Source organism: Lissotriton vulgaris, chromosome 3_1, assembly GCF_964263255.1.
Source record: "Lissotriton vulgaris chromosome 3_1, aLisVul1.2, whole genome shotgun sequence".
Taxonomy (NCBI): domain Eukaryota; kingdom Metazoa; phylum Chordata; class Amphibia; order Caudata; family Salamandridae; genus Lissotriton; species Lissotriton vulgaris.
The window spans coordinates 1407292810-1407364898 of record NC_141689.1 but is presented as its reverse complement, the minus strand read 5'-3'; positions in this window follow the sequence as shown (position 1 = coordinate 1407364898).

The window sequence follows — 72089 nt, the reverse complement described above, 5'->3', positions numbered from 1 at the left end:
ATGGCGGAGCACCAGAGAGGTCAGGGCTCTGCAGCAGTCCTCTCGGTGGACATTGAGAAGGCGTTCGATAGCCTGGAGTGGGCCTTCCTCCATAATGTCCTGCGTCAATTAAGACGGTGCGGTATTCCTAAGCCACGGCCAGGGTAAAACTGGGTGACGTGATCTCTGACCAATATCCAGTCATGAGAGGGACAAGGCAGGGATGTTCATTCTCGCCACTGCTGTTCGCGTTGGCGATAGAACCCCTTGCAGTCCGGGCGAGATCGGGACTGTCGTATAAGGGACTGCCGCACCGAGACAGTCTACACTATATCTCCCTGTATGCAGATGACTTGCTTCTCTTCCTCCAGGATGCGGAGGCCGATCTGCATGGGGCTACGTCCCTGCTATCCCAATTTGGGAAGTTATCAGGACTCCAAGTGAACTAGACTAAGACATGCCTCTTCCCGACCCGTCCGGATATGCCTCCTCCCGCTTCCCTTGGGGAAATCGAGTGGGGGGTCGGCGTGCCTCACCTATTTGGGGGTTCGGATCTACCATAACGACAGGGATCTATTGGACGGTAATATAGGACGATGTATTAGAGCCCTGAAGGGATGTATGGAGTTCTGGGCAACGCTCCCGCTGTCGGTACTGGGAAGAGTGGCATTGCTTAAAATGGTAGCACTCCCCAGGTTATTGTATTATTTCCCTACCTTATCGATCTGGATCCCGCCGCGTATATTTAAAGAACTGAGGTCATTGACCATGGGCTATATTTGGGGCAAAGGTAGACGGCGAGTAGCACTAACGACGTTGATGAGACCAAGGCTGGAAGGCGGACTGGCAGTGCCGGATTTTGAGCTCTACTATCTGGCGGCGCAATTGCAGGTTCTAACTCAAAACATAGCGCGGGAATATCGGGGCCCGGAAGATAGCGGGGGACAAGGGATACAGCGCCATGTCCTGGCCTACATAGTGCTGCAACAAAAACTTGTTCTGCAGGCTTTAACCGGGGAGGAGAGGACCCTGCGGCTCTGTTGGAATAGAACCCAGCGTAAAGCGGGGACCCTTCACCCGTATGCACCACAGATCGCGCTGGGCATACTAACGGCACTGCCACACGGGGGAGACTGGAATTCATTGGCGAATTGGGAACAGTTGGGTATCCAGATGGTGGGGGACCTGTACATGAACGGGGAACTGTTGCCCTTCCCAACACTGCGAGACATGTTTGGGCTCCCAGAAGGGGACTTTTTGATCCATGCAGCGGTCGCAACGGCGATTCAAAAACACTGGAGAACGGGGAGAGCGGAACCGGTATTGACACTGGCTTGCCAGTATATTGTGATGGCAGCAGGGACTGTTAAGGCAGTAATGTGCCTCCAATCCCGGCTGCTTCGGGAGACTCTGCGCCCCTTGGATGCTCTTAAAGCGAAATGGGAGGTGAGCATTGGCCGTCCGATACCTGACACCACGTGGGAACAAATCCTCAAAAGGGCATGGAAGAGCACTAGGAACGCGAGGCTGCAACAAATCCAGTTTTTCATACTACACAGGGCCTATTTCACTCCAGGGAAGATCCGGAAGTATTTCCGGGTCCAGGACGCGGTGTGTCCCAGGTGTCGCGAGGAGGATGTTGAACTAGAACACATGCTATGGTTGTGCCCACAAATGGAGAGTTACTGGGAGGAAGTGGAGGAACTTTTGAATACTGTAACAGACAGAGAACTAGAATACGATATGGCCACCTGCTTGTTGCATTGGTTCCCGCACACAGCCAAGACCAAGGTCACCAGCAATTTATTGACCTGGGGCTTATGTTAGCCAAGCGCGAACTCACCTGGCATTGGAAGGCGAAAGAGGGTCCGTCAAGTGGGCGCTGGCGAAGGGAATTTTGCAAGTGGGCGAGTTGCGAAAGTGTTGTGAGGCTTAGACAGGCTACCCGCTTAGGCAACAATAAGGCGTTAGAGGCGGCTAGGTCATTGGAAGCCCTAGTTCAGACTGTGAAGGATCACAAATCAACAGAAGGGGAGGAATGAGCGCTCCACGTCCATGTGATCAAAACACACAGTACATAGCTTTGTAGCAGGGTTTCCGTTCTCCCACAGAACTGTGCATAGAGATCTAGAACCTCAGTGAGTTAGGATGATCCAAAACTCATCTCAGTATAAGAAATCCCCTTACCTAGCTAGCTACAGTGTCTCATGGATCATTATGAAATGATCCATGTCTTAGACAAACCAGAACATGATCTTTAGAATACCTCAGGAATCGTGGAACACATGAACACTCTTTCGTTATATAATCATTTCAAACCAAAACTGAGAGTCAAAGAACACACGTGCAAGTTTGAAATATTTATTATTCAATGCAAGGTTCTCAAACGCAGTATCTTGTATAATACCAAAATGCATATTATAAAAATCAGAGTTAGCAGCATAGTCACTAATCCATAGTAAGCAAAAGGTGATAGCATGTTACAATGCAAAATCTATAGAAATCTATATCACCTATATTTCGCGCACCCTATTTATCATATTATTTTATATCTAAGAAGGTCTCATCCGGGTTTTAGCAGGGCGGACCCATACCTCTAAATGTCAGTAGGAGTAGATCACATCAACAGCTACCAGCTCTCTTCATGCGCAGCACCAAGTGTCTACGTTCATTCTCTGTAACTCTATCTTAAATCCGCGTAGAGCCCAAAACGTTGGCATCAACATTGTTTGTGTTATGTCTAATGTGGTGCGAGGATCAGGCCTCCCAGCAACCTTGTGTTAGGTTATTCTTAGAGTGTACAGCTCTCAGTGTGCAGACAGTTGTACCAAGTGTACCAAGCAAAACTGATAGCATAGTAATAACATATTATTCTCAAATAAATCACATCACCGCTTCTAGGGTGAAAGCGACAACAACAAGTAGGTGTCGTGTGCAAAACTGAAACCGAAGGAAAAATGGCTGTTTAGACATGTAATACACTCATGCTAACTTAACGCAATATATGTAACGAAGTATCCATATGACACCCCCCCAATGATCCGAGCACCGTCAAACATAAGGGAAAGGCAATACTAAATCAGATACATAAAATGAAAGCAAAGTTCAATAATCTTGAGCTAAAATAAGCTAAAAAAATATGTATGAATGAATATGTATGAATGCCTACAGTGGCCTCAAATCTAAAAAAGAAAAACAAAACTTTCCAATCAAAAGTTATCCACCAGGTCTCCAAAATATGAAATGTAGGACCAGGTCGCATTAATTCAAATGTCTGTAAGAAATAAAAACAAGGCACTTATCCGATATACAAAGTCATGTGCCACCTTAACATTGTTCTCAGCGACATCACATGATTGAACTCTCCATCATCTGAACACAGGTCATCCCTCCAATTCAGCAAGGGGAAAGTCATATTCCATAACAAAGCAATCTTCCCAGGCATCTCACGATTGGACAGTATATGCAAAGTAAGTTGCAACAGCCTCCAGTATGAAATCACTGCCATCATCCGAAAATAGTTCAGCAATCCAATTCAGCAATGGGAAAGAACATACGTGCTCCTCCAGCATCGGATCCTCCTGTAACGTCAAAGGACAACTCGGTGGGTTCACCAGAACGCTGTGTGTCAGAAAGGCATGCGCCGCTGCAGAGATCTCCCATTGACCCAGTACTCCATTTATCGCTGCCAAGGCCATAACTCTTTCGCCAGAACAAATCAGCTCGTGAGCCACTACGGGACGCATTAGCTGGTCAAAATCGACGTCAGGAGCAGTCCTCAAGCATAGACACAAATCAATGGCCCAATCGAACTCGCAGCTCAGGCAGTGAAACACAGGTTGGACACACGTGAAGTCAGTGAACCGAAATGACAATCTATAAGCCGTGCTTAATGCTGCAAGCGGCAATGTTCCATAGTAATTGAGCATCCGATTACGGCACAGTGTCAGGAGGCGTTGAACTGCTTCTTGCGCAGGATGGGCATCCATGTTTTATAAAGAAAAACAATAACAAAAAGCCCGCAGCCACAGCCAGTAAAACAGGTAGTCCACCAAACAAACTTGAAAAAATAGAATGGAAAAACGTGGGAATGATACCAAAGATTTTCTCAAATGTAGTCACGAGGCCACTGCTAACCAATTTAAAAAAATGTGCGAGCCCAGTCGTGGAAGATGCATTAAAGATCTGGTGCACCAGCTCACAGAAATGAAACGGCAAGTCAGTATTTAAAAGCGCCTGCACCTCTGTGCGTGTGTTAGCTATGTGAAGGACATAATTTTCCCGGGCCTAACTCAGGGTCACTTGTTTTTGAGACAAAAGGGCCCTTATTCTGCTTAAACCATTGAACTTCGCCTTCAAGGTTGGTATCCATGGCCAGATGGAGACATCTGAAGACCCATGCGTGGGTGGGTATAGAACGTTTTTGCAACACACCACACGCTCTGATACAGTTACCACATAAGCCACACCAATTAATAACCCACAACATACTTCGTTGTTCAAAAGCAAATAACTACCATTAGTCAATAATGTAAATGTGGGAACCACAGCTGGAACTGGCGTGCCTTTTAAAAGGCATGCTAAATTCGGCCGGTCCTGATTACAAGAACCGTGTAACTGAATGTGTCTGCATATTAATGAATGGTCAGGTGACTGTGTGCATTCCTCACCATTAAGATTTACCTCTTTTCCATCCTTCAGACATCTGTATGTGTATGGTAACGACCATGCCTCATGGAGGAATGCATTGCCTAGTGGTTCATATCGTCCTATAGCAATATACCGCATACAATTAGTAAATTTGTATAAGGGAAATGGTAATGTAATTAATCCATGAATAAGCCACGTGGCAGTAGTGGTTTCAGCAACAGAGAAAGGTAAGGATTCTAGCTTTTCAATATGTAACATAGAAAATGATGCATCACGCCTTGAAAGCATGCGTTGCTTTTCAGTCAGGTTAAAAGGGGCAAAAAGGGACGAAATGTTCAATGAGTTCCAGGGAACTCGACCAGACTTAAGCGTCTGTAGGGTCCATGCAAACTGCATTACAGAGCGTAATTGATTTTGACCATGGTATAACGTGGACACTTCATCATGCACAATATCAACAACAGAAGAAACAATATTATCCAACGTGTAAATTCTGGAAGAAAGCATGTTAATACTGTTATCGACCACTGCAAGCACTTTTTCCAAATTTGCTTGATCAATAGCCCTCAGGCGTTTAGCTGCCTCAATCTGTGAAAATTTCCAAATTTCATTGTAAACAGCATAAAGCCAGCGTTTAGACCTACCCTTAGCCGGGCCTTTTATAAAATCATTCAGCTCTATATTCTCATTCAACTGGGACAGATGTAGTTTAACTGCAGCCAAAGTGGAATGTTGTAACCAGTTCTGACACAATTTGCCCACTGAATAAGTAGTAACAGTGTGATCTGTTTCAAAACGGGGATCTGGCCTGATGTGTGTAAAACCTTCAGACAAACCCAAAAAACGACGTTGGCAAGAATCAGAGCTTCTTTGCCACAAAAGCCACCCCTCCGGATCAAAACTGGAAATATTAAAGGAGGAATTGTGCAAAAGTGCTTGTATCCCACTGATGGACAATGTAGTGAAATTACTCCAACCTGAATATTCTTCCAAATCAGGGATAGTAGGTGTATTCAATTTTTTAGATGTAGCCAATCCAAAGCATGTTGTTTGGGAAATGGTAGAATTTAAAAACAACATGTGATTCAGGATGAGACATGCACGATGCAAAGCCTCAGTGCCTTGTACCTGCCAATCTTTGGTACCCCAAACCGATTTAAGGTCAATAGCCTCCTTCCATAACTCATAGCCATCTATAGCTAACCTGTCTAGAAAGGACTTCGAATACAATAATTTTGTATCGGTAAGTCTAACTTTGGACATGAATTTCTGTGTCACTTTAAAATAAAATGAGTCAGGATGTGATTGATTAAAGTCTGTAAAATAAGAGTATTTACCCAGAAATGTACTAGAGCTCCCTTGTACAGGAGCAGGGCAATGTTCCCACTGTGTGTAATTCACAGGAAACCTCCTGGAATTTGTTTTATGTAAGAAATGATTCCCATAATGTTGAAAACAAAACAAATCACCATAATTGACAGAATCTAAGTACAAATCCTCAGCATCAAAGGCCGCATAATATTTTAAATCAGAGAACAATGCTTCCACGGCCTGAAGATCCCAATCATCAGAACGAATATTTTGTTTAATCACATCTCCCATGTTTACTCTAAGCACATTAGGAACATTAATAACTTCTGTGGGGCCATGTATTTGAAACCTAACCGCATCCCACACAATCCCATCAAGGACAGGCCAAGCAGTAATCTCTACTGTATTTAAGTCTCTTTTTAGCCTGTGTGCTGAATGTGAGGAGGAAAGAGGGGCCAATGTTCCATTAAGGTACCGAATTCCTGTTCTTTCTTTCACATAATGGCCATCGATCAGGCGGAAAAAATAAAACACAAAACCAATTGACATAAAAAGATAAAATGAAAATAGTATCAGCCAAACATATGTCCAAGGTGGAATTAAAAAATGTTTTTTAAATAGCGTGGTATATTTTGCAATAGTCGATGGTTTCTTTGAAAGTTCCGAATCAGAGTCAAAAGAGAATCTGGATTGGTTAGCCAAACGAGCTTGCAAATCGGACATAGATAAATCAGCAGGATCTGCATAGGTCAGCTCATCAAAGTTAGTAACAGGAATAGTATTTAATAAAGGACTGGATATAGCAGGCATCTCGAGGGACACCTCCTGTTCTGCACCAGATGTAATAGCCAGCACAGAGTGCCTCACCATGGAAGGACAGGATACAGCCGGTGTCATGCTATGAAGAATCGGCCACCCTGTGTGCCTTGACATTGTCAATAGAAATAAATCTGTTTTCTTTACGACCTGGAAGTGGTGGTAAAATGACTGTTCTCGTGCCCTTCACTCCAAGAACTCGAACCGGTGCTCAATATGAGGGACCAAACTCTTTCTTGTTATCGATCTTCTCTCGAACCAGTTCTCCAACTCGGGGTAGCCAGCCAACTACCGGGATCTGCAACGCATCATCCGACGTGGAGGGCAAGTGTTCCTTAGCAAGACTGTCTCTCGTCTTTTGTAGATCCTGTAAAACATTGCAATGTTCATCTACGTCAAAGGCCGCGGCCTGGGCCTGGCAGTCTAAACCATCGAGGTCAGGGACGTACATCTTGATACCAAAGAGCATTTCGTATGGGGTCCGCCCACCCAGAGACCTTCTAGGGAGATTATTAAGCGCACGCTGCACGTCATTGAGGTGGGCCAGCCAGTTTCTACCAGTGCCTATAACTCGGGCTGTCAAAGATTGCTTTAAGTCGCGGTTCATTCGTTCTACTACACTATTGCCCTCGGGCCTGTAGGGACTTGAAAACTTGACTTGGACTCCCAACGAAACCATAGCATCCTTGTACGCCTTAGAGGCGAAAGCCGGACCCTGGTCCGAACGGAAAGTACCACAGGCAAAAATTCCCACAAAGACACGCAAATCCTTAATGACAGTCCGCGAATCAGCGCTTCGATGTGGCCATACCCACACAAAGCGTGTGCATGAGTCAACTGCTACTAAGATGTATTTAAACGCAGTATCAGAAGAAAAAGGACCGCAGTGATCCAAATAAACGCAACCAAGCGGTTTATTAGAGATGTACAACTGTGTCTGAGGCGGACGCGCAGCAGTAGAAGGCTTAATCTGCTGGCAAATGTCACACATAAGGACATAATCGCGCGTCTGTTTGTACAGTCCCCGCCACCAGAACCTTTGTTGTAGCTGAGTTACAGTGGCTGAGACGCCCGCATGCGCAGACGCCACACCTTCATGAGCCGCTGTAATCAGAGAAGCCCTGCGATCCGAGTTGGGAACTAGACGTTCGCCAACTTCAGGAATTTTCACATAAGGAACCTTATCGGGACTTAAGTGGTATGTGTACTTCGAAGGGAACCCCGCAGGATATTTACCTCCCTTCTCCGTGGCAGCAACAGCCGCCAAGATGTCATCATCTATTTTGCTTTTGGACCTCGTGACTGCTGCAACTAAGTATTTTGATACCGCAGACTTCGCTGCCTCATCAGCAAGCGAATTTCCAACAGCGTGGACCCCCACGCGCTGATGGCCGAGAGTATGAATCACAAACACGAGCGGCAGTTTCTCTTTAAGTTCCGCCACTCGGACCCAGATCATTTTATGTTTTATTGTGCTACCTTTGGAATCACGAAAATCATTCTGAATCCAAAAGAACAAGTTCTCATTGTAAGACTGGACACAGTAGTAAGAGTCACTTACGATTAAAGTCGTCACACTTGGATCAGCGTACTCCAATGCGAGCATTAGAGCACGAAGCTCTGCCAATTGTGCGGTGCAGTCCCCTAGTGTTTGCGTGTGCACGACACTGGACCTGAACTCACCGTTCACTATGGCACCGACCACAATGGCGCAAGCGGAAACGTAGGCATGTTTAGAGCCATGCGCAACCTGCGCCGAACCATCAGTGTAAATGATACAATGGAAATCCTCCAACGGCCGCATCGCTAAAGGAGCCGGATGAACAAATTCATACTGTAAATACTCCTGCGACCGTAAAGCGGCGTCAAAAATAAACGTGACATCCTGGGATGTCAAGGATGTAGCCCACTGAATCCACCGAGGGTGCAAAGCTTTAGAATTTGGTACACTGGCTTTCGTGACTGCCTCCAAGGCAGGGCACGGGGTAACAACCAACATGCGCTTTCCCTGCGACAGGGCACGTTCCTTAAGAATTGCCATCTGCACAGCCGTTAAAACTTTCTCCACAGTGGAAAAACGCAGTTCAGCCGAAGTGTACAAGTGTGACTTGTAAGCAATAGGTACAGTATCTCCTTCATTAAAAGTCAGGTACGTGAAACCCACCGCCCCAGGGATAATTCTTATCACCAGGTTGGTTTGGTTATCACGAGTCTGTAAGTAGTCAGAAGCGAGCAAATCAGCCTGCAAAGACTGCAGAATGGCTGAATGCTCAGGCAGCCAGCATGATTTGGAAAAAGAGGGTTGTATCAAGGCATACAAAGGCTTGATACGCTGGGCATATTCCGGAATGTATGTCCTCCCGAAATTTAAAAAACCCAGCAAAGACTGTAATTTTTTCAGCGTTGTCGGAGAGCGCAACTGCGCGCACTTCTCCAGGAAGTGAGGAGCCAACCCCTTTCCTTCGTGGTTAAGTTCATAACCCAGAAACAACACTGTGTACTCCGCAATGTGTGATTTTGCAAAGTTAAACTTGTAACCCATGTCTGCAAAGTTACAAATTATGCTGTTCACTCGACACAGATGCTCCCAAAGTTCGTCGTCTGTGAGATAAATGTCATCCACATAAGAACAAGCAACTGGATCGAAGCTCTCTAAAAGAGAGACAATGCGGGCGGAAAATACTCCAGGACTATTCTTATAGCCCATTGGGAGTCGTTTAAACATTTTTTGTACACCGCCGCACGTAAAACTGGTCCATTGGGAACTTAGACCATCTAATCTGTGTGCATAAAAACCATTGGAAATGTCAAGCGTGGTTTTGAACCGTTTACGCTCAAGACTATTCACTAGGGCAGAGCCGTGAGTATTCTGTACTGCACAGTTACGGCAATGCGAGTTCAAATGCCGGTAATCCAAAACCAGACGATATGAGCCGTCCGGCTTGTTCACAGTAAAAAGGGGATTATTCATAGGTGACACACATGTTTCAATTACACCTTGATATTCCAATTGTTCAAGGATAGCCGCGACAGAAGCTTTAGCTTCACGCCGTATGGGATACTGAGGCTGTGGCTGCGGCTGTGACCGTAAAGGAATCTCATGGCTAGGAGATAATTTATCCCAGCCACACTGATTGCGGTACACAGCCGGCGCAAGCGCCAGAGCCCACTCATCTGCAAAATGCAGCGCTTCCACTCTCGATACAGTGTGCGCGAAACTGGGGAGGATTACCTCCTCCCCTCGCGGAGCTGCGAGAACAAAAGGTGGGGGCCAGTCAGCCTCCGAAAGTAAAATGTCATACGTAGACGAAAGATTTTCCCAAAATACCCCTTTTACAGTTCGCTGCATGTCACCTTCTATTAACAGGACAATTTCAAAAAGTCGTTCAGGGGGAGCAACATGTGTATCAGCCGTTTCAATCACAACATAAGTGTCAGTCGCTGTCACCTTCAACAGTGGACGGAGGTCCTCTCTCACTATGGTAATCTCCGCCGCGCTGTCCAGCAAGGTCAGAGCCCACGTCAGATTCCGAAGCCGCGTTCTCACTATCTGGGGCATATCGATGCGCCGTTAAGGCTGCGACCTTCTTCTTGGCAAACTGCGGTCTCTTGGGCGTAGAGTCGTCCCGCTGATACCCTTCACTTCGCGGGCGGGGCTGACCACGTCCTTGCTGGCCACCCCTGCCCCTGCCGCCCCCTCCACCACCGGTTGCCGGAGCCGATGATTCCTGAAAGGAACGAGGAGAGCGTTGGTCAGAAGCCTGAAATCTTTCAGGCGATTTAATCGCCGCGCGATCGCGCAAATCATAAACCCTATCCGACTGTGCAGGCAGCGAAGGCGCAGGACTAGAAACCTGTGTCTGCTGTTGTTGTTGTTGCTGCTTACCCTGATTCTGCTTTTTCGGCCAATTTTGTTTTTTGGACTTGAGTTGTCCACCCGTTTCCGAAGACTGTCCCTGGGGCTGTTTCTTCTCCTTTTCAGAAAAAGCCTTTACACCCTTAGAAGTGCGGCCAACCATTTTATAAGCTGCCACAATAATCCTTGCTAACTGACGGGGTTTATCGGCATCGGGAACTAACGCCAGAGCATTGGCCACCTGAAAGTTCACTGCATCCCCCTTGACATTCGCAAGGATGAGTTCGCAAACCACATCAAAGGAGCCACTCAGACGCATACCCAATTCAACCGCCGACTCCGGTCCGTGATCATCTTGAACACGTTTAAGGACCGCAGACAGGTTGGACACAGTCGGGGTGCCATAGCACCTCGAATAAACCGCTGCAAAAGTCTTACCCCATGTCTCACAGTCAACAAGTTCAGGGGCTAAATCTTTCGGTAAACTGAGCGTAAGAATCCGGTGTTTCTCACCAGGAGTCGTATTAGGAAACACAGCCTCCAGCTGGTCGAATTTCTCGGCAAGCCAGAAAGGAAAATCATCCTTATCCTGGGGCTTCTTGCCCATAACGGAATTCACCATGACAGGACTGATTTTCAAACCAGACTGTTCCGCTCGAAGCTGCGCACCTGCGGGGGCTGCGCCATGAACATTACGACCAATGTAATGAACAAGCGCCCTAATCACTCCAACCGCGACTTCATGAAGACGCCGCAGGTCAGCCACATTACAAGTGGCGCGATTAGGGTGAGGAGTAAATCCACCCAAAGCGGGCCAATTTGTGCCCGGAATGGACAAAGGACCTAACCTCGGAGCTGTTAAAGAATGGGGCAGGGCGCCACCAAACCAAACTCCGTGCTGCCAAACATCTATAGGTACTTCCAGTGCCCTGTACGGAGCATAAGCCACCGGTACAGCCGAGGCAGTGTATGAATGGAACACACCAGAATTAGCGTCCACTGCCGGAAATGTCACCCATGAATAATACAATTCGTACGGGTACGCATGTTCCGCACTCACCACTAAAACCACAGCTAAGCCATCCACAGGAACATTATATGCCCGCAAGTGGTCACGAACCGCTATGCTGCGGTATGTCCACGGCCATGTTAGCACAGGAAGAGAAAAAAGACAAAGAACACTTTGTAGCACAACTGGGTAGTAATTCAAAGAACCGTTTTTAGAAGAATTCAAGCTTGAAAAGACCTATTTTAAAAAACAAGTAGGTTTTTCCGACACCACCGTTTACCGGAAACGGGAAAGAAGGTGTCAAGGTTTGAATGATATACTACTCGAGTGTCATGATATAAGGCCAACAACGTACGGGCGCCATGTAGCAGGGTTTCCGTTCTCCCACAGAACTGTGCATAGAGATCTAGAACCTCAGTGAGTTAGGATGTTCCAAAACTCATCTCAGTATAAGAAATCCCCTTACCTAGCTAGCTACAGTGTCTCATGGATCATTATGAAATGATCCATGTCTTAGACAAACCAGAACATGATCTTTAGAATACCTCAGGAATCGTGGAACACATGAACACTCTTTCGTTATATAATCATTTCAAACCAAAACTGAGAGTCAAAGAACACACGTGCAAGTTTGAAATATTTATTATTCAATGCAAGGTTCTCAAACGCAGTATCTTGTATAATACCAAAATGCATATTATAAAAATCAGAGTTAGCAGCATAGTCACTAATCCATAGTAAGCAAAAGGTGATAGCATGTTACAATGCAAAATCTATAGAAATCTATATCACCTATATTTCGCGCACCCTATTTAGCATATTATTTTATATCTAAGAAGGTCTCAACCGGGTTTTAGCAGGGCGGACCCATACCTCTAAATGTCAGTAGGAGTAGATCACATCAACAGCTACCAGCTCTCTTCATGCGCAGCACCAAGTGTCTACGTTCATTCCCTGTAACTCTATCTTAAACCCGCGTAGAGCCCAAAACGTTGGCATCAACATTGTTTGTGTTATGTCTAATGTGGTGCGAGGATCAGGCCTCCCAGCAACCTTGTGTTAGGTTATTCTTAGAGTGTACAGCTCTCAGTGTGCAGACAGTTGTACCAAGTGTACCAAGCAAAACTGATAGCATAGTAATAACATATTATTCTCATATAAATCACATCACCGCTTCTAGGGTGAAAGCGACAACAACAAGTAGGTGTCGTGTGCAAAACTGAAACCGAAGGAAAAATGGCTGTTTAGACATGTAATACACTCATGCTAACTTAACGCAATATATGTAACGAAGTATCCATATGACAGCTTTGCTAACCATTTGATGCACTGTTGCGATGGGTAGTGAGATTCTGGGAAAGCCCACACCACAGTTATTGTACAGGGGGGAGGGAACTGGGGAGGAGGGTGGGTAATGACCTGGGAATATCCCTGATAATAAGGGCAAGCTACGATATCGGTTCTTTTGACTGTTTGTTGATTACATGGATTTGATGGTTTATGCTTCAAGAGGAAAGGGGTGTGGAAACTATGAGACAAATGCAGTATGCTGAGGAGTAGTTGAGACATTGATTTAGTATTGTTCCCAGGGGATTGTTTTGGTTTGATTGTTTTGGGGCTGGGAGAAAAAGAAAAGCAGATGCTAAGAAATTTTGGTGACCGGTAACGGTGTGCGTTGAATTGCAGGCGGACTGCCACCGCTTTCTTCACTTCTGCCGCCCGACCTCCGGGTTGTGGGCTAAATGGCCGTGTACTGTGCGTTGCAGTGCCATGTGCTTAGCACATGTTGGATGTAGGAAGGTTGTCCACACCAGCTGTATACTGTACCAATCTGCAATAAAAAAACATTTTCCCCAATTTTTTTTTTTTAAATCAATTGCGTGCTAGGCGACAGGGACCGCCGCAACCGTGCCGCATATAGAAGAGTATGGAGCGAGTGATCTCCCATTAAAAAACGTTCCAGTGCGTACGTCGGATCACTCCAATCCCCATACCACCAGTCATTAAGAACCAGGAGATGTGACGTCTGATAGTAGGAGAGTAAATCCGATGTAGCCAGCCCCCCACAGTACGTGGACAGGAAGCAAGTATGCACCGCAACCAGTACGGCCCCTGGGGCCCATAGGAACTGACCCAGTGCCGCATTAACCTGCCCGAACCACGAGGTAGAGCTTGGATACAGGTGATTTTGCAACTGGTACAATAATCTGGGGAGGGCCACCATTTTAAATATCGCGGACCTGCCATAAATGGTAAGCGGCATGGGAGACCATGTTTTAATATCATCCTTGGCGCTGTCCCACACCGGCACAACGTTTCGCTCCCACGCGATCGATGGCACCTCCGTGACGAATACTCCTAGATACTTTATGCCCCCAACTGCCACCCGGAGCTCAGAAGCCCAGGCACTGGCCTGCGGGCTACCCCCCAGTTCCCATAGTACGGATTTACCAGGGTTCAAGTACAACCCCGAGGTTTCACCAAATATTTGCATGATTTCAAGTATCAGGGGCCCAGAGCGATTGATATCCGTTAAAAAGAAGAGGACATCGTCTGCATATAACGCGATCCTATCAGAGAGGGCCGGAGTCCATTCGAACTCCCGTAGTTGTGTGTCCATACGGACCCACATTGCCCATGGCTCCATGGCCAGGGCGAATAGATAGGGCGAGAGAGGGCAACCCTGCCTGGTGCCCCTACCAATGCTGAACGTATGAGAAGTAACCCCTGCAATCCGAACTGATGCCGTCAGTCCCGTGTATAGAAGCCGTATATATGACAAAAAATGGGGGCCTAGATTCAGGCGGGGCAAAAGAGCAAAAAGATAGACCCAACTCAGGGAGTCAAAGGCCCTGTCCATATCTGCCAATAGGAGTGCCGCATGCACCCCCGTGTCCCGAACCGCCTCTACCGCCACATGTGCCCGTCGTATGTTATGTCTGGTCGCTCTCTAGGGCATAAAACCAGCCTGATCCGGGTGAACCAGCTCCGTGACGTGAGGGAGGAGTCGGTTGGCCAGTGCCCTAGCTAGGATCTTCGCCTCTACGTTCAGGAGGGAAATAGGGCGATAAGAGGCATGATGCTCAGGTGGACGACCAGGTTTATGAAAGACAACAATCTCCGCATGTCGCCAGTCGGGAGGAAGGCTACCTCGCTCTCTCGCGTCCTCCACAACTTCCCGATAGAGTTTACCCAATTGTAAATGGTGCTTCTTAAAGAATTCGCTCGGAAACCCATTGGGCCCGGGTGCCTTGCCAGTATTGAGCTCACCAAGGGCCGTGCCTAACTCCTCCTCGGTCAAGGGGAGATCCAAGCAGTCCCTCACCTCATCTGTAGCAGCACGCAGTGGCATGTCGGCCCGAAATATGTCTACCACCTCAGCTGATAAACATTTGTTTGGGGCATACAGGTCGGCGTAGTACGTGGCGAACCCCTCCGCCAGTGCAGCCAGGTCAGTGACCCGTAGGCCCTCCTGATCCGTGGCAACATCTGGGATTGGAATGCGCCCTGAAAGAGACGGTGAAGCATAGTCCCAGACTTGTCCCCCCATTGGTAGATCCGGCTTCGGGTGGCCAACCAAATCTGCTTCGCCTCATCCATTAAAAGGGAAGCATAGGACTGCTGCGCAAGTAGGAGTTGCCGGCCGCACGTGTTCCCCCTTCTGTGCTCGCCAACAGTTCCAAAGCCACTATGTTGGCCTCTGCCTGCACCAGGCTTTCCCTGCGTTTCTTCTTTGCCTCCACGCTCCACGCTATATCCACCCCCCTGAGCGTCGGTTTCATGGATTCCCACACTGTACTAATATCTGCCACCGATCCCACATGGTCTGTAAGAAAATGGGCTACAGCTTCCCCTATGTGTTTCTGATATTCCGGCTGTTGGAGGTGCCACACAGATAGACGCCACCGGAATGGCATCCGTTCCTTAGTCAGACCAATATCTACCGTTACAGGGGAGCGATCAGACAAACCGCGGGAAAGAATATCTGCCTCCTCTATCCTGTGAGTCACCTCACCTGGGACAAACAAGCAATCCAACCTAGAGAAGGAGTTGTGTACTGCCGAGATATATGTGTACCCCCTCGTGCCGCCATGCAAATGTCTCCATGTGTCTACCCAATTGAGGCCCCGTGTCAGACCCTGAAGTTTAGTAGCCGGGCCCCCTTCCCTACCCTCCCCCCTAGGACGACAACGATCCATATGAATATCCATGACATCATTCCAATCCACACCTATGATCTGTAGACTGTCCGACAAGATATCCCATACACCAAACAGCTTCTCAACGAAGGACCACTGAAGTGGGGGTGAGGCATATATACTACCAAAAACTATTGGCTCCTCACCTAGCATGCCCCTAACAATGACATAGCGACCATATGTATCTACATGATGAGTGGAATGGACGTAGAGAACTCTGCGATGTATTAGGATAGCAACCCCCCTAGAACCTTTCGTGAAGCCCGCATGGAACACCTGATGATACCCATACCTCAGCAAACAGAGCGCCTTCGTACCCATGAGATGCGTTTCTTGGAGCAATAGGACATCCACCCCGGCCCTCTTCGCCTGTCGTAGTAGTGCCCCTCTTTTAATCTTGACCGGGCAACCCCTCACATTCCAGCTCATGATCCGAAGGGAGCCCCCGGGCCTACTAGCCCTTTCCCCGGAATCTGGCATTAGGGAACATCAAAGGAAAACGTCCCGCCTCTGGCCCCAGCCCGCACACACCCATGCACCATTCTAGCTGCCATGCGACCCTGTGTCCCCTGCCCCACCCACCCTCCCTTACCCCCAAACTTCAAACAACCCCCATCCGCCCCACCCCCTCCCCAATACCTCAATAACAGTGAAGTACCTGTCGCGGAATAGCGAGCGCCCGACCCCAAACGGGAGGCCAGCGACCCCCTACCCCAATGGATTCCCATAAACTCCCAAATGCCCTTCGGGCCCCTGCAAGAAACCCTCTCCCCAAAAATACCCCCGTACCCAACATCACCTCATCCTCACCCCGCAGCACAGAGCCCCTACATACTATACTTCCAAGCGGGCTTGCTCAAGGTGAACCACCCACTAGACCCGCCACTTCAAAGTTAAGGAACACATAAGAAGGTAATCAAGTAAAGGCTATCACATAACAAGGTGAGCAAGGTCATCAGAATCTATACTCCCAAAACAGCATAAATTCAAAATCAAGTTCCATCGACATGACTGTGGCTGGCTTCTTTCTGACCCTCCGAAGCACTCCCTGAGACTGAGCGCTGCCGGGACCTTGACCGCCAGTTGCCACCGCGACGGGTCCGCTGGAGGCCCGCGGCTGCTGCCCCTCCCGAACAGAAACAGCATCCAACCCCGGTGGCGTGTGAACCCTGATTGGGACTGTCTCATCAGTCCACCGGAACCCTTCCTCTGGGGTATCAAAGAAATGGGTACGAGACTGGTACACCACCCGCAGGCGGGCCGGGAACAGCAGGGGGTAGGGAAGCTTCAGCTCTCGTAGGCGGGCCTTTGCCGCCATGAAGGATTGCCGCTGCTGCTGCACAAGGCGTGTATAGTCAGGGAAGATCATGATGCGATGGTTCTCATAGTGCAACGATTCCTTTTCCCTTGCCAGTTTAAGGATAATGTCCCGATCATGGTGAGTCAAGAGCTTGGCAATCACTGGCCATGGCCGTGCTCCCTCCGGCGGTTTCTGCATCAAAGCCCTGTGTGCCCGTTCAATTACAAAGCAGCGAGAGAGAGAGTTCGGGGAACCCAACCATCTAGCCACCGCGAAAGGAAGCCCTCCATATCCTAACACTAAATTATACCTGGGAGTCAAAAAAGGGTAAGTCATTCAACATGGATCACAAAACCAATACCATGCAGATAACACCAGCGAGAACACACCATGCACGCTAGTTTATGCTGGCCAAGTCAAGGCTCAAGAGCATATGGAGAAAATTATTCCCATCAGAAGCCACACTGTACCGCCCTCTTTCTCATCATTTGGGTTCTCCTTACCCAGGAGACAAAACGGCCGGTCTGATGTTACCGTGACCGATAGATGTGACAAGTGGGTAGTATGTGTTGTTTCAAAATTATAGTGGCTACTGACTAAGAGTCTATTCCACTACTTTTTGGATAATAATGTGTCTCCTTATAATACATCTGGTTTTGTGATCCATGTTGAATGACTTACCCTTTTTTGACTCCCAGGTATAATTTAGTGTTATGATATTGTGTTTGGGGCGTGTACCTGGTCGGTCGTTAAATCTGCCCTTAGACCCTCCTCTCATTGTTTGTTGTGTATGTAGCCCTCCATATCCCCCTTCTCACATCCTTCTGGCAGGCCCACCAAACGCAGGTTGTTCCTCCTAGCGCGCCCTTCTGCATCCTCCACACGAAGCGCTAGACCCTTCTGGATGAATTCCATGCTAGCCACCTTGCGTTTCAATGTGGCAATGTCGTCTTCAACCCCCGATATGCGCGTTTCTGCCTCTGTAATACGGGACAAAGTATTCCTCAGATCTTGACGTAACAATGTCACATCGGACCCAACCGCCCCAATCTTTGCATCCAGGGCATCACAGGATTGTGTTATAGCCGCCATCAGTGCTGCGTTGTCTGGACCCGACGCCTGGCGGCCACCAGTCACCCCTGTGCTACTACCGGGGCCAGTAAATTTGTCAATAGGGCCTTGATTGGGGGCCGCCCCCCCCCCCCCCCGCCTCCACCCAGAGTCATATCCACACGTCGCTCGAGAGGCACCCCCTGAGGAGCTCGGCCACGAATCTTCTGTCGCTACCTCTGACTCTGGTCCCGTCTGGGCCAGGCACCTGCTCTCCCACAAGGCCCCGTCCACTTTTATCAGTCCACTAGCCGGGGCCAGGCCAAAGGATCACTGGGAGCGGCTTCTAGGACCCCCTCGCCTCCCGCTGCAGCACGACCAAGCGTCGTCCATGAGCCTGAAATGAGGGGCCTCCCCCCTATAGCTGGCCGTGCCGGGGCTCCACCAGGACCGGCACCACGGCCCGAATAGACTGCCGAACCGCGAGGCTACCACCCTCCGTTGCGCAACTCTTGATGAACCCCCAGGCAGTAACTCAGTTGTCATGTTCCCCCACCTCAGTGCTTTGATGTGACATTAGTGTGGAAAAAGTGACATACAAACTATCAAAATAACGTTATTATTCATTCGGGAAAATATTTATTTATTTATTTATTGACATTTGTAGAGCGCGGCGAATACCCGTGGGCGTCTCAGCGCTAATTAAGGGATGGATCAGTAACTGGGGTAAAGAAGATATACAAGGCTATTGGTCAAATAACCACGTCTTTAGCTGTTTGCGGAATGTGAACAGGGAGGGACTTGCTCGGATATGTGCAGGAAGGGTGTTCCAGAGTCTAGGGGCGACAACCAGGAAACGCCTGTCGCCCCAGGTGACTGTACTAGTGCGAGGCACAGCCAAGAAGTTCTGAATAGAGGAACGAAGAGATCGGGTTGGGACATGATGGAGAAGATTCTGTTTGAGAAAGTGGGGACCTTGATTATTGAGTGACTTGTAAACAATACACAGCGATTTGAATTTGATACAGCTGCGTTTCGGGAGCCAATGGAGATCCCTAATGATGTTTGTAACTGGTGCGAACTTGGGGATCCCAGCCAGCATTCGTGCGGCTGCATTTTGGATTGACTGCATCTTATTTGTCACTCGGACTTGGGCATTTAAGAATAGAGCGTTACAATAGTCCAATGAGGACAGGACTAGTGAGCTGACCAGTGTTTTCCCGGCCGTGTTCGGTAGGAAAGGTAGTATTTTCCTAATCATTCTCAATTTCATATGAGCTGAAGCCGCAGTTTTATTCGCATGTGCCATAAAATTGAGGCCAGCATCGAAGATATTAGAAAATATTAGTACCAAGTCTACCCTGTCATTCAGCATAAACGAAGTGACGTCATTACAGAAGGCTCCAGGTGAGATGGTCGTATTTATGTCGGGTGTTCCTTCTCCTGTGTCACTGCTCCTAACTCACAGGGAGGATGAAGAGCAAAACATACTCCAGTTTATGGGATGGTGGCATTAACAGGGAGGAATGTGTGTTAAATCTCTTGGTGAATTGCTATTGATCCACGGAGTTACAGCAGACCATGCCACCCCATCGAGGCAGTAACAAGAGTTATATATCTGCCTCATCGGAATTTCTAGGCTTCTTTGAATGACATCCAGAGTGCTCAAGTCGAATGCCTGGAAAGGGTTTGAAATAATTCACCCTGGCCAAGAAAGACAATATTTGGTAAAACTGGGACGTCACGATGCCAGGAATATCAAGTTTGGTTCCAGTTTCAATCGAATGATCAGACAGGCACGAAAAATGGCAAATTGAACCTTTCCCGACCCTCTCCTGAAATGCCTTGTCGTTATTTGAAAATGCTAAATATACAATGTTCACAGTGATAGGAAAACCATAAAAGCTGGAAGAGTTCAGATGTGAAAATATGTATTTCTCTCGTGGTATCGCTTAGAATTCAGGACTCACTACTAACACTAAACTTGAAGGCCCACTGGGGTTCCCACAAAGCAGCCTGTGCTTCTTATTGTTTACATCATATGTCGCTTAGTTCTGCCATTACTATAAACCTACACATCAGTGCGTATTTCAATTTTTGACGGGTTAATGCTAATTAAATTGTAATTCAAACTCGTACTCAGCAGATTACTGGAGTCAGTCGGGAAAGGAAGATGGGGGAAGTAGGTGCAGAGCTATCCCCTGAAGACACACCGAGTAAAGGCATGCAGACGGTACCGAGGAAAGCTTCGTAAAGAGGTGGAAGATGTGAAATTAACTTTCTAGATGAGAGTGTGGAGGGAAAATGATTTTTCCCCTACCTGTAACGGCTGGCTCTGCAGCGGCTCGGACCGTCCTGAGCATGTTGACCGCCCTGATTGTCCCCCGTGGTGCAGGGGGAAAGCGGTGCACTGCATGGATAAGTGAATTATCGGCCCAGCGGACTGCTTAATTGTCTGGAATAACTGTTTGACAAACTGAATACAGGTAAGAGACGTGGGGTTTATTTTCTCTCAAGGATATCGTGGATAGTGCGCTTAGCCCGTATGATTTTCTTAGCTGATAGAGCTCCACTCCGGGTTTTGCTATTAGCCGCTGACTGCTCTCGACGTTCCTGTCGGCTTTCTTCTCAGCTGCTGGGTAACCCGTTTGCTGGTCTCTTCCATATCGAACTGAAGAAAATGGGCCCGCCAAAAGTGAGCTCCTCTAAGGGAGACCGCGCTGGAGCTCGCATGGCAGCAATAATGGCAAGTAAAGGGGCCGGTTTGAACCTTAATGAGGGGGGAGAGGAGAAGAGACTGAGATGACACACGCTGCTTCTAGGGTAGGTCGCCCTATTTTACGAGTAATCAGTCAGTGAAATGTTTATTGTGTCAATTTTTTTTTACAAAAGATTCGAATAAAATCTCACATACTAAGTTTCAAATAATTCGTACCAAGCGAGTTTTTATATATTGTATCTTACTAAAGCTAACAAAGATGATTTTTACGGACGGGGCATTAAAAACAGATAACATTAGTAAGGAGCTAGTATAAAGCAATAAGTCAATTCAATACGGAGTGTAGGATCCTTCTCCTTATGTGCAGACTTTGCAAGTCTTGCAGGGGAGGGTTGGGGTCACAGAGTTGTAAATACATTCAAAATTATTGAGATGTTCAAGTTTTAAATTAAAAGTTTCAATGAAGTTATAAAATACATTGGTCCGAAGGTGGCATAAGTAGGCTGAGTGATAAATATACAGAGGCGATTTCATTTCAATTAAGTAAGAGATGTACAATCCTAAATAAAGCATGAGTTCCTCGGGCCTAATAATTTCAGTTCAAAGGTGCGTTGTGCTTGTTTTACCTAAAAGTTCTTTGGCCTTATGTGCAAACTTAGCAAACCTAGCCAATTTCATTGGAGTCTCCAGTTTGAAAAGCAGTTTCATGGCTTCAGTACAGGTTCTGACACCGTGTTTTAGAAACAAGGGCTTTAATAAAGTGCATCATGCGTGCAACAAACAATGGCATGTGCAAACCAGGTGGGCCAAGGATTCTTCATATTGGTGGCTAAGTCTGCAAGTTGGTATTGCTCCCAAGGTTTTCCAGCGCCTGTTAATGTCTTTAATCGGCAAGAGCATTAGTCTCACCATAAAAATTTGTTTTAAAATCGCCTTGTTTAATGCCATATTGAGGTATGGTTGTTGTCTTTTGAGAGTATTACAATCCGAGAAGGCCTCTTTGGTTATCAACCCGAGGGGTACGGTTACCTATACTTTAGAATCAGAAATGGTGAGTGCACTAATGGAGGCAGTGTTGCCAAGTGTAGTGTCGTCAAGTGCGGAAGATATGATGGAGTCGGATGGGATTGGGCTTAAAACTACGGAAGAAGCAGCTCTAATGGCTTCAAAGGCTCTAAGGGAGAATCTGACTGCACCCACTTTACATGTCTCTACCTTTACAAAAAACTTTCTGCAATCTCCTCACCCTTCGTAGCTTACATATAAGCAGCCAGCGGTGCTATCTTCTCCCAGTGGCCACTGTGCAGACCCTGAAAAATTGGAGGAAGGGTGGGGAGCTTGGTATTGGCACTGATAAAATTGGCAAGGGCAATAAGATCGTCCCTCTCCCCCCCCCCCCCCCCCCCCCCCCCCCCCCCCAAAGCCTGGGTCAAAGTGTTGGCCTTTTGAATGATGGGGGCATGGAGACTCCGGAAACCAACTCTGGGAGTCAGAAAAATGTGCAAGATATAAATCCTACTAGTAACAATTGGGTCACAGTTAGCTGTGATGAATCTACTGCGGAGTATGGTGAAGAGGGTACTAAGACTAACAAACCGAATAAAGGGACTGGCAAAACAAGAGCTCAGAGACACAACAAAAAGAAGACTCTTGATAAGCAGAGTGATGTTGCTCTTAAGTCTGCTAAGTCTGTAATAACTAGTGGTCCACTTCGAAAATGGGTTACGAAGAAGGGCGAGGTGAAGAGAATGATTTCATGTCTCTCTGGCTCTCTCTAGCCCCGAGCTGCTTTCTCAAACCACCCAGGTTTTTCCAGCTCCTTTAGCGGCAGGGAGGGGGCAAGGCAAAGATTGCATTGAGGCTAATAGCAAGGTCTTTGGAGATATTATTAATCAGAGGTTATCATCAATGCCCCCGTTTATAATGCCGACATTGGTCACTATGGCGAATCGAGTAAACCAAGAGGGATCATCGGACCAGATGGTTGAAATTAGCCAGACAGCTTAACTGATCTCACTGCAGGAAATTTTCAAGTTACTAAAGACACAGAGAGCTGAAGCTCAAACATATTATGCAGAGGCTAGAGCCGATAGCTCTGCTATTAAATCTACCTTGTCAGACTTGAAGCATCAAATAGCCGCTATTACGTCTGATGTTAGTGAGTTGCAACAGAGGGTAGCTGAAACCGAAGATCATATGAGCCAGACATCGAAGCGTTCAGGCACACATGATACTCAAATAGGATCTATACAAATGAAGGTCGAAGATTTAGAAAATTGACAGCGACACAATAATCTGCGAGTGTTCTGAGTGCCAGAAGGGACGGAAGGAACGGACTGTCGAATTTATATGGTCAACTTATTTCAGAGATCTTTTCCAGAATTGCCTGACTGGGATAGTCAAATCTAACAGGCTCACAGACTACCACTGGTTACTAATAGACCACATGGCTGTTTTCCTAGACCCATCTTAATTTACCTAGGGGTTTTTTTTTATTACGACAAGCAGTTTCCATCAAAGCTAGGCCTACTACTCCAGTTAACACGGAATCGTTTTCAATGTTTGTTAGATTTGACTTTTTTAAGGATACCATGGATCGCCTTTGGAGACTTAGGCAAAAGGTTGATCCTTTGAAAGCAGTCTGGGCACAGGTCTATATTCAGGAGCCTGGGCGTTTAAAAATAATTAAAGTAGGTTACACTAAGATGTTGTTTTCGGAGCAAGAGGCTCAAGAAGTGCTGAAATCTTGGCGACAGGAGTCTGGGAAATAAATTGGATGCTTTTTCTGTATTTTGTATGGACTTCCTTTTTTTTCTTATGTTTTTTCCTTATGTCTGGGACAAATAATTGGAGATGGTAATCTTTCTTGCACATAGTTGTCTGCATGCCTTGGAAAAGGGCTTTTTTGTATGGCTGGAGGGATACTCTGCATCTGAACTTCCTAAAAAGCTGTCTCTTAGACAGTACTAAAAGGGTGATTCCTTTCTCAAGGCACGGGGTTGGAGAGATGGGAGGGATGGGGCGGAGGGCTATTGGTTGTAGGTTTAAAGCGGAGGATTTAAACAAGATTTTTTTTCTTAGAGGGGGGACAGTTTCTGTACGAACAGGCAGGAATTCTTTACTAACTGAGGTATTGCTTATTATAAAATGGCAGTGATTAATTTTTTATGTTGGAATGTATCTGGGCTGAATGCTGCTCGTAGAAGACAACTTGTTAGAGAAGAGTGAAAGATGTATCGTCCTCGTTTTGGTTACGGATACACATAGTTTAAGGATAGGGCATTATTTAATCAATTAGGGTATAATACTTTGATTTGTTCTACTTAAAGGGTTTCAACAAGGGGGGTGGCCATGCTGGCCAGTACATTTTTGGGGTATGAAATTGAACGGACTATGGCAGATGGGAGAGGAAGATGGGCTATTGGTCAATGGACTATCTATGATACTAAATATGTTTTAGCAGTGATCTATGGGCCTAATATAGACAACCCTTCGATTTTCAATATGCTAATGCTTAATCTACTTGAATTCCAGGGAATTCTAATAGTTATGGGAGACTTCAATTGTATTATGAATCAGTCTTTAGACACAACTTCTCGTTGCTCGGTTGTAAGGACGGGGAAAGTAAGGAATTCAATATTAGAACTCGCAAGGATACATGATATACAAGACGTTTGGCGAACCTTATATCCAGATTCCCCGGGTTTTACATTCTATTCTTGTCCACATAGGCAATACTCGTGACTGGATATGGCCTGGGTTAGCAATGCAGCCCTGAATACAGCAAATATGGAGATCTTCCCGAAGGTTACTTCAGATCACAACCCAATTATATTAACAATTCGACCAATAGAGGCTGTTAAGACAGGTCGGCCCATTTCTTTTCCAGGCTATTTGCTATCTGAAGAGGAGTACACATCGTATATGGGAAACTCTTGGCTGAATTTCTGAGTTTTAATATTGGTACTGCCTCTTCTCACATGACCTGGGACTCCATGAAAGCGTTCATTAGAGGTAGTACTCCGCAATTTATACTTTCTAAAAATAAAGCCAAAGAGGCTGCTGCTAAAGAGACTCTTAGGACTTTAATTGGGATGGAGCTTTCCCATGCACAAACTGTTAGAAGACAGGATGATGATCAATTATTAATGTATTTTAAACTAGTAGAAGCAAAGGAGAAGGCATTAGAGATTATTAAGGAAAGAGTGGCAGTGGTCTTCAATAACTTTAGCTCGGAACAGTACGAGTATAGTGAAGAGATCGGGAGAGTGCTAGCTTATAAAATCGCTGATAAGAAATATAAAAACAAGATAGCTGATATTAAAGGAGTGGATAATCTGATTCACACAGAAGCTAGGGCGATTTTGGAGCAATTTGCTCTTTTTTATGAAGATTTATATGCCCCTTCAAATCTGGTTGAACTAGGGGAGAGGTCTCAGTATCTAGATAAGGCGCGGATATCATCCTTAACAGCCCAAGAGGCAGCTCAACTTGAGCAGGAGATATTTGTAGAGGATGCATGGTTAGCTTTGACTTCCCTTGCTATGGGTAAGGCCACACGTGAAGATCAGATCCCGATCAAATTTTATAAAATGTTTAAGAACATCTTCACCCCATTGTTTATAAGAGTGATTAAAGCAATAGAAGACACAGGGGCGGTCCCTTCTTCATGGGATAACACGAATATGGTATTCTTTTTAAAGAAGACTAAACCGACGGCAGCTTGTGGATTGTACCGCCCGATTTCACTTATTAATGCGGACTCAAAATGGTTCGCTAAGATTATGGCCAATCCCCTGTCTCCAGCTATGGTAAAATTGGTTTCAGACCAACAACATGGCTTTATTAAGGGAAGAGATATGATCACTCATATTAATACTGCCATCATGGCATTTGATTTGGCCAAGCTAGTTAAGAGTAAACTAGGGATGATACTTCTAGACGTAGAAAAAGCGTTTGACCTAGTGGCTTGGGCTTATCTGGGGCCTACTCTATTGGCAATGGGAATCCCCGATCGATATTTGCCATGGGTAAAGGCGCTTTATTGCTCACCCCAGGCTAAACTAAGTTATGAGGGGTTACAGTCTAGGGTTTTTCGGATAAATAGGGGGACACGGCAGGGGTGTCCTTTATCCCCCTGTTGTTTGCCTTCTACCTCGAACTTTTTAACCGAACTCTTATGATGAACAAGGGTATTCTGCCATTATCTTGTGGACCTAATTAACTAAAAATTAACGCCTATGCAGATGATATCGCAATCTTTACGATAGATCCAATCCAGTTGGTAGAATTACTTCATCAGGAGGCTATCAGATTTGGTAATTTTTCCAGTTATCAAAATCCGGAATAGGATTAAGTTCAAAGCGCTTTGCATAGTATACAAAGCACTGCACAACCAAGGCTCGCATTTCCTGAAAGCCCATCTTAGACCACACTTGTCCACTAGATCGCTTTGATCTAACAATCTCAACATTCTGTTGGTACCATGCACCAAAACAGTCACTTGGGGTGATAGATGCTTCTTGGTGGCCGCTCCCAGACTGTGGAACTCGCTGCCAGTAGCCATCAGAGAGAGCCCGTCCCTGATGCAATTTCGCAGAAAAATAAAGACCTGGCTATTTGGTCAAAAATAAGCGACCGATTTGGCCCCCTGGAGACTCCATGCACAGTTCCTAGCGCAGAGACGCCTACGGGCATTTGTTCGCGCTGTAAAAATAGTAAAAATAAATAAATAAATAAGATAAATACCGACACAACTCAGATTCTGTTGAAATATACACCAGAGACGCCCATAATGGGACATGGTCCGGAAACCATATATCTTGGCGTTCATATTACTCCAAAGATTCAAAACATCATTAAATTAATCTATTAAACACTTTTGATTGATACTTCTAGGAAACTTAAGAATTGGCATAAGCATCCTATTCGTATTATTGGACGATGCAATATTGTCAAAATGACAATTCTTCCTAGGTTTCTGTACCTATTCAGATCTATTCCTTTAAAACTGACAAATGTATTCTTTTAAAAAGTTAGACAGGATAGTAGGTAGCTTTATTTGGGGGTATAAGTGGGCACGTCGGGCTATTAAGTTTCTAAAATACCCCTTTAGTCAAGGGGGTCTTGTATTGCCCTACTTTAAATTATATTATTGGGCTTCATTCCCAAGCAAACTCCGTAGCCTTCTCTCTAGTAAGGACCAAGATTTTAGCCATAAGCTGTTGCTAAATCAGGACAGTAATAGATTTCTTTACCGTACACATGACCCCAACTACTACAAAAGGGTACGTTTTAAGATCCTAAGGGACATAGCTACAATCTGGTGAGAAATATCTAATATGTACTTTTGCCAATTTATTTTGATAAGTTCCTGTTGCGGAATAACCCACTTCTCCCAGACATTTTTCCAGGATAGTATAGCCAAACAATGGGCTAGTCTGGGGGTAGATCAACTCGGAAAGTTATGATATGGAGGGCTTTCGTACTTTTCAAGAGTTGAAAGACTCCATTTCTCTACTTCTTGAGATCACAAGGGCTTAAAATAGTGGAACCCCAGCAATTATTGACCTTTTTTCATGAACCTTCAAGGAAAATCATTTTATATTGCGTATCAAATATTTAGCCAGGAAAGACCCGATTCTACTGGCCTTTTAGCTGAGAAGTGGAGTGCGACGCTTGGGGAGGAAATATCTGTTACAACCGTAGAAGGTGCACTTATTACATTAAAAGACGCTGTATGGTCTATGAATTTAAAGCTTCAGCAATTTAAAACCATATGTATGTTGTATTACCCGCCTGATAAAATTGTTAGATGGGGACAAGTAACCACGCAGCACTCTAGTAATAAGATGTGTTGTACTAAATTTGGGGGATATGGAGTAATTATTGTTCACGTTTGTTATTGCGCCCTATGTTAATGACTTTTTGGCAAGGAGTTTGGAATGTATTAAGAAACCAGCTTGGCTTAGATGAGGATTTTTCTACGACTGAGATCATGCTGGGCTACAGAGACGATGCTAATAGCGCGAAGAAGGCTTTAACCTCTTCCATGCTCATGACAAGGCCAGCTCGCCATGAGGCACGGTTGAGCTGTGCTTATGACGAGTTGACCTTGTCATGAATAATGGGAAAACTTAGAAAGCAGCACAGGAGGGGAAAACCCCCTAGCAGCCAAGGTGCTAATGGCTATAGCTATAGTCTCTGCTAGGTTGGCTATAGCCTGGGCATGGATTTCTCCAAAGCCGTGCAATGTAATGGAGTGGTGGAGTATTTTTATCGAAATTTTTGCACGACAAAAAGCTTTCGCTAAAATTGGAGGTTTTAAGGCATTACGAAAATGTAGTGCTATCTGGCATGGTATGATTCAGCATTAAGCTGTCAATTAATTTGGTTTTTCTTTTCCTGCTCTGTGGGCTTTGTTTTTTTTTTATTATTTAGTTAGTCCTTCTTACTGTTACTTTTACCTGTATAATACTACCCCCTAGGGAAAATGAAATGAATACGAAGAACTATGTGATGGTTGATTTTCTCTTTGTATATTTTGTGTTTTGAATCCTTTACAAAAATAATAAAGATAATAAAAAATAACAAAAACACGTACTCCGCAAATTGAGCAATCTCTTTACAGAAGACCTATCAACCTCCTGCGACAGTTGCATTGTCATCACTTACAACACACAGGGTGTTCTCCTTAAAGAATAAAAAAAAAGGATGCTGTATCCCAAATATTTTGTGGAACTCTGGGTAACCTGGTTATGGTTAAGTAATCTATCTCTGGTTCCTTTATACGTCTCTCAGTTTGAACAGGGAAAGGAGTGGGAGCAGCACAAAGCAGCCCCGCCTCCAGAAGGGCGAAAAGCAAGTTGGCTGTGCTCTGTGCTAAGACAGCAATGTACAGTGCTTGAATGAACAGGGCCAACCGCACTGATACCGCACCAGGCGAGCCCTGCTATAATAGATGACTGGAGGGAAGCAGGCATCAACACTTGAGAGTATCAGCCCACTCCGAAAATGGTAGAGCAGCATTTTTCAGTATTACAAACGTATAATTTGTTCTCCCACTGCATTCCTAATGGACACTCCTTTCTTCGTTCAAAACAAGACGCCTTGTAAACAAGCCCTGGCTCTCGCCTTTTTATCCTATTAGGTTTGCCCCTGCTTTTTGCTAATGAAATAGCATTTTTTTTATAAGAGAGAAAAGAAAAAAACACTCTTTCGTGAACTTGCATAGGTGCTTGTACACGTCATGATGCTACTGGCGGCTATATCATTCTGTATCATTCTGCAAGTGTAAGCCTGAATGAAGACGTGCACCTGCAGGCGGGGAGAGAGAAAAAAGAAACTATCAATAAACCCTGGAAACTAGGGTAATATGACATGTATGAGAAAAGCAGTGCTTCCTTGGGGGTTATTTATAATGCACTGGTATTTAGAAGGGCAAAATAAATAGTGCCTAAAGAAACAAGAGTGAATCAAGTACAAATATAAAAAAATTCAGCAACAATCTTATTTTTTTTCTTTATTTACCCTTCTAACGGGGTGGATGCCAACTGAAGTGGTAAATACAAAAAAATACTTTTTCTTGTGCAAAGGTTATCGATGTCAATTCAGCAAAATGCCTCGGGTAGCGGGAGTGACATCATATGCCCTTTGACCTTAATGTCACAGGAAGTGTCATCATATGGCCGTTGACACTGAATCTTTCCAGGAAATTGATGCCACATGACCTTAAGCCTAATTACATCAAAATAATGAGCATTGCTGAAGTTCCATAATAATTGCCTGATTCATATAACTCAACACTAACACATGGCCGTTTTGGGTATTATCTATATTAAGATGCGGACATGATATGTCAAGGGAACCATTACATGAACTGTAGTAAGCAAGCAATGTGAGACTGACGACTTCTTGGGAAGATGGGATAGTGGAGGGGTTTTCTACCCTGAGAATATTTAGAAAACAAACGGGCTCTAATAATGCATTTTAACAACCAATTTTCACATAAATTTGTTAAAAAACAATAGGCTCCGAAAATACACTCATTAAATATTCAAGTTCATTTCATAGTGTGCCAAGCTAATAAAACATGACAGTCCCCACGAATTAACCATTTTGTGCTTTTAAAATGTTCTGTGGGTGCCCATATGTTAAAAATTATCTCCATTTCTGGGACCAGCATTTTGCCACGAGTGCCCCTTTTGCCAAAACATTACATACAATATGCCAGTGTAAGAATTTTGCGAACACTGCTGTCCGTGTATTATGATGGCTTATGTCCGAAATTGTCTAGTTTGTCGAGGTCCGCATTTTGTAATCGATGGCCTCCGACGAATGCCACGGCTGTCTCTCATATGACAATAATTTCCTCCAATGGCCCTACACCAGAAATTTACCTAGGGCACCAGCTATGTCAAGAATGTCCTCCAATATGTGAGCACTGGCATTTGTCCATGGGTGCCCCATTCCAAAATGTACCTACAGTATGCCATTGCTATCATTTTGCCCTGGATATCTCATATGCAAGTATTGCCCCCAGTAAGACTCTGTCAGCATTTTGCCAAGGGTGCTCCTATAAGCCAAGAAGCATGCTACGTAGAACAGCAGACTTGCAAGCATAGCTACGCATTCTCACTCATGCCCGTTTACATTCACTTCCCCGCAGCATTCTCATTCATTCACGCACAGTCTTGCTCAACAATTTTCACTCAGTTTCTTGCACTCACTATTACCATGACTTGCTCATTTGCACTCTCTTACTCTGGCTCACTTATACTTACTCAATCACTTTTGCTCACACACATACCCACATGTATCCTCACACAAGCTCACTCTCACCCACATGCACGCACACAACATACATTTGATTTTTCTTACCTGAAATGCCAGTGTAGATGCCCCAGATCATGCTGCTCCGCTTTTATTACACTAATGGCGATTAATAAACTGTTATTCACCGTTAATGTAATACAAATGAACAGAAAATGAGGTTGGTGCCTGAGGTTGATAAAATGAGACACACCTGGATTTTTGGTACTGATTTTGCCACCTCTTAGGTTAGGGGTCGCAAAAGCAGTTCTAGGGGTCGCAAGGGGGAAGCCAGGGGTTGCAGCTGTGACCCCTGGCTCCCTTAAATGAAGTCTGGCAACAACTATTTTTTGAAATAGGTATAGCCTTGCAGGAAACCGCAACTGCCATTTGAAGCGAGGAAACGGAGCATGAAGGAGAGCCAATAAACACATGCACTTGATGGTGTGCTTAAAGGAAGAAACAAAAGTTGTTTTCTGAATGTAAAGTGTGGAAGGATACAAGTTACCCAGTCGGATGGTTGGCAAAGAATCTGTGCTGCAGTCCAGGGACAAACGCAAAAATAGATAGGAATGTGGTTTAATATGACTCAAGCATATGCGGTTAGGATTCCTTGAGGCTCATGAGACAGGGAGGGGCAGGCTGCAGCTGTTTGTGTCCTGAGCCCTAAGGATGACGGGCACACCATAATATGTGCCAGGGATAGGGAAGACCTTAAAGCGGAGAGGACAGACCATCCACATGGAAGACAGCAATATGTAATACGCAGACGGCAATGCGGTCTCGTTTCCCGTATCCCTGACAGACCCCATTTCCTGTTTTCGCTGATTGGCCATTTGAAGGGTCGGGCAATGAAAGGAGGAGGCGAGGCTCAACTGTTCATTTCCTGCCTCTGAGATGCTCAGAGCATGGTCAAGATTTGAGCGAAACTGAAATCATCCTCCTGCATGCTGAGCGTGTGTCTCTACACTGTTCTTCTGGCTCTTTACTGCTAAAACTAGTCTTGACTAGTACTTGGAGAGGAATCCTGGGGCTTGGAGTTCTATTGCATTATAACATTTATATAGCAACTCATGCAGCTGACAAGGGTGAGAAGCGCTCTGATTGACATCAGATTTTTAGGTGCCCTTTTTGGAGTGCCTGCTTGATTGACCGTGAAATATTGGCAGCACTAAAGCATGAGGTGTTGCAGTATGGGGCTAGACATGGTCGAGCATTCGCTTACGTAACTTTTATAGGTAGACATTTTCTGTTTGGTTGTAGTCTGGAATAATGAGTTGTCTGTCGATATTTTGTTTTCTAATATTTTGCTATGATATTCAATAACTTGATATTCCCAATTTGATATTCCATGCCCCTGCCATCTGTGTTATATAACTATGTGGTTTAGTTAAGCCAGGGGGCATTAGTATATGGGGGTGAGAAAAGCATGACTCTGGCACCAGGGACTTGTCCTTGGGAGATGGAGATGTACAGTCTGGTAATGGTGGACTGGGTAGGGGGAGCCTGTCGGTGGCAGTGGGGGACAAGTCCTGGGGATTTGTGAAGTAGATAGAGGCTGCAATCAAAAAACCTTCATGGGAGAACAACGGCAATGGAAGCATGTGCTACTGGAGGTGGTTTGTACAAAAAGGCAGATTTTTTGGATTTTAGTTCTAATATTGGGATACAAAGGTTTTCTTTCTTTTTCTCTCTCGCTCGCTCTCTCCCTCTCTCTCTTTCTTTGAAATGCAAACTTCATCTGTCATTCATTCCTACTCCTGCTTTTGCGTAGCCTCTCCTCTATCTGTTTTTCTATTCCACTTCCCTTTCAATTTATAATTCTTCTTTTCACCCATTATCCATATCCCTTCTTTTCACTCTCCCTCCATATCCCTCACCACTGACGTCCGCTGGTTTCATCCCATTTATTTTGATCTCCCTCTCTTTCCTCCCTCTCCCAGATACTCTCCCTTTGCCCCTCCTTTCACCCCTACTCCCCCGTCTTCCTTTCCTTAGAAATGTCAGTCTGTTTCATGTCAACTAAAGGTAACTCATCCATACTTATTTTACCTCTGACTTTCGCCTACTGCCACTTGTAGTCCTATAATTATAAGCGAAATACAAAATGGCTAATACTGCATATGGCAATGAAAAACACTGGACTAGATATGCGCCTCCCGCCTGATTTGGAGCAACTTCAAATCTCTGTCTCCTACCTCTGTCTCCCTGCCTCTCCCTTTTTGCATTCCTCTTCTGCATCCTGTGTGCTTTAGAACTTTCCCACTACCCCCCTTTCAATAATTCCCTCTGTCTCCCCTCGCCGCCTTGTGTGTTCTATCTCCATTTCACTTTCTCGCCATTTCTCCCAACTTCCAGCTTACTCTCTTTCTCACTTTCACTTTCTCTCAGCCTCCTCTCTCCCTTTTTCTCCCTTTCTTCCTCCCATTTTCCTCATTGTCTCCCTCCAGGCCTGATAAACAAACTGCACTTTGTAGTACGTTTTGTAGTACTACAAAATGCACTACCAGGTGCTATTCACAAACTGCATGCAGAGTTTATACCTCCGCATTGCCTCTACTTATTTGTGTGGAGTTCTGCACCCGGACTGTAGAGTCTCAGCACACAAGTGTACTTTTAGTTGTAAGTGTGGGTGGAAAAAGGGTCTGATTTACTAGTAAAGGGGATGGGATTAGGGATGATAAACAGGGGTTTATGGAGAAATGTCACCCACCCACACAAGAGCAAGCTGATACCTTACACAGGGGTGGGGAAATGTAACTTAAACTTTTGCATTCAATTTACACTTGGAGTTTGTGCATACTGAAAAGTAGTAAACATACTCTAAAGTTTAAATTACTAAAAAGTGTAAGTTACTTTTGTGAATCAGGCCCTCAGACTTCTCCCTCTCACTCTCACCTATCCCACTTACTCCTGTGCCCCTCTCCCTTTGGAGAATTTTGGGTGCTCCATCGCAGGTATAAACAGTACCTCACTCCTGTTGTCCATTGCATTCTGGTAGTCTATATCTCTAAATGAAAATGCAAAATAACAGACATCAGAATGCAGAGGAAAACCAGGACCGCCTGAGCTACTCACTCCTCACAAGGGACAGGTTTACATTTTCCCTCTGCTTATCCTTCATCTCCTAGTCTTTCCTACATCCCCTTCGTGCCACACTTCCCTTTCTCCATTCTCCTCCTTCTCCCAAATTCTCTCAAACCTAGCTTGTCCCCTCCATGCAGTCTACTTCTCTCCCTCAGCATATTCATCCGCTTCTCATTCCTCCCAGCATCTTTTTACCTGTCTCTTCATATCCACCTCCCCTTTTCTTACCGAGCCTCTCTCATTTTCAATACTCCGCTTGCAACCCTCTGACATGTGATTTTAAAGGACTCCTGCAGACAAAGTAATTGACACTTGGTGCTGTCTTGATTTTCCACACATGAACGCGATTCTGAACACTTTGGATACTTATGGACGGGAACAGCCACGTACAAAGAGCATTCATCTAAGTACTGAGGACCATTAACAGATTGGCTACGGTCCAGCTCATCCAGAGTAAAACAGGGTTAAGAACATGCTCGCAAGCACAGCAATTTGATTACACAGACTGGCCCCTGATGAAGGTACCATTGTGTACCAAAATGCATAGGGCGGAATAAGAAAATTGCAATGTTCAAAAAAGCATGAAGGAATGTAATAATGCATATGTATGATCTAAAGTGTATCTAAATCTTATTGTATTTGTTGATATGATGAAATAATCAGCATTGTGAAAAAGCATGCACAGCAAATAATGAGTATCATGCATTAAAAAAGATAATTGTTTTCTGGTATAGTATTTAAAGGAAATTTCTTTTTGAAACTGGTGAAGGTGCAACACACCAAGTGCACAGTGCGCGCCTAGGTGGGTTTGCTAACCTGCCATAACTTATACATGATATAGGTTGGCCTTCTCTAATGCCCATCACACCTTCCAACTGTGTGTGTGTGTGGAGGGGATGTAAAATTCTACTTCTACTCTCTGCATTTATCGGGGTGATAAAACAATAATCAGTGTCCGCATCTCAATGTTGTAAAGAAGCACAAGCGAGGAGGTAGGGTGCTTCCTGCTTATTATTCTGTCGGCTTCCCACTTCCGGCAGCAACTGCCCTCCAAATCCTCATAGAGGTCCACGCGGGGAGCACAGCCAGCCCCACATTCTGGTCCCAGCACTGCCCCACCCTTCCTTCACAAAATAATTTTAACAAGCATTTACAATGCAATGGTTTTGCCTTTGTTAAAGTTAGAGCGATTGGCATTGCTCTTGACATTATTTTTATTTATGTTTTTTTTTAACATAAATAAATGGCATTGTCATTTACAATGCCACTAGCTTTATCTCTTGCAAATGACACACACCAACACCCACAGAGAGCCCCCCCAACACACACAAACCCCCCCCCCACACACACACCCACACAGAGCCCCCCCACACACAGCCACACAAAGCCCCCCACACACACCCACACACCCACACAGAGCCCCCCCACACACACACCCACACAGAGCCCCCCACACACTGCGAGCCCCACCCCACACACTGTGGGCTCGCTGCGAGCCCCCCCGCAGGCAACAGAGGCACGAAAACAGGGTCACAAGCAAGCAACAGGGTCACAAGCAAGCAACAGGGTCCCAAGCAAGCAACAGGGTCACAAGCAGGCAACAGAGGCACTAAAACAGGGTCCCAAGCAGGCAACAGAGGCACGAAAACAGGGTCACAGGGTCCCAAGCAGGCAACAGTGGCACGAAAAGAGGGTCCCAAGCAGGCAACAGAGGCACGAAAACAGGGTCACAAGCAAGCAACAGGGTCACAAGCAAGCAACAGGGTCCCAAGCAAGCAACAGGGGCACGTAAAGAGGGCCACAAGCAGGCAACAGAGGCACGAAAACAGGGTCCCAAGCAGGCAACAGCGGCACGAAAACAGGGTCCCAAGCAGGCAACAGCGGCACAAAAACAGGGTCCCAAGCAGGCAACAGAGGCACGAAAACAGGGTCCCAAGCAGGCAACAGAGGCACGTAAAGAGGGCCACAAGCAGGCAACAGAGGCACGTAAACAGGGCCACAAGCAGGCAACAGAGGCACGTAAACAGGGTCACAAGCAGGCAACAGAGGCACGAAAACAGGGTCACAAGCAGGCAACAGAGGCACAAAAACAGGGTCACAAGCAGGCAACAGAGGCACAAAAACAGGGTCACAAGCAGGCAACAGAGGCACGAAAACAGGGTCACAAGCAAGCAACAGGGTCACAAGCAAGCAACAGGGTCACAAGCAAGCAACAGGGTCACAAGCAGGCAACAGAGGTACGTAAAGAGGGCCACAAGCAGGCAACAAAGGCACGAAAACAGGGTCCCAAGCAGGCAACAGTGGCACGAAAACAGGGTCCCAAGCAGGCAACAGAGGCACAAGCAGGCAACAGAGGCACGAACACAGGGTCACAAGCAGGCAACAGAGGCACGAAAACAGGGTCCCAAGCATAGGCGCTTTCTGACTCAACAGTGAGGCCCTGTTTTTTCCTCGGTGTTTAATCCAGCCCCAACTCCCAGCTGTTCCAGTGCCCCGGCCGATGCACTGCTCTCCCACTGCACCAACCCCCGCCCCAACCCCCAGCTGTTCCAGTGCCCGGCCCATGCACTGCTCTCTCACTGCACCACAGTCTTAACTTGCACCCCCACCCCAACCCCCAGCTGTTCCAGTGCCCCGGTCTATGCGCTGCTCTCCCACTGAACCACAGTCTTAACTCGCACCCCCCCCCCCCCCAACCCCCAGCTGTTCCAGTGCCCCGGCCCATGCACTGCTCTCTCGCTGCACCACAGTCTTAACTTGCACCCCCCCCCCCAACCCCCACCTGTTCCAGCTGTTCCAGCTCTGAGGCCCACACAAAGCTCTGCCAACCAAACCCTGCTCTGCCAGTGCGCCTCACTTCTGACGCACATCTCCCCTGCTGTTCCAACACTGAGTCCCAGGCGCTCAGTGACGCATCACACAATGACGGCCCCTCACGCGCACTGGGACGAGGGGCTGCAGTGTCTCACAGACGTGCATTGGGGACCGTTTGAAGTATTGGGGGCCCCATGAAGAGTCCCCCCTGCTGCGCAGGTATCTGCGTCACGCCCCCATCTTTCACCCATGCCGCACTGCTGTGGTTGCGGAAATGCCCCCACCCCCACGGCGCTCGGTCAGCGCACCTCACGCCTTACCTGGGACCCCCCTGTTGTCCCGGAATGGAAGCGGCCGCTGGTCTGAGCGGCGCGAGCGGCTCTTCCGGCGCTAGGCCGAGGGCGCCAGAAAGAAGAGTGCGGGAAAGGGGACCGGAAGCGTTGGCACTGCACCCCAAACCTCTCCTGCAGCACTCTTGCATGCCTGGACTGGGGCCCACACACAGCTCTGCCCAACCCCGACCCTCTGCGTCACTCAAGAGATGGCCCTCTGACAGCAAATGGGGCAGAGGGCTTCCCCGCGGGGTGGTCTCTCTCTGGCATTGTGGGGTCTCTGTCTGTGGCAGCTAGTAAAGTCTACCTGTGACTGTCTCTTGCTCGCGGGGAGTCTCTCGGGCAGGGTGGGGGGCAGACGGTCACCTGCGAGGCCTAGAGGGAGCAGAGAGCGGTGTCAGCCCAGACTCACAGCCCCCACCCCTCCCCCCCAGGGACACACATCAGAACTCAGATCCCTGAGGACCGCCACTGTTAGCCCTGGCTGGCATGCCCCCACATAGATTGGGCTCATGCAGGCTCTCTAAACCCACAGCTTTAACCACCCCTGAACCGGTGAGCACGTAATCCCGGGTAAAACTTACAGCCCGGTCGGCTACCGAATCCAGCCGGCGGAACGTAAATTTCTGGTACCCACAGACTCGTGGGTGAAACTTGGTTCGTTGCCCACGGTGCGCACCTTGGCGCCCTTAATGTTTAACGGACAGCGGGAGGGGGCGGGCAGGCTCACGGACAGCGGGAGGGAGGCGGGCGGGCACACGGGCAGTGGGAGGGGGGAGGGAACGGCAAGAAAGCCACTCACCTAGACGCCAACTTCTTCCCCCGGGCTGCGGGGGGCGGGCACTTCCGGCCGGCCGCGCTAGGATTGGCCGGCCGGCCAGTCACGGGGCGGGAAACGGGGGAGAAGAGACGCAGTAGTGCCGGCAATGCCGGACCAGACACGGGGGCGTTCCCGGCGTCCCGTGACGTCGGCAAAAGCCAAAGAATGTCGGGAACGCCCCCGTGTCTGGTCCGGCATTGACGGACAGGCCCCTCGTCCAATGGCAAGGCTCCGTTTACGGAGCCAGCCAATCAAGGACGAGGGCCGAACCAAGCCACACTATGCAACTCAACAGGATTTCGCCTGCGCCGAAAAGATGCGCAGAGCGCATCTTCGGCGAGGCAAAACCTAAAAAGTGATCAAGCACAATTTTAGAGAAAAGAAAACAGGAATAAGATGTGTTAACAGAAACTAAACCTTAAGCGTACTATATACAAGGAATTGAGAGATACCAGCAGCCAGAACAGCACATAAATAGTGGCTAACACCTGGTATACTTGTGAAATTTAGCAGAAGTTGTTCTTACTGCAGATGAAACTCTCCTATTGGGGGCATAAATAGAATCAGGATGTACCGCCATCTTGTAATTCACATAGCTTTAAATTCAGGTACCACAGAGACCGCACACTTATTCCACGTTTTTGCATTTTCCAATGCCACCACACAATCACTCGCCTCTTTCACCCGAATAGGTGTCGAAAACTGTGATGACCCCTTGCAGACGAAACCTGGCCTCTTGACTCTCTCCCAATCGCCAGTGCGATCCGGAGAAACTCTGTGACTGTTGCCCATAGTACTATACTTCTTCTTATTTGCAGCGGTTCTCACATCTACCACCCTTCCCATCTTTTCCAGGTTGATAGTTTTTATAGACATTAAATCCTTGTTGAGTTTGGATCCTTAAATCCTGCCTCTAAGTAGTGTAAATTGAGACATCCCAGTACTGATGTGTGGCGTAGTTCTCACAGCCCATAACACATCTGCAACTGCCTCCCTACAATGCAACACATTGATAAGGGTCAATTGCAACTGGTCCTTGATAACACAGTTCATCCTTTCCACTAAACCATTACTATAAGGGTGGTAAAGTGAGGTGAGAAAGTGATTGATGCCCTTTTCCTTCAGAAAATTCTCCATCTCTCTGGACGCCAACTGTGTACCATTATCAGTCGCCAATTCTTAAGGGAATTCCTCTCTGAGGAACATTTCCCTGAAAAATCTAATGACTAAATCAGAATTCACACTGTCCACAAACTTCACTTCTGCCATTTTGTCATATAGTATATCAAGACTATTGCATACTTAGGTGAGTAACCTGTAACACCAAAAGGTCCCACAACATCAAATGCAAATTTACACTAAGGCGTGGTTTTTACTACAGTCTGGTCAACAGGGGAAGGACACTTAACCTGCGATTTGTCACTAAGGACACATATACAACAATTCCAAACAGAATGTTCAATGGGCTCTGTCCACACCGGGCCACCAAAAATCCTCCCTTACCCTACGCTTCATGGCACGAAAGCCAAGATAACCCTCATGGGCTAAATCCAGGACCTTCCTTCGCATACTTCCTGGAACCACTGACTGACCACACCTGAGCATAATACCCCCTACAATAAACAACTCCTCCTCAACTCCCTGTATGGGATCAATTCTGTAGGATATCCTTATTATTAGTCTAGCCTACAGAAAGAAAGTTAACCGCTGCCTTAAGCTCCTTGTCACCCTACACTGCTTCCAACCATTCCTGCTCCGAAAATGCCTCTATAATAGCGTCATTCACAGAACACACAGCACACACCATCTCAAACTTCTCAGTTCTTTCACTGCCTTAGCACTCTTCTCGAGGTGTAACCTTAACAAACAATCAGCCACATAGTTCTTTGCCCCAGCCACGTACTTCAACCTGTAATAGAACTCTGTCCTGCCACTTTGCTATACACGGAGTAGTTCTTCCGCCCCCTTTGTGGTGCAAAGATCCACCAACCGTTTTCAATCTGTTCAGAGAACGAATTCATTTCCCCACAAGAAGTTCCAAAAATGCTGCACACCCCACCACAACGCCAGAGCCACTTACTCCATGGTTGAATATGTACTTTCAGCTCCTTGTAAGGTTCTAGATGCAAATGCTATGGTTTCTTCATGGCCATCACATATTTTTTACATGAGGACGGTGCCAGGACCCACATTGCTCTCATTGATGGAAACAATGCATAAATCATTGATGTTAAACAATTTGGGGAGGTGGGCTTGCACAATTTTGTTTACAATTGGTTATAAGTTGGTCATTGTCTTTGGTCTTGGTGCTTTTTGGGTGGCCTCCAAGATCTTCACTTTGGGTCCACACCCATACCAGAAATGTGGTGACCCAAATAATCCACCCCTTCATGGAAGAATTGCATTTGTCTTTTCTTAGGGTCAACTCACTCGACTTGACAATTTCCAAAACCTGTCTCACCCTGTCATCGTGTTTGGATTCAGTTTTACCAAATATCAAAATGTCTTGGAAAAACACGCCACCCACTGTATTTTTAAATAAATTGCCCATCAATTGCTGAAACACTGCCGATGCTAAACCAAATGGCGTGCGAATATAGCGGTAGGCACCCTCAGGCCAAACAAAAGATGTGAGGTGCCTGGAATCCCTACTTAATTCAACCTGTTGATAAGCTGAAGAAACATCTAAAGAAGTAAAGAAATTAGCACCATCCAAAGTTACTAGTATTTAATTGATATTAGGTAGAGGCTGGCGATCAACCCAAACACTGGAGTTCAGATCCTGCAGATCCACGCAACGTCTCAGGGACTTGTCAGCTTTGCATGCTGAAACTATGGGGGTCAAACACTCCGACCCTTCAATGGGCTCAATTATGCCCATGGAACACAATCTTCCTAATTCCAGATTTAATTCATTGCGCAAGATTAGTTGTACTTTTGCGTACTTTGTGGGCCACTGCGTGTGCACCCTCCTTGAGAATTATTCAATTTTGGAAACCCTTTTGTTTCACCAAGTTCTCATTAAACACTTTAGGATAATTCTGGACCCACTTATTGGTGATCAAATGCCTAATCACACTCACATTTGGTAGAGTAACTAACTGTGGCACACAGCAAAGCCCCTTCACCTCCTGTCTAGATAACAACACCATTTCAGGATGATTGGGATCCAAGGTAATCCAGAACTCTCCTTGCTCCTCCCAGCCCAACAGATTCGCACCATCCTTGACAATATATACAGATCCTATAGCAAAAGTCTCATCATATTCCAAATCTGCCTCATATTTCCCTAAGACCTCAACCCTCTTTCACCCATAAGCAAAACTCCTCATGCTAGCTTGGTACAACTGAATGTCCCCCAACTCCCCAAAATCCTTCACATTTATGAGGTTGAAAGGGGAACCGGAATCAGCCAAGAAGTTAACCTTCTTGTTATATACAGTGATCACAGAAGCTGGAGATTTTCTTTTCAGTGGCCCAACTATTGATGCTATTTCCACCACCCCATTCGCCTGCAATGACGAGGAGGGGTAAACAGACATAATATCGAGTCCAAAATATCGATTGGACAAAATATCGAGTAAAAAATATAGACTGGACAAAATATAGACTAGACAAAATATAGACAACAAAAATATCGACTAATATCGACTAGAATAGCCAAAATATCGAATCAAAAATATAGACTAGACATAATATAGACTAGAAAAAATATAGACAACAAAAATATCAAAAATAAGGTAAGTTATTAATATTTAATAATATTTGAGTAATATAAATCTGTAGCGGGTTGTGGGTTTATAGAGGAATAGGGTGAGACGTAATTTAATTATAAATAATTATGTAAATTTAATGTAATTGTTACTTAAATAATAATTGGTAATTAATTAAAATATAATAGTTAATTAATTAAAAATGATTAATGGATAAATAATTAATTTTTAGTAATTTATTTTCTGTAGCGGGTTGTGTGTTTATAGGGGAATAGGGTGGGAAGTAATTTAATTATAATTAATTAATTATGTAAATTTTATGTAATTGTTAATTAAATAATAATTGGTAAATAAGTAAAATATAATTGGTAATTAATTTAAAATAAATAATTGATAAATAATTAATTTTTTAAAATTTATTTTCTGTAGCGGGTTGTGTGTTTATAGGGTTCAGGGTCAGTTTTCAGTTTTTGGGTAAAGGGGTATTTTTAGGGTACAGGGTCAGTTTTCAGTTTTTGGGTAAAGGGGTATTTTTAGGGTTCAGGGTCAGTTTTCAGTTTTTGGGTAAAGGGGTATTTTTAGGGTTCAGGGTCAGTTTTCAGTTTTTGGGTAAAGGGGTATTTTTAGGGTTCAGGGTCAGTTTTCAGTTTTTGGGTAAAGGGGTATTTTTAGGGTTCAGGGTCAGTTTTGGGTTTTTTGGTAAAGGGGTATTTTTAGGGTTCAGGGTCAGTTTTGGGTTTTTGGGGTACAGGGATATTTTTAGGGTTCAGGGTCAGTTTAGGGTTTTTGGGGTACAGGCGTACGCTTTCTCTACTGTAGCACCCACTGGAGTGGGAATAGTAATTTTTACCCCTACGCTATCCAATGATCTCTGTAATGTAGCACCCACTGGAGTGGTTACATTAAATTTAAACCTTTTGCTATGCCACGGTAAATATATACTATATGTTTTATTAATAACATGTATTTATATATATATGTATTATTATTATTAATTTTTAAATGTACATTAATTATGTAATAATGTTACATGTATTTAATAATTTTAACAATGTTTATATTAAATATATGTAATATTATAATAGTTTTAACTTATTTTAAAGACATAAAAAAATCGATATTTTGACAGTCTATATTTTTAATACTCGATATTTTGAAGTCGATATTTTTGTACTTACCTTAGTGAAGATAGAAAGTCGATATTATGTCCCTCGATATTTTGTCATCGATATTTTGGGAACTCGATATTTTGGTAGTAGATATTATTTCAGTGATCCACGAGGAGGATAACATTAATAACACATTCTTCTCATCATCCGGGTTATCAAACTCTTCCTCAATAGTTTTAACAGTCTGCACAGTGATTTTCTGTGTTTAAGTAGGCTTACACGTGCACACAAAATGCCCTTTTTTTCTCACACATTTGAAATATCTGATTTAAGGCGAAACAAAATTTAGCATTCCCAAGATTGGACTAGCTACCACATCATAAACATGTAAGTTCTATGTTCTCATTTCTCGCTTTAACAGGTACTGTTTCCTCACCAAGCTAGTACTGGTTTCTTTGCGAGTCTGGCCCTGTGTTTTGCACTAAGTTGCTTAACTTCTCCAGACTTCGCAGTCTCATTTATAGCTTTCATGAAAAACTGAGAATATTCAATACTTCTAGCAAGTGTAAGCGCCGTTTCTATATTGGGTTCCTCAGTGGATAACAGTTTCTCTTGAATTTTTCTTTACTTGTCTTTTCAATAAACAGATCACAGATGATTTTGTCCCTAACTCCCCATAATTGCATGTAGCAGCTAGGGTTCTGAGGGTGGCAACAATATTGTCAATATATTCAATAGATTCACCAGGAATCTGACCATGTTTAAGAAATTTGTGGTGCTCTAATGCGACACTCTTTTAAGGATTTAATCTTTTTTCCAACATTTTGATGATAGATTTGTGATTATCAATCATAATGGAATCGCCATCGTTACCACTACTCACACGGCTACTAAATGCTTCTAAAGGTTAGATCTTTAAGATATTCCTGCCTTCAGAAACTAAATTGTATATTAAAAGTGCCTTTTTATTTTTCAAGGTGAAAGTATCCCCATCTATAGCTTCAAAATATCCATCAACTGTTGCCAGTTCAATGAGGGTGTGCCTGCCACTTGGAAATAAGGTGATGGTGCTAATATTTGATCCATTAGGTGACGGTACGTGGGTGAGTTGCTGTCCCGTGATATGCCCACTATAAAACCATATACCACGTAACCATGTACTAGTCAAATGCGCAAAAGGCAATGCCCAAATTATTCAATGTGCTTGTATTACATAGGTGCAGGCATTCAAAGAATCATAAAAGATAGGAGTGCCTGTAACCAGAGTTCACTGAGGGCTGAAACGGAGAGATTATGTAGGTTTTGAATGAAATGCACTAGATTGGTGTCCCTATCACCCGGCTGCAGTGTAGGCCAATTCAAAATAAACCTGAAAATTGGCCCACAGTAAAATGTGTTTCTACAGGAATTTGGGCCTGAAAATGTAAAACCCCATCCCAAATGGCTGCTTGGAGGCACATGAAATGTACATGGAGTGCATAGGGTGAACTGCCTCACTCCTTAAGATGGACGCCAAGAAGAGTTATGTAGAATGCGCGCCCGTGCGCTGCAGCCAGACTCCCTAAGATGTAGTGTAGTTCCTATATTCCCAAAAGGCTCTGTGCATTGAAATAATATATCCTATAGCAGAGGTCTTCAAACTTTTGTAGGCAGAGCCCCCCCAGCTAAATTTTTTTAGATGTCGGGCCCCACCACCACCCGACAGAAATTTTTGGAATCTGGTACATGATATAATCGCCCGCATATCACGGGCCATATCTGGCAAATAATGTTAAACACAAGAAGAGTGTTTAGTAAACTTCAGGTTTGTGAGTGTGTGTGTGTCGTTAAAAGACAGAGAATTCTTACAGAGTTTAAATCAAAATTTCCAAGATGAAATGTGCGCAAATTGTTTTTACTACGAAGCTTTGTTTTACACATATAACACATGATATGACATAGATTGATAATAACACCACTAACATTAATGCAATGGATGTGCCTGTTTTTCGCCACAGAGAGGGTCAATCTGTGGATGGATTTTTGCTACTGCCATCCTCAGGTTGTGCTCCACATCTAGTCTTGACCGGTACTTAGTCTTTAACACTGCAAGTGCTGAGAACCCAACCTCCCATAAATAGGACGAGCTGAAAGGCAAGAGAGTTTTGATAGCAGTTTCTCTCAAAGTTGAATGTTCTGCAGACATTTTCACCCAAAACTTCCCAATGAGACTTTGCTGAATTGCATCTGCAGAGTGTGGTCACTTTGGAGATCAATCAGTTCTTCCTGCATGCGAATCAGGAGATAAATCCCCCCCTCTGCCAGAAATGGTTGAAAGACCCAGTCATTGAAGTGACCGCTGTCCTCAGGAAAATACTTTTCTAAACTGTTCCTGAGAGACGCCAGGTGATTTTTTTATTATCTCACCAACACTTGGAAGTTCATATTCAGTCTCCTCAAGAGCATCTACTAAACATGGAAACGACTCAAACACGCCCTCTTCCAGTAGTCTTCTCCATAATTCCAGCTTCTTCTTGAATGCAGTTATTCTTTTGTTCGTAGTAAAAGAGGTGATTTCAGCTCCTTGCAGGGACAGATTCAAGGAATTTAATTTCTCGAAAATGTCAGCAAGGTAAGCTAAAAGCACAAGCCAGCGGGGATTGCATAGCTGTTCTGCTTTGCCAGGGTCCAAACACAGAAGAAACTGCCGTACTTCATTCCTTAATTCAAAGATTCGAGTCAGCACTTTCCCCCGGGATAACCACCGCACTTCTGTATGAAACAGCAAGCTATCATGCTCCGCTCCCATTTCTGCACATAAAATTGCAAAAAGACGAGCTCTTGTGGGATGGGTCTTTATAAAATTCACTATTTTTATGGCACAATTAAGCACATCCTCAAGTTCACTGTCCATGTTTCGAACAGCAAGGGCTTCCCGGTGTATCATACAGTGGGTCCACAGAATATGTGGAGCCACTTTCAACACGTTCGCTTTTAGGCCAGCCCTAGCCCAACACATTGAAGGAGCACCGTCTGTACATATTCCAACACAGTTTTCCAATTTTATGCCATGGATATTCAAGAAGTCATTGATACTGTCAAACAAATCAGAACCTGTTGCTCGCCCCTTGATTGGCCTGCAAAATAAAAAATCTTCCAATAGTAGGGTTTCATAACAGTATCGAACATAAGCACTTAAATAGGCATCCTTTGACACATCAGTTGCTTCATCTAATTGCACAGCAAACAAACTTTATTTCAACCGGGCTATGAGCTGTCCCTGGATATCTTCTGACATGTCAGAGATGCAGCGGCAAACTGTTGTGTCTGAGATTGGTATGCTTTTGAATTTCTCTGCTGCTTTTTCTCCAAGCATTGTCCTAGCCACGTCGAGCAATGCTGTGAGAATCACCTTTTCTCCATCTACAAAGGGCCTTTTGTTTTTATCAATGTGGTATGCTACTTGGTATGTAGCTTTTAATGCATTTGCTGGAGTACTTGCCACATGTTTCACTGCTTCTTTCTGCTGAGTTATGCCCAGCAACTTCCTGGCAAAAAAATCTCTGCTTTTTCCTGCCAGAGACCCATGTTTTGTTTCAAAGTGACGCCTCATTTTGCTTGGCTTCAAGCTGTCATTAGCTAAGATCACGCCACAAACCACACACTGTGGTCTACTTTCTCCACTAACAACAATGCAGGTAAACCCAAAGTCCAAATAGGAGGCATCATATTTCCGTGTTTTTGCAGCTTTTCTCTCTCCATCGGTTTCTGTTTCAGCCTTTCGCTTGACCACTCTCCCATCTTTTGGCAGCAGGAAACGGTCCATGTCAAATGTGTGCTTAACCTAAGATACAGAATTCCGAAGTTGCATGTTAATGAATAGTACATGGCTACAATTTTAAAGCTTCATGAGGTAGAGCAGGTTTTGTAGTTTCCAAAAAATCTTCACAAAAATTCTTCTTATATTATAAATGCTAAATTTGGATAAAAAAATAATTTTATGATAAGTCGATAAAAAGTAATTCCAGCTCATCCAGGCTTTACTTAGGTGCTTCCATAATTGCTGCAGTATGTATATGCTGTATACCACTGTTGAGGCTCTGCAAGTTACTTGTTCAAAGGTTCGTTAGGGCAAACTTCAGCACTGCCCCGTCACCCATCACTCAAAAACAAATGCATACCTTCTTATTCACTTCCTAGGATGTTCCTGCTGCTTGAATAGGAGTCCTCTGCTTAGCGATCATAAAGCGTTTTCCCTTGCAATGAAGAGAAAATGTTTAAGAAATATTACTTGCATGTTCTTAATATGTTTTGCATGCGAAACTTGCACTACCTTTGATTATCAAATCCAGAAGTCTTAATCATGGTTATTGAGTGGTTTAAGTACGGGCACATCTCAGACTGGCTCAAGAGGTTGTACATAATTTTCATGGAAAAAAGAATTCGACTGCATCAAAAAATGTCCATATAACGTGTGCTGCTGAATGGCATCTATAAAAGGGATAAAGAGGGCTACTAGGATACTCCGTACCGCCACACTGTTCCTTCTAAAAATGCTGTATTCAAAATATAAATGTTTCCTATGCCCAGGCTAAGACTCCATCGGGTAAAACACCACCTTGATATATTGGGAAACATGAATGTCAATAAATTGCTTTAAAAAAATATTTTTTCACAGTTTTACATTGTGCAAACTCCTGGTCACTGGGCCACTTTAAATGAGCACCAGTTACATTACACAGGGTCAGATTTGTTTTCATTACTCATGGATAAATTACATTATTTCGTCCAAGATCACTTGATGTTGGGCCGAGGATGGGATTCAAACCCGGCTCCCCACTTACAAAGCCAACAGCTCTGGCTATAAAACCATGTACCTCCCCTTCAATTTGATGGGGTGGAAAGTACTTGCTGTTTCCTTGCTATCTAGCAGTTTTCAGGCAGCAAAAAGAATGTCAAGATAACGCACATGATTAATCTTTCTGCTGAAGAGAGAGATGAACTTTTGTCTAGTGGCATTTTTGACTGATAATGTAGCACATAGTGTTAATGTGCCTGCTGCAAAGAATGTAAACCATGCAGATATTTGGAAAACAAACATGTAATATTGCTGGCTTTGGGCATTTGAGCAGAGCGCTGGAAACCAGCACCTATTTGCTCTGGACACCAGCACCTATTTGGTTGTATTTTTTACACAAATTAAGGCTGTGTATAACATATGTGTGATGCAAAGTGCTCTGACACCCTATGGTTGGTATGAGTAGCAATATAAAACGAAAGCAATGCATGCAAAAAATGGACTATGGAGAGTTGAGTGACACTATGGAAGGTGGTAGTGAGGGAGTCCGTGGAAATGGAGGTTATTAGGGGTGGGGTGCCAAAAAAGATAGTCGCACCAGGCGCCCTTAACTCTAAAGCTCGCCCTGCAAGCACCTAGTGTGGTTCCTACACATAAAGCCTCAAATTCAAAGAGCACATAGAATAGTTGAGCTGCTGTGCCAGTGGCTTTCAGAAAGAAAGCAGTCTCTCTAGCCTGCAATGTTTTGGCAGAAACATAGAAAAGATGTAAATACAAATGACAGCAAATGAAATAGAGTCCTCAAAATAACATTTAAATAGCTTTTTACATTGGATAAACAATGGGAAATAGAGACTGCAAAATATGTGACAGTCTCATTAAACAGTGCACAGTTACTGACAGTGGTGGCAAGGTCTTGATCGCCAGTCCATTTTGTTGCCCTGGTTCTAGTGGCGGCTGCTGCAAATAAAAAGTGGTAGGGCTAGGGCAAGGGAGGGGGTGAATTAAACACACAAGGGAAACCAATGTAAATAACCCATATTAGATAGCAGTATAGAATCAAACCAAGAAGGCACCAGTGTGCTGAAGAAAGCAATACCCTGCGTGTGCAGCACCTCCAAAACTACAGTGAAGTTCTTCAAAAGCTTTATTATCAGCCTCTCACAAAATATTACATTTGTTCACTCCTTTATGTGTTTGTGGTGCGAGACTCTGTTTGCATGTGTGTTTTTCTCTGTGCTGTATGTACAGATTCCGTGAGGATGAGGCACTCTTGCTTTGCTTTCTGAAAATACGTCTTTGCTCTTGTGTGCTTCTGTTGTCTGGTAACGAGTGGCTGCCTAAGTGTGAATTCGTGATTCCCTTCTGAGTGCAGGCGTTTTTGTAATAATGTAAAAATGAAACTCTCTTTGAACAGCAGAAGGCGCCGTGTTCCAGGTTTTTGATGTCTATAATAGGGCACACAGAGTTGTTTCTCCCTTGCTCTGTTTCTACGGGCCTTGCTGAAATCCCCAGAGATATTTCTTTACACTACAGAAGTATAGGCACATCCTCCCCCATTGCAATTTTATTTAAAATAACTGTGCTCTGCATTGCGATGTGTGACAGTTTCATAATTTTCAACTACTATGAATGACACAAATCAAGCAAGAAAGACGAGGGAAACATAAATATCTGAAATTGCACCCATTTGAGCAACATGACTGTACCAGAAAAAGCACATTTTCATAGCATTCCAAGTCAGTGTAACAGTTGATCATTGCTGATTTGTAAAAGAAAAGTCCATGGGCATACATGTGTGTGGAAGGGTGGAGATGGCAGCCAGGAAGAGTGCAGCTGCAGCATAACGGATAGCCACAAAATACTTAAAATTATTATGGGCATGTCGTGTCTCTTCAATTTTCCCTCTCTCCCCCCCCCACCTCCTCCCCTGCCCACCTCCACCTGACAGAGAAAACTTGGGCATGTGCCTTCGATTTTCCCTTTCTCCCCCCACCACCTCCCCTGCCCACCTCCACCTGACAGAGAAAACTTGGGCATGTGCCTTCGATTTTCCCTCTCGCCCCCATCTTCCTCCCCTGCCCACCTCCGCCTGACAGAGACAACTTGGGCATGCCTGTGACTTTGATTTTGCCTCTTCCCCCCCCACCTCCTCCCCTGCCCACCTCCGCCTGACAGAGACAACTTGGGCATGTGCCTTCGATTTTCCCTCCCCCCCCCCCCACCTCCTCCCCTGCCCACCTCCGCCTGACAGAGACAACTTGGGCATGCCTGTGCTTCGAATTTCCCTCTCTCCCCCCCCCCCCCCCCCCCCCAGGGCACAAGTCCTAAAAAAAGAAGTGGGGGGACTCTCCAAGGTAGGCGTGGTCACAGGAAGTGACATCACAACAGGAAGTGACATCACGGCAGGAAGTGACATCACGGCAGGAAGTGACATCACGACATCCTGAGTGTCCTATAATAGCACGTGTTAAGTCTGGTTATTCCACGTCCCGAAGAAAGGGTGGTACGGGTAACTGGAAGGAAGAGCCTCTGGGTTCTGCAAGTGTGACCATTGTCCACTGGGGTACAGTTATAGACAGAGGTCATTCCACTGAAATGACGCTCCAGTCAGTACCTCTGAAGGTCTGCCTACTTGGGGCGGATTTGCTGAGGCAGACCACTCTCAGTGTCTGCCATGCCTGGCAGGAAAAATTAACACTGCCCACCACTTGTAGGGGAAAATCTCCCTGTGGGTAGGAGACATTTTTATTTTTCAGAAACAAACCCTTCAATTGTGGGCTTGTTTCTGAAAAACAAAGAAGTTTGCGAAGTGGGCTGTAACAATATGACAGCCCACTCAGCATTCAGTCTTGCCAAAAGCACATCTACTTCACCAATGGATACACTTGTGTTAAAGAGTTCCCCATCGACACAGCAAAGAGTTATACGTTGGGTGGGTTGTCCTCCATAGGGAGCGGTAGTAAAGGTTACAGAATATTCTACGTTCTATTATATGACCTGCATTTTTGGGCAGCATGTTTATCCCTCAGTTACAGATATTGCCAAGATGCCATTTTGCTAATTATCCAAATACAGTCCACATTGCCATATTATCAAACTGAATAAACTATGCACTTAAAGTAGCTTAAACATGGATGTATTTAGGTGGTAAATGGTACTAATGAGATGAAACATTTGCCCAGTTGCGGTGATTCCCAGGATCAAGAAGGCCAGAAGTGGGGGTAGCCTCTTCTCACTCAATGCCTCCAGACTATGGAATGCCCTCCCACTGCATCTACGGAGCGAACCAAACAATTTGAACTTCCGAAAACAGTTGAAGACCTGACTGTCCATATAAAAGCTCAGACCCCCTCCCCTTAGCCCCGCGCAGCGCTGGGATGCCTCTGGGTAGCCATGCGCTATACAAGTAACAATACAATACAATACAGTTAGTGTTAGCATGTGCAAAATTTCAAAATAATAAAGTAACTCTATCATAAAATATGCAGCATTATACTACATAACTTGCCTTTGCTTGCCTAATAATTCCACCCTGCTGCATAATTTGGTCTTCTCCTGACGCATAATTCCAGTGACCCGGACTATGGCAAAAGGCAAGAGTGGGCGATACACCAAATTACCAGGGACAGCGGAGCCAAGGGTCTGCTCTGGCTCTTAAGAACCCATACACAAGCCAAGCCTTGAAAAAATGTGGTGTGTCAATCATGCAGCACAGATTATGTTAGACTATAGTAAACTATCGAAAGCACCTCATGTTAGTACTTCAGATTATGTGCAAAGTATTTATCAAACAAGACCTGAGAATCGTTCCAGCTCCCCCACCACCTCCCCCCAAAAGACCGTGCTATTAGTGAACTAAAAGACAAGTCAGGGGTTTTGTACAATGCAAAGCCTGAAGTCATGTATTTGAAGGTGTATTCTTTGTGATGATAAATAAAAAGGAGGATTGGTTTAAAACTTTTTGCCTATACTTTAAGATGAATGTTTAATGTAGTTTTTATAGTTTTTTGATCAACATCGACTGGAAAGTATTGGAGCTCTTCATTTGAGTATCAATACTGGAACCTGTTTCCAGGGCCGGCTTTAGCACTGGTGGTGCCCAGTTAGCGCCCCCCAATGACCACTACCGGCACAGATTCCCTTACAACCACCCTTTAACAGGATTCAAAATGTAACACCATACTTGAGAGTTCTCTGTAATAATAATTGTTTTCTACCCAAACAAATCTTTTTTGCAACAATAAAAAAATGGAAGACTGGGGAAAAAAGTATAACACTCTAATATATAACTTGCAGTTTGCATGCAGCGCTTTGATTACAGTTGATAGCTCGCTGTTCCATTTTAGGATTTTAACTTAGAAACTGCAAGTAACTAAAGAATACCTCTAACAAAAGCAGTAACCCACTGAGCTACCTTCATAAATACAGGTCTGTGATGTATGGTACACGTCCTTTGCATCAGGCATATTACCCATATTAACAATGAGTCAAAACTTTCACTAGACAAAACTCCGATCTCACTCCAAGTAGAACATTAATCACCGAAGCTATGTAACATTTTATTATGGCTAGGAACGAGGCAGAAGGTGCTTTTTAAACTTTAATATACTTACCCTAGTGCCGGCCTCGCAATCCTCCCCCACTTCCAATTTCAGCAACACTGGGCGTAATGACACGTCCACACCCTCTCATTGCAGTGTGAAACACATTCACATAGGATTAGTTTCACACTGCCTGCTAAGGGCCTCTTGGAAAACTGTAAGCAGCCCCTTTGTAATTTAATTGCTGTACTGGGCTTCCTGGTGCGCCTCCCGCTTTGAAAAGGGACGTTTTGACGATACCCTTTTGTTATGTATTCTGCTTCCCGAGGGGAGAGCGCACTCCCACAGAGCGTCTGGGCGCTGTAGGAAGCAAGTCTGCATTCGGGCACACACGCGCAGCCTAGAGGAAAACATAATTCATCAGTAATGGTGGACGCGGTTTTGATTGAGCAGGGTGGACGGCGTCCACCCTGAAAAACCCTCGAAAATAAGTGGGGGGGATGCCGTCCACCCGCGTGGTACCCCGACTCGTGCCCTGCTCCCCCCCCCCATTCCATGTCTCGGGAGACAGTTTTCAGCAGACGTCAAGTGCCCATGATGGGGGCGGGGGGCTATGCCCACACCCAAGAAGTCCCTCATGAGACATAGACCACCTCCCAAATTTCTGTGCCTCTTCACTACTGACTGTCGGTTTCCCAGAAATAAGTGAAAACCTTACTAACCACGGGACATCACTAACACTCGATGATACCAAATAATTAAGACATTATAAACATGCCTTTTTACTTAGAGAATGGGGAGTGCTCAAGCCGTAAAATGCTATTTTACCTGGTTGATTGAAAACCCTTGTACATTTACACTGTTTCACCAGTGTAGGTGTTGGAAACGCATGGATAGTCACCAACAGGAAGAGGGGAGCTACCCCTACCCAAAGTGAGGAAAGGAATATTGACCTGAGAGCTAGAATTTTGCACCACACTGGCCTAGATGTTAGGCAATTAACCTAAGATTTGTGTGTTACCCGCATGAGAACAATCTGTATTTAGCAGGCCTTCTGGCTGGCTAAGGTTTGTACAAAAATTCAGGTTTCTGTGACCTCCAGTAACTGGTGTAATGAGGTGTAATTAAACTTCATATATACACCTATCCTGAATACGAGTTGCTCTCGAGCCTGAGTGTGACTTGCAAATAGACATTCATGGAACCTGGTAACCAGTTGAAGGCATTAAATGTGCAGGACGATCAAAGATGTATAATTTTCCGGTACACACTTTGCATACGTCAGCCCCAAACCCGGACATGCCACCAAAGGGGCATAGAGTGTGGATGTCGCAAAAATAGGTAAACTGGACTACAATTGCAAGCGAAAAATGCTTGCACTCTCTCTGCACAGACTGTTACTCGTTTGGTGTGAAAGATGCCGGCTCTGCTGCCGGACTTGTACCTGCTCTTTTTATGCCAGGAAGTTGTGCTTTCCTTCTGCATGAAATCCCCATTCGAAGTGTGTGAAGAAGTGTGCACTGTTTCTGCTTGTGTTGTACCTTTTAACTCCCAGTTAACCTCTTGCCTCAAAATTCCTGGGTGAAGTCAGGCATTTAACAGGGTGATCCATCCTATATAGGTCAATTTGAAATTAACACTTTTTTGGAGGGTGATATAGTAACTTCATGAAAACCTATGGAGGCATTTTTGTTGTCAGGCAGGTGAATAGAAGTAAGAAGCGGGTGACACCCGCCAAACGCGGGTCAGTTGACAGGTATAGTGTTGTTCATGTTGCATTCCTAACACATTTCTCTTGCTGCTTATTTGTTTTAAGGAAGACATTATATTGCTGCTGCCCTTGCTCTTCTTGTGACGTGTTATTGAGCCAAGGCTGAAAATATTTTTACAATGCAGAGACAAAAATTATTGCCAATGCTAATGTTTTTTTTTACATTTTAAGCACTGCACCCAGGAAAGTACGAACCGTTTCTAACTAAGAATGAAGTGGAAAAGGCCCAGAAAAAAATGCCGTGTTTTTTTTTGCGAGTTAGTCTTGCTTTTGAGAAGCATGGGGAATAGCAGAGAGGTGCAAGAAATGCATGGACGACTGCATCCGAGAAACTGCGGCACAGAGCTGCTGATTCTGCTGAATGTGCCAAGCATAGATTTTCAGGCCTCGGCTGAGGAGCTTTTTTGTGCCAGAGCTGCATTTTCTCCGAAACGTTATCTCTTTGATCTTGTTGAATGAGCGGATATTTCAAGGGCACGGCTAACGAGCTGTAGCCGGAAGCTAACCTTTGGTCGATGACAGAACTTCTTTATGGCTGTGCTTCATTCTTTGTTTAAAGTCCTGGTTGTTATCTTTGGGGAAACAAGTGTACATCTCGTGGCTGTTCCTGTGCGCCCCCTCCCCCATGTGGCTTCTAATGAGCAACAGGAGCAAGAGAAGTAGGCTCTGTCCTGACTAACACCGTTGCACTTCTCATACAGCTGTAAACAAAGTCACAAACTCAGACAGTAAGAGTCAAAGGTTCAAAACATCACCACTTCTCTCCAACTACAGCCCTGGTTCCAGTGGACTACACCCTCTGCCTCGTGCTACTTACTTTATGTGTGGATCTGGTTGGCACAACCTATACAGGAGTAGGCACACTTACTACTCCAGGTGTTAGGTGTAGTACAGGGATGTATCGTGTCATACAATGATCCAAGTGTCTCCGGTCTCGTGAGCAGGCCCAGAAAACCCAAAGAGACAGACTCATAAGCTGGCTGGGTATGATATGTACAAAGTTTATTTATAGCCTCTTATCATAACAGGGCAAAATATAGGAAAAGACAACCATGGGTCTTCAGAAAGTCAAATATAAATGTATCCTTGTGTTACACATAGGGCCCGATTCACAAAGGTAAACTTACACTTTTGAGTACGTTTAGTACTTTTCGGTATTCACGAAGGTAAACTTAGACCAAAAGTCTAACTTTACTACTTTTTGGTATTCACAAAGGTAAGTTACTATGAGTAAAGGTAGACTTTTGGTCTAAGTTACCTTTGTGTAGACCGAAAATTAGTAAAATTAGACTTTTGCTCTAAGTTTACATTTGCGAATACCAAAAAGTAGTAAAGTTAGACTTTTGGTCTAAGTTTACCTTTGTTAATACTGAAAAGTAGTAAAGTTAGACTTTTGGTCTTAGTTTTCCTTTGTTAATACCGAAAAGTAGTAAAGTTAGACTTTTGGTCTAAGTTTAATTTGAGAATACCGAAAAGTAGTAAAGATAGATTTTTGGCCTAAGTTTGCCTTTTGTGAATACCGAAAAGTACTAAACTTACACAAAAGTGTAAATTTACCTTTGTGAATCGAGACCTCACTCTCTACTTAGCTCACTGAGCCCTAGTGGCTTACACACAATAAAAAAAGTGGTGGTAAAGCTACCTCAGAAGTGTCCTACATTTTCTCTGGGTAGCGGAATGGTAAGCTGTGAAACACAGTTCTTTAAAAAGGGTGTGGAGATATTTCCCCAGGGCCCAGTAACTTGCCAATGGGGTTAGTAGCTTTTAGTTGTGACTTGCTGCACATTCCCCACTTACTACCCATCAAGGAAGTTCGGGTTCAGGACCAGCAACTCCTGTCTCCTGGGCCTCTTCTAGGCTTCACAGATATGAGCTGCTTGACAAAAAGAGGCTTGACAAATCTGCCCACTGGCAGCTCTTAGGGGGCTAGTGCATTCTTGCCTAGCCCCTGGGTCCCTTCCTGTCAATCTAAGAGGTCCTGAACTACCAGGACCCCCTGCTGGGAGTGGAATGTCACCTGCATCTTAAAGAGGCATGTACTCAAAGTGCCCAAAAGCATGTAAAACAACTATTCTAACTCTTTATTTTGGCCAAGGCATTGTGGCAATCTAGCATGTGCACATAGGCCTAGGCCTGCCGCTCGTAATTCCAGGTTCTGAACCTGTTCCATCACCTGAGCACAAAATGTGCCCTCATAATGGGCCTAGGACTACTGTTCTTTCCGGTGGGTGTATTTCGTAAAACAGGGGTGACAGATTACAAAGTTTGTGTGACTCAATAGTGTTACCAGACCTTTTTCTATGTATCAGGGAAAGGAGAGCTTACTGACCCTCTCATATAAACTTTCACTTTTATGTGAACCCCAGGACTTTGTGCTGAACTTCTGTGTGCATTTCGGGAGTGTATATCACATGTATAGTAGTAGGACTCTGGGCGTGGATAACCGCCAATGGAGTGAGACGCGCTTTCTGGAGCTCCCGCCCGGTGATCCCCCCAGATGCACCATCCTGCAGACCAATACCCCTAAAATATAGCATCGGGGGTCAGGGGCCCCAGGGAAAGTCCGGGAGTGCGGGGACCGGGAAAGGAGGAGCCGGAATAGGTCCCGCATACTGAAGACGGAGAGACAAGGAGACTGGTTTGCAGAGGCCGAAAAAATGGCTGCTGCCCGCTGCTGCAGTGAGAGCTAAAGGCCCGTGAATGGAGAACGAGTGAGGAGCTAACTCACCAGCAGGTGCGGAGGAGAATTCCTGGTGGAAGCCCGGCTGAGAGCTGAGACGGGGGTCTACTGGAGGAGTGAAATAGTCACTGGCAGCCCACCGGAGCTGACGCAGATGCCGGCCGAGATGAGGTGTGACATGAGGAGCACAAGCAATATAACGAGGCAGGCATGGGGCAATAGGCTTGCCGGAAGAGCGGAATGGTGCCCGAAGCTAAGACCGAGGGGAGGTGATTGAGCCACCGGCAAGAACACGGTTGGCAGGAGGCGGAGGGACAGTGAGAGGGCCGCATGGCGGTGGAAGATGGTGGCTCCCAGTAACACAGGAACAAGATGCCTCTGAAGATTGCGGGTGAAGTGAACATCCATCCACGCAACCAGACGAGCCGGCAGAGAGAGCACCGGTTGCACAAGCAAGTACTGTGGCAGAAGAGGTGGAGGGGAGCTGAACGGAGATACGAGGGGGCCTCTAGAGCGGACAATTGGGACTCCCGGAGTGAGGGGGCAGACAACTGAGCCGGTATGAGGAGAATCCGTCAGAGGAACTAAGAGGATGAAGGGCAGAGGAGTGGAGCTGTGGCAGAGAGGGAAACTTGGGACTGAAGTAGGAGCAGGCTGTAGAGAGGTGCGGCCCCCGAGGAGTGTGGGAGAAACAGGGCTACAAGAGGAGAGAGATCGACTCACCGAGAGGGCCAGGAGGTGAAGACGGCTGTGCCCAAACGCAGTAGGTGAGGGAGTCACCTGAGGGGGTGCGGTTGTTACAAGGGGTTGAGACAGCTGGAAGGCTGCGTGGTGGCTGAAAACAGCGCCCGCCGGTGAAACTGAACTAAGGAGACCTTGAAGGAGGCCGAGGTGAGGCGGAAGAAGTCATCTCCAACCAGTACAAACAGCGGCAAAAAACTAACAAGAGGGTCAGTTGAGACAGCAAGCATTGGGGCAGCGAAGTTGAAGGGGAGCGGTATAGTAGAGAGGGAAGCCCCAGTGCTGCCACATGAAACTCTCGAGTTGAGGAGCCGACCCTGGGGAATGTAAGGTGAGCGGAGACCGACACGGTAGAAAGGATCTGGACTGAAGACTCCGGAGACGGGGACAGAGGCAGGAGAGAGAAGGGGGGCTTGGGGGAGGGAGCTGACCGAAGGGAGGTCTCCTCCCCCGGGCTGTTTGGGAGGGCTGCGAGGGGTTTTCTTCTGGAAGTTGCCAGAATGTTCTGGCATTGGGCTGGCCTAGTAGGACTGGCCAGCCCAATTATAAATTTCCCTGTTCCCGCCTCCTAGCCACCATTTTAGGTTTGGAGACCTGGTGGCTAGGAGGGCTGTTAGCGTTTTTTGTCTGGGAATTGTGTGTTTATTGTGAGACAGTTTTTAGGCTTTTTGTCTTAGGCTTCTTGTCTTTGCACTTGACAATGGAGGATTCTCGAGTTGTTGAGGCGATGCGTCTGCTGGCTGAGGCAGGTCGCATGGATTTATTGGCAGGAGGTGTGCCGGCGCGTCCCCAGCGCCAGGCTTCTGCTGGCGTGGTTGCTGCGGTAATGGCGTGCACGTCGCCGAAGAAGAGACGCCCGAGCCAGGTAAGCGATAGGGGCCGGTCCCGTACGAGGAAGCCGGCCCCTCATAGGCTTGCGCGTGTAGCTGCGAGGGAGGTGGAAGCCCCGGCGGTATGCGGCGCTTCTGGTGAGGGCGGGAGGGAGACGTTGGCTCCGACGTCCCAGGTGAGAGTTTCGGTGGGGGCGGGGGGAGCTCCGGGCATGTCCGGCGCTATGGTGGGGCAGGCGCAGGTTTCAGGTGGCGCGCTGTTTCCCCCCCCGGTTGTGCGGGCGGGAGCTCTGGCTTTCGTGGAACCGTTAGGTTCAGGTGCCGCCTCGGCGGGAAGGCGGGGAAGGGGGGGCGGGGAGGGAGCAAAAAGCGCTCCGCTTCGGACCCGCTGGTCGAGCGGCGCGCACAGCAGAAGGAGGTGGTCTCTGCGCGTGGAGCGCGCAGAGGCTCTGTTCAATTTGTATTACAAGGGGCAGGCCAGGAGCGGGTTGAGCCCGGTGTTCAGGATGCGGAGTGGGTTGTCGCTGAGTCTCAGTTTGTGCCTGAGGCAGCAGCTCGGATTTTGTTAACCCCTTCCAAGCATTTGGTGCATGAGAGACATGCTGGGGAGAAGAGGGATTCAAATATTGTGGTGTCTAATATTGATTTGGGTTCTGGGGGCTTGGCGCATTATTATGGTCAGGTAGTTTCTGAACAGGATGCTGATACTGGTATGGTGGATGTGGAGGGTAATGTGGGCAGCCCTTTATTGTTTTCCACGCCTGGTTCTTCAGTGGGTGATGTTTTGGCTGTGGGGGGGGGGGGGGTCCAGGGGAGAGGGAGAATGGGCCCAAATGGGCGAAGGGGGTTCTCTTTCTGGTGTGGCTTTGGGGCAAGAGGTGCCACGTTCAGGGGGTTTTGGGTCTGCTGTTTTTCTGGGAGTGGATGACAGTCTTCAGAGAGAAGGCAGGAGAGTGTCACTGGTGGGCCACGGAACCTTTCCTCCTGATAGCAATGTAGCAAGACCTGCACCTGGTGCAGGGTCGGCGGTTCTTAGTCAGGCAGTGGTAGATAATACTGGAGGGTTTTGCCCACCTGGTGTAATGAGGGTAGGGGGTATGGGCTCCCAGGGCACAATGTTGGGGCATGGAAGGGGTTTTGAGCAGGTGAGTGGTGGGTTTGTGCAAGGGCCTAAGGATGCGGTTCCACGTTGGTCTGGGAATACAAGAGGCCCCTATTTTATGTGTGGTTCCTCTGGGTAGGAGCATTTTGGTGCGGCAGGTCTTGCGCAGCGGAGTTTTCAGAAAGACGGTGAGGGTCACGAGTGGCGTGCAAGGGCTCCTATTCAGGCTTCTTCTTCAGCAGTGGCGGTGGATAATTTGGATTGCAGTGAGGATGAAGAGGTGATAGGTGGCTCTCCGGTCAGGGAGGTGCCTTTGAGATTTAGTGTTCGGGGACGTTCTTTAGACAGATGTCAGGTGTTGAATGTGGGTTCTAATTTGCGGGGGGCAGAGTCTGGTTTGGGTGTAGTCTTTAGGAACCCTAGCACACCAGTCCAAACTTTTTCTTTTCAGGACAGGGATAGGTGTGGCGGTCCAGACTTGGCAGGGCGCGGTCCAGTCCAATTTCGCCAAGGTGAAGCGAGGAGAATGCCTAGCGCGGCCCTCTCTGCTCCACCGAGGGAGCCCGCCGCGGTCGGCACACGAGGGTCCGGCGTGACCCCGCTGGCCCCAACGAGTAGCAGGTATAGGTGTCCTACCTTACCGGCGGCTATGGAGCCGCAGAGTCAACGCAAGGGGAGTTACAGGCGGGTACAGTCTGCTCCCCCCCTGGAGGTTTTTCACAAACATTTAAATGTTCTATTGTTGATACCGGGTTGGGTAAGACCCGTACTGATGTGTTGCCTATTGGTTCGGATTCAGTGGTGCTGGATTATGACGAGGATAGACCTGAGGAAGGTGAAATACGGGACGTGGAGGGGGGGGTGCCCTCTCATGTATCTGGTAGTGTTTTTCAGGCTCCAGCGGTACAAAGTCAAGTGCGAGTGAGAAGAGAGCGCGGCCCATCGGTCAGGGCGCCTCGCAGACAGGACACATTGAGTTCAGCACCACGGGCGGAGCCTTCGAGAGTGGTCTCCTTATTGCCAGGTGAGCAATTAGCTGCACAGGCCACACCTACTATGGTGTCTGTGGGCACAGGAGGGGAAGGGAACGTATTTGTTGGTGAAGGGAGGTTGCTGAAAGGTCGTTATGTGAAGGACACCACAGTGGGCACTGATGATGTTTTGGCAGTCACAGGTAAAGTGGAAAGTGGTACTAGCACTGATGCTCCTAGTGCAGTTAAAGAGCCATTGGCCAGCAAAGAATTGAAAATTAAAAAGTTGCCTTATATGGGGGTCACAAAGCCTTTGGGTGCACATTTAATGTTGGCTACAAAGGAACGTATTTGGAACAGTGAGTATGTTGAACTTCTGAAGCTGCTGCACCGGGAAGTCCGGTCTAAAGAAGGGTCTAAGGAAGAGGAGTTTGAGTTGGCAAAACGTCCTAGAGTTCCTTTAAATATTGAGAATTGGACGGCTGCGTTTCTTATTTATGCGAGTGTATATTGTGAAAAGTTTCCAGAGCGCAGCGTGTCCCTTTTTAAGTACATGGATGTTATACGCAAGGCGCAGATTACTGGGGGCGGGTTTGCTTGGTCCCAGTATGATGAGGAGTTCAGGGCCAGGATGGCTTGGGATCCGGAGGCCAAGTGGAGGGAGCTGGACATTGACTTATGGCAGCATACCATGGGATGTGCATCAGGGGGGAAGACTATTTTTATAGCGAGTGGCTTCTCTTTAGTTTACCGGCCCTTTCAGGGCAAGCCCACCCGGGGAGGGGTGGGAGCTACTTCAACCACACAGTCGGGAATTGGCGCATGCTGGGAGTTCAACAAGGGATCTTGTAGCAGAGAATATTGTAAGTTTAAACACGAATGCTCTGGCTGTGGTAGGAGACACCCATTTTTCAGATGCTGGGATAACAAGCCAGCAGGAAGCCAACAGGGGAAACAGGCGAGTGCAGGTGGTTCGGGGACGCCCCCACAGTTTTCAGGGGGAAGGGGATCTAGAGGTACTCAGGGTGTTGGGTCCAAGGGCTCATACACCGGTTAAGTTGGAGAGGTTGCGCCTTGCGCTTCAGGACTATGAGGATGAAGCAGTAAAGAAAAAATTGTTGGATGGTTTTGAATTTGGTTTCCGGTTGGGTTACATGGGCTCAAGGGAGAGGAGATGGTCTGCTAATTTGAAATCAGCATCTGAGCATGGCACAGTGGTGCAAGACAAGCTAAATAAAGAAGTACATGAAGGAAGGATGGCTGGCCCTTTTCATGATTGGCCGATCCTTAATTTAATAATATCACCTATTGGAGTGGTCCCGAAGAAAGATCCGGGACAATTCAGGCTTATTTAACACTTATCATGGCCGGAGGGGGCGTCTGTCAATGATTTTATTGACCCAGAGGCTGTTTCAGTCTCTTATTCCTCAGTTGACGTGGCCATGTCACTTGTTGTGACCGCGGGCGCAGCTGCTGAGATGGCCAAGTGGGATATAAAGTCTGCCTTCCGGCTGTTGCCTGTCCACCCGGATGATTGGTGTCTCCTGGGTATACATTTTTCAGGACAATGGTATGTGGACAAGGCTCTGCCGATGGGTTGCTCCATTTCATGTGCTCTTTTTGAGTGTTTTAGTACTTTTCTGCAATGGTACTTTACTCATCAGTCCTGTCACTCACTGGTAACGCACTACCTAGATTACTTTTTCTTTGTCGGGTCCCCGGGCTCCACGGAGTGCCAGTCTGCTCTGGACACTTTCCAAGGGCTCATGGAGGATCTGGGAGTTCCTTTGGCTCCCGAGAAAACGATGGGTCCTGCAACTGTTTTGTCCTTTTTAGGAATTGAAATTGATTCTGTGGCAATGTGTGCTCGCCTGCCTGAGGATAAAAAAGTGAAAATGTTGGAGTTGCTTGAAACCATGTTATCGAAAAGGAAAGTGTTGGTGAAAGATGTTCAGGTGCTACTAGGCCATCTCAATTTTGCCTGCAGGGTTGTGAGAGCAGGCAGGACGTTTTGTCGCAGATTGGGCAGGGCTCTTGCAGGTCAACATTTGCCTCACCATCGTGTTCGCTTGTCTGCTGGTGTCAAGGAGGATTTGAGAATGTGGACATTTTTTCTCTCTTCTTTTAATGGTGTTCCTTTGGTACGGGACGTTGACTTCCAGTGGGATGTGCAAATGTTTTCAGATGCTGCTGGCAGTGATGGTTTTGGGCTGTATTGGAATGGAAGATGGTGTGCGGAACGTTGGCCAGATGAGTGGTTGAATGGCGGTCGCAGCATTACATTTTTGGAGCTTTTCCCTTTGCTGGTGGCTTTGACCCTATGGGGGAAGGTCTTGGCACACAAGAAGGTGCTTTTTCGTGTGGATAACATGGCTGTAGTTGAGATCGTTAACTGTCAGTCTGCCAGGGATGAACAGGTATTGAAGCTCATGAGAGTCTTCGTGCTGGGTTGTTTGAAACACGACATTCACTTTCGTGCTTTGCACATCCCTGGTGTGGACAATGACATTGCCGATGCTCTGTCTCGTTCACAGTGGGGGAGATTCCGTGGACTGGCGAGGGAAGCAGACAGAGCACCGACCCCGATGCCGATTCATCTGTGGCACGTAGGCAATGTCGGGTCTTACAACTGGTGGTAGGTTCTTTGTCTGTGTCTACGCGTTCTGCTTATTCTCTGGCCTGGAGGGAGTTTCTGGAGTCCGGCGCTTCTAGGCGTGAGGAAGTTTGGCGTCGTTCTGAGGATGTGGTAAACTTCATTTTAGACCTCATGGATAAAGGGTTGACCAAGGTAACCATTGCAGGTAAATTGGCAGGGATAGCTTTTATGGGTAAGTTGTTGTGGGGTTATTCTCCGACAGCGGGGGAGATTGGTAGGAGGATGCTCGAGGGTTGGGCCAGAGAGCAAGGGCATACCAGTAGACTCAGGGCTCCTTTATCTTGGCAGATTCTGGCTCGGTTGATAACTATTCTACCTTCCGTTTGTTCGGATGACTTTGAGTCATGTTTATTTTCCATGTTAATGGCATTCATGTTTTTTGGAGCTTTCAGGGTTTCGGAGTTGTTGGGTTCGAAATGTAAGTGTGGCCTATTTTGGCGTGATGTTTTTTGTTCTGATGAGGGGGTGCATATATGGTTGGCTAGCTCCAAAACTGATCAGACGGAGAAAGGGAAGGGTGTGTGGTTGCAAGCGCGTGCTCCAAGGCTTACTTGCCCTTTACTGTTGGCGCGGCGCTGGCGTTCTCTGTGCGGGGGTGGTGGTGATGCGCTTGTTTTTCAGCATATTGATGGCACCCCTGTTACAGCATACCAATTTCGCATGGTTTTGCACAAGGCTTTGCAGCACTTAGGTCTGGATGGGAACTTATATGGGACACATTCTTTCAGGATTGGTGCTGCAACTGAAGCCTTTAACAGAGGTTGGACTCAAAGGGATATCATGAGATTGGGGCGTTGGTCTTCAAACTGCTTTCAGCGCTACGTGAGGGGTCCAGCGGAGGAGGCGCATGCGTCATCTTCCTTCCCATGAGCGTTAACTCTGTTTTCTTTTGTAGGATCGGTTGCTGGGCCTCGTTCTCCTGTTGTGACAGTCTGAATAGTTGGGCATTCCTTCGTGAAGTGGGCCCGAGTCCAGGCGGCGCAGAGTTACTTTGGAGAACTTCTGGGTTTTAACGCTCGTATGTTCAATGTGGTTTGGAAGGGGAAAGGTGGGATGCTCTGGAGAGAGTTAATCCCTTGTCTTAACAACAATATGGTGGGCGGGCTATGTCCTGATATTCTGGTCATCCATCTGGGGGAAAACGATCTTTGTGCTACCAAAGGTGTGGTGTTACTTCGAGCTATTAAGAGAGATTGGGCCTTATCAAAGAGCTTTGGGCTGGGTGCCATGTCTTTTGGACTGAATTGATACCGCGTAGGATCTGGAGAGGAGCGGTCAACCCCAGGGCTGTTGACAGGGCCAGGAAGAAAGTAAACTCTGAGGTTTCTCGCTGCTGCCGTGGTCTTGGTTTTAGCAGGATTTCCCATAGGGAAATTAAATTTGAGACAGTGGAATTTTTCAGAGATGATGGTGTTCACCTGTCCAGAGTGGGAATGGACCTATACTTGTTAGAGTTACGTGAGGTTTTGGAACGTTCGCTAGCTATGCAACGTTGATATTGGTTCGGTTCTATTTCTAGTTTACTGGTTGGGGGGGCAGAAAGGGAGGTGGTGTAGTTTCTCTCCCCCTCCTACCTTTCTGGGTGGCGGGGTTTTTGGTTGTCTCGGTGCGGTTTATGGTAGATTGTTTGATGAGTATTGGATTGATTCTTTGATTGACAGGTTCAGGGGAAGTTGGTCATTGTTTGACCGTTCAGGTTTTGGGGGGTATTGGCAGGAGTGAAGGGTCAGGCAGGGTTTATGGTTATAGAGGGCCTGGCTTTCAATATGTGATTGGGGTTTGATGAATAAGGGGTTAAATGATGACGTAATGATTTGATTAATGACGTAATGTTTTATTGATGATGTTATGTTTATAATGTTGTTGTAATGTTTTAATGCTGTATTGTTGGGTGGGGGAGGGGCCAAAGAATTTTAGGGGAGGGGGTGGGGGGCGGGGTTTGTAGTTAATTATTTATTTAGTGAGGTATAGTTTTGTAAGGCGTTGCCAAGGTTTTATATTTGTAATGTGCACCTGTTTCCTAATAAAGCGGCCTTTTTCACACTCAAAACAATTTTGGTCTTCTTTTCTCCCACCCCTCGCCCTCCCTCCCAAGAGAAGAGAGTCCAGGACGAGTGGGCCACAAGAAACTGAGGAGACCCATCAGCGGGGAGTGGGTGTAAAGAGCAGCTGCAAATGAACGGGTGTTGGACAATAATAGGCGGCCATAAATCGAAACACGACAGGAGAGCAGAACGCAACAAAGGAAAGAGGATTACGGAATCATAGCAGCGAAGGTGTAAATACACTTCCAAAATATGGGGAGGATCACCAAAAGGTGACTACAGGACAATATGGACCAAGGCAAGGGACAAGAGCAGGCAGAAGAGGAGGAGAATATGAGGGGTGCGTCAGGGAAAGCCTACCACTCTAGTTTCACACTGGAAGATATAATGCAAGTGATCACGGCCTCCCGAGAGGCCCTTGAGGCCAAGATAGACAATATAGGGACAGATTTGAGCCTCTTAAAAGATGAGCATCGGGGTGTGGCTAGCAGCCGAGAGGAATGGCCGCAGCCTAGAGAGGCTCTTGGCTCCTAGCGCAGAGCTCGATAAATCCAATCGTTAATCCACGATTCCACTGACCCCGAAGATCATGGGACCACGGCGGAAGGCGTGAGGCACCGTCCGGTGCTGCTTGCTGTGACCTGCAACCTTAAGTGCAGATGTGGTGGCCAGTGAAGAGTTGAGGCCCAGGGACGTACACCGGCCGGGACCCACAGTATCGCCAGCATCCGGGGACGAAGGCCTGTGCACCGGATCGGAAAGGGGCGGAGGGACCGATGCTCAGAGAGTTCACCCCCCCCTACATTTCTCGTGGAGGTGGTGAGCGAGGGAGGCGTGCAGCGGATCCGGGGGCCTGGGAGCAGCGACAGGCGAAGTTCCCCTGCAGGGTGTGTCCAGGAACCAGATCGACGGCCGAAGACGGGACTACGGAGGGCACGCAGCCCCAATTGTGAGACTGATAGCGCCGGGGGCCATGCGCCTAAAACTGCGGAGGAGAATACGGTGGGTGGCGAACTGCTCGGGGGGGGCGTGGTTCTGCGCGAGACAATAAGGCACAACGGCTGGAACACCTACTATAATTAATTGGTGCGCAGTCCCGATGATTCCCCCCGGCCGCCATCTTGTATTAATGAATATCGTCTACCGGTCTGAGCGGAGCGCTTGACTCGGCAGGGAGCCCAAAGACGATCAGAAAAGGGGGTTGCGACCTCCCGCACGCTCCTGCAATACAACACTCCGCCACGGATCTGAATCACCGCAGGGCTGCCACTCAACTCCCCTGAGACGCTTTTTGCTCTGCATGGTTGTTCTTCATACCTGGCTGGCCCTGCAACATACACTGCCGGAAAAACTCTGCCCTGCAGCCCGCGCTCCCACCTGGCCTGCTGCGGAGCTACACCTGTGTACTTCACCTGCCTCCACAAGACGTCAGCAGACTCTCCTTCCCGAGATTGGTACATATCGACAATCACCGGTTTACAGGGTCGCAGTTAATACCCTGAGGGCGCTTATCGCTGGAGTTCTATATTGCCTGCGCTTCTCCCCTCCATCGCTACCATGAGTGGCAGGAACTCAAAGGGGTCCAGCCAGGGGAGGCTGGACAAGTTTGCGTTCACCAAGTCACAGGGTGATGCGCAAGAAAAAGACACTCCTTCATCCACAGGGGAGGCGGGGGTGCCGCGCAGGAAGTCACCCTGCAGGATATTATGGCAACGTTAAATAAGGTGGACTCCAGAATTGGGACCTTAGCGGTTGACCTAGCCTTAATCCGTGCAGACTTCAACAAATTGTCCTCCAAAATTTCTGAAGTGGAGAACACAACAGAAGCTCTCTGTCAGACTTAACAATAATTTACTGTAAAGGATACACAGGAACAGAGATGCTTGATCCCGAATCCACCCAGACAGCAACTCAGAGCTTAATTCACAAGTCTCTAAGGATGCTATCAAGGGGGAAGGGGGAAAGTGGATAAAATAACAAAAGAGAGAAGAGACTTTTCTGATGGGTTCCTCTGGTGGGTCCGTCCTGCAGACTTCACCGTTGGTGCAACCTGTAGACAAGGAACAATATTAACATACCAGGTCTAATCTACTCTATGCTATTTACTTCTCTTCTACCCTGAATTCTCAGAAAACTTGCTCCTCTTCTATTCGCTTCAGTTAGTCTTTTCTTCTATGAATCTTGTTTGGTCTGGACTTGGTCTCTTTTTCTGGTAAATAAGAAACTCCTATTTTTTAGTTTGGCTTTTCTATTTAGTTTCCTACCCTATCTCTCCCCATTTAGTTCTACTCACTTTTTTCCTTGACTTCTTTACTTTTTCCAGATATGTGTTTTTTCCTTGTTCATTCTCCACAGCCTTCTATCTGTTCTGCCTGTCTCTTTTTATTAATCTATAATACAGACACACTTGCATTAACTTCTTTAACATGAGGATAGGGGATCACTGTGTTTACTGTTAAAGTTTCAAACTTACTATGTACTCATTTAGTCCCTTGTCCATAACATTCTTCTTTTTCTTTTTTCAATCTTCATTATTCTTTCTTTATTTTACAGGTTATTCTACTGCAGCTAAGCCAGTTGAATTGCCCTGTTCCTGAATGCTGGCTATCGCGGTAAGTATAGGCTTTATTCACTTTTAACTGTTACTTTAAATAACTGAGGCACAAATTTACTTCATAAAAAAAAATGACTTGTGACACTTAGCTTTCGTCTGTTTCTGCTTCACAGACGTGCCGAGGATTTATTGCTGTCTATTCCGTCGTCAGCTGACACCTCAGACGAGTGAAGTCGATAGACGCTGTTTTTTCGCCTCACACGCAGCAAGTTACCGAACTTCGTCTTCCGTGTTTAAAGCGGAATCTCTTCTTCAAGGTAAATATGCTCCAAGAGGTTAACTAGGTATTTAACTGCCTTCGGGGAATACTCTAAATGCGCCTTAAAAGCACAACTATGAACATGAACTCTGGTATTTGAAAACACTCCGTACGCCGTGAATCTCTCGGTGAAGTGCGCAGTTCAAAACCAACGCGCGCTTCACCTGAGCTCCGCCGTGTTCACAGCGGAAAACTAGACTGCTGACTCTAGCTCGTTTCTGGCGACCATTCTAAGGCGCCATTGACTAATTCGCTCTGTCCACCTGCACTGTCTTTGTTGTTGAGTCCTGTAACTTTTCTGCTTATGCATTAAAACTCCGATTTGGAGCCTTGGAGTCATGACACTCTCGCCTCGGACACTTCCACCCTTAAGAAGCAAGTACATCAGTTGGAGGAGGTTAACAAGTTCCTAAAGGCCCGTCTCGAAGATCAGGAGGGACGCTCAAGGTGAAACAACCTTCGCCTGCTGGGTGTGCCGGAGGCAGCAGGGGGACCAGCCCTGGACCTCTATGTGGAGGACCTAGTGACAACTCGCGTTCAGCCACGAGGACTGTCCAACTTTTTCTCTGTGGAACGGGCCCATCGGGTCCCAGGTGGTAGGCCCAAACCTGGGGCACCACCGCACCCTATCCTGACGAGAATATTCAATTTTCGGGATCGATATGCGATCTTGAATGCCGCCCGGAAGACTTCGCCGATCCGCATTAACAACGCCAATTTTACAATCTTCCCTGACTACACTGCGGCAGTTACGAAGCAGCGGAGGAGCTTCCTTGATGTGAAAAAAGCCCTTCGGGAACGTGAGATAAAATACTCCATGCTATTTCCAGCCAAATTAAGAGTGGAAGACGAGGGAAAAGTGTGGTTCTTCCTCACGCCTGAGGAGGCCCATGATTGGCTGGAAGGTTGGCGTAAGGTATCGAGGCAGGGTCCCAACGGCCATCGAGAACAGCGACGCAGCAAGCGGCAGGACGACGTGGAGCAGAAATGAATACTGGTCGCTAGCCTCCGGGAGGCTGAGGATGAGAGGCGAGCATTGTAGCCACGTGAGGAAACTGGGCTGCGATCCCTTGGAACTGGACCTGTATTGGTGACAGGGGTTGATAAGATAAGTAGTGATGTAGATGCGATTACGTTAAGGAGTCACACTGTGGTATTTGCTGCTAAGGTGTTGTCTTCTTTTTTTGTAGGAAGCCTAGTCTAGATGCTGTTTAAAGACATCCAAAAGACTACTCGTCAAGGGTTTTCTCTGGAGACATTTGACAGGGACAGTGGATCACTGACAATGATGGAGTAGGAGGGCTCTGTGAGGGGCAGGAGCAGTTCCCCCCCCCCCCCCATCGTTAAAGAGTGGGAATGGGCACTAAGCGCTCTGCTTTGTTGGGGTGGCGGGCTGTTATGATTCCGTCAAGCAGGGAGGCAGGGTTGGGGGAGGGGGGCAGAGGGCTCTCTGCGAGAAGTTCAGGGTGTTCATGTTTTGTGTTTAGGGCAAAAACTGCAGGTTAATGTATATGATGCTATTGCAAAGGTGAGCTGCATTGGAGATGGTTTGAAACAGTATTTTACCCATGGCGGGAGAGATAGTGTCAACAAGCTCTGGAATTGGAACTAATGTCCCCACAGCAACTCCAGTGCCCCCCTTGACATTACTTAACTGGATCGTGCATGGTCTGGGAGACAAGATTAAAAGAGGGCTAGTGCTACAATACCTGAGACGTAACGGGCCAGCGGTGGCGTTGTTACAAGAAACGCACCTGATGGGTTCGGCATGTAAAGCAATGGACCGCTGGAGGTACAGAATGGTAGTACACTCTGAGTTTACATCAGGCTCGAGAGGGGTGGGCATTCTGGTTCGTAGACCATTCCCATTGATCATACACCACACTTGGGCAGATACTCATGGACGGTTTGCGGCCATATCGTGTCAGTGGGAGGGGAAGCGGTTCAATATTGTGTCTGTATATATCCCCCCTGCCCTCCACTCTATAGCTTTTCCGGCGCTTAGCACATTCTTACTGGGCCTACCGGAGGGTGAATTACTTATGGGGGGGCGACTTTAATATAGTTATCGACGGCACCAGAGACCGCTACCCTAGTAGGATCACGGGGACGGGTGGATCCTGCATGGCTGGGTTTGTTAACGCCTTAGGTCTCATCGACACCTGGAGATATAGACACCCCACGGAACGATCTTACACTTATCAATCAGGAGTACATAATAGTCTCTCCCGTATAGACTACTTTCTTGTCTCTGCGGACAGCCTGCCCTACTTGACGGGTGTTGAGATACGTCCTCGAGGCATATCTGACCACTCCCCTGTTTTTTGACTTATACCATGCACATCAAAACAAGAAAGCAAATTTTCCCTATAGCTCCGGGCTACTTGCAGGTCTATAAGATCCGCAAAGATATAATAGCGGCTACAAAGCACTATTTTCAAGATAACGTGAACTCTGTACAGTCCCCTGGTATTTTGTGGGAGGCATATAAGGCGGTGGTAAGAGGACAGGCTATTGCCTCTATGACGGGCCATAGGCATACGGCAAAAGGAGAGTTGGACGCACTTGAGGCTGAACTGACAGTGCTGCAGGCGCAGTATGAGCAGGACCCCTCTCCAGAGACGGTGCAAAGCCTGCGTCTTAAACAGTGCGCGCTTCGGGAATATCGAGGTGAACTGGTTAAATTCCGGCTCCAAGCTACGAGGCACACTGTCTATGAGGTAGGAGATAAGGCGGGCAAGCTCTTGGCGTGGCTAGACAGGCGGGCAAGAGCGCAGAGAACAATAGCCCAACTCCACACCTCGACTGGTACAATCGTTACTGCCCCCGAAGAAGTAGTAGACACCCTGGCTGAATATTACGAACAAGTTTACACTTCTAACTCTCACATGACAACGGAAGAGGCACAAGCATACATTAAAGATATTCAAATGCCAGCTTTATCAGATGACGCGGCTTTATCTCTAGAGGCTGATTTCACGACTGATGAGATCCTGTCTGCCATTCGTTCTTTACAGTCCGGAAAGGCTGTGGGACACAATGGGATCCCCATTGAACTATATAAACATGCATCTGAATTGACGGCCCTACATCTCCTAACAATGTTTTTACATAGCTTGGAGGTAGGAGAACTACCTTGTGACCAGCGAACGGCTACTATATTTGCAGTGCCAAAGCCTGGTAAGTCCCCAGATGAATGTTCATCATACCGTCCAATATCCCTGCTTAATGCAGAAGCTAAGATTCTGGCTAAAATTATCGCTGCCCGGCTAACCCCACATCTTGAAACTCTAATCCATCCGGATCAATCCTGATTCATGCCCAATAGAAGCACCGCGCTCAACTTGCGGAGGGTGCACGCGGTAGTGGCACACATGCAGTGTTAGCAGGAGCCAGCAGTCATCCTCTGTTTAGATGCTCGAATGGCATTTGACATGTTGGAGTGGACTTATTTGTTTGCTGTCCTCAGGCATCTAGGCTTCGGTCCTAAATTTTGTGCCTGGGTGAAACTGCTATACTCGCATCCTCTGGCGCACTTAGTGGCCAACTGCCATATTTCAAGCGACTTCTTATTGGGTCGTGGAACACGCCAGGGCTGCCCGCTGTCCCCCTTGCTCTTTGCTCTAGCGTTAGAACCACTGGCGGCCTGGATTTGATGGGACCACATGATCAAGGGGCTAAACTGGACTGCAACATAGGAGGACCGCATTTCTTTGTATGAAGATGATGATCTCTCATTCTTGACTTCCCCCAGGTGGTCTATCATAGTACTCTTGGATATCTGTAAAATCTTTGGACAAACATCAGGCTCTAACATCAATTGGTCCAAATCTTTCCTATTTGTTCTTAAAGGCCCACCCACGCGGCTTCCTGCAGAGTGCCCTCTAAGGGTTACGGAGGAGTCCTTTAAATATCTGGGAGTGTGGGTAACACCTGATTCGAATGCCTTCCTCCTCTGAAACTTAGAGCCCCCCCTTGAACGATTCCGAAATGATGTGAAACACTGGCATAATTTACCTCTGACACTCCTAGGTAAAGCGGCCCTTTACAAAATGATGACACTTCCCCGGCTGCTATATATATTGGAAAATACTCCATTCCCTGTCCCTTTAAAGTATTTCAAAAGGATAGATGCATTAGTCTCAGGTCTACTCTGGGGTAATAAGCCAGCGCGTATATCGCGTAGCAAGTTGTCTAGGAGCTGGTATGACGGAGGTGTTGCTCTCCCTGATATTCAGTTGTACTATTGGGCCACCCATCTAAAAGTAATAAATCAATGGTTGCACGTATCCCACACTGAACCAGCATTTCAAGCAGACAGATATGAGTTGGGAGAGGCAGTAATTCTTTCTACACTGTATGATACAAGGGGCACATCGGCCCTCCTGGGCCCAATGGCACACACAATGGGCATTTGGTATGCTGCACAGAACCGTCTTAAATGCAAAGACACTATCACTAGAATGACCCCGCTTTGGTAAGCACGTCGACTAGGCATACTTCGCAATAGCAAAGGTTTCAGGGA